A 72,089-nucleotide genomic window follows, 5' to 3' on the forward strand; every position below is an offset into this window, starting at 1 on the left:
GAGGGAGGTATGGGGCACCCCCTGAGTCCCGTGGTTCTAGCACGGTCCCTTTATTAACTTATATTTGGCTAAAATAATTTATTTATTTATTTTGGATAAAAGGGGAAAATTGTATTAGTTACTATATTTTTTAAAAAAAATTGATTGGCCTAAGAGCGTAACCGCACACAAGACCATTCTTTTTAAAAAAGAATACACACCAAGGATCGTAACCGAACACATGATGATATTTGAAGTTTTATTATATTTTTTAAAGAAAAAAATACAATAATTGATTACTCAATTTTTTTTAAAAAAAAACAATGATAAAAATGAATAAAAGAAAATGGTGCAACATATAGACCAAGAAATGATTAGTATTTATTTATTTATAATTATTAAAAAATTTCTAGCATTTATATTTATTGTTTTATCAAAAGAAAAAAAATAGACATTAAGTTTTACTACTAGACAATAACAACAAAAGAAGAAAAACAAAAAAAATCTTTTACAAAATTACAATTAAACACTCTATTAAACTAATGATATACTAGTTTTAATTTCTCTTTTTTTATATTGATAAAAATGTAAGAAATAACCAATTTGATAAAAAAAATTTTTTATATAAAATGACTACCTTGATTTATCTGATAGAAGATTGCAAAATAGCAAATTTTCTAATTATTAGATTATTAAGTCAAATTAGTCAAATTTGTATTTTTACATTAACAATCAATTCAAATATTTATTTAAGAGAATTTTAATTTTTTTTATTTTTTTGTTGAAAAAAAAGATCATATTTACATATTTTTTATTTTTTATTTTTTTTGCAGAAATAACCAAATTTACATTTTTCTTTTGTTGAAAAAAATGACCAGATTAAACCCTTTTGCAAAAATGACTTGTTTTTACAATTTTTATTTGTATTTTTTTCTTAAGTTCGTTTTTAAAAAAGAAAGTTACCAAAAACCTAAAAAAAATTGTGATTGTTATATTTTATTTACTTTTTTTTTACTTACTAAAGATAACATTTAAACTAAATATGATTAATAATATATATGTACATCATAATAAACACAATCATATGAAAAACACTATAGAATAAACTAATAAAAATATACAAACTAAGTAACATAAGGATAAACATAATCATACGAGAATCATAATAAACTTAGCAAAAAAAATCAATAATTTTTCAAAAAAAAAAACATAAACATTTATTCAAGATTACATTGAAATGTAAAAAGAAATACCTAGAGTTGATGACAAGCAAATAATAGAAGCAAATTCAATTGAATTCCCAAGAAACCCAAGAGAAATATCTTCCTTTTTTTTTAAGAAGAAGAAATTTTTTAAAGTTTTTTCTTCTTCTTGTAGTTTTCTTTCTATTTTTTTAAATGGAAAAACAAAGGGGGTTTAAATAGGTGTTCAACATTAAACCTTCAATTTTTCTTGAAAACTTAAGTGTCAATGCATGCATTGGACTCTTTGTTTTCCCAAGGTGTCACCCAAGATGACCAATGATTTTTTTTTTATTTTTTTAAAGCAAAATCACATCAATTGAATGATTCATTTGCCCTTTTAGATAACCCATTTACTTTATTCATTAACTGAATATAGTTATATGGATCATGAGAAAATAATAGGCCCAAATGTGATGATCTATTTCTTTTATTCATTGTTTGAATATAGTTAATGGGTCATCTGAAAATAAAATGTTCAAATGTTATGTAGATGACCGATTTATTTTATTCATTGTTTGAATAATAGCTAATGGGCCATCTGAAAAAATCTAAAATAGGCTCAAATGTTGACTCATTTCATCAAGACCCAAAGAAATTGATCCACTAACACAAAATCTAAACATCTAAACAATTTTAAAGATCAAACACAACAAAATAATGAAGAAAAAGAAAGTAAAAAATAAAATAAAAAATAATAAACATAAAACAAAATAAAAATAAATAAAAAATAATAATAATACTTCAAGCAACAACATCAACATGATAAAATTAAAGAACATTAATAACACAAATTCAACATCAAATGACTTATATGGTCAAACAAAAAAAGATAATGATGAATTTGGATAAAGATTGAGAGGGGGGGGGGGGGGGGGAGAATATTGACATAACTTTCGGGTAAATGAAGGTCGCCGAAAAACTTTGCCGGAAATTTTTTTCACGGATTTTGAACTTAAAATTTATATCAAATGATAGCCCTTGAAGAGCTCTACATATTTATATAAAGGGTTTGGGATGGGATTGATCGGAACTTTATAAATCTAAAAAAAAAGTAATATTCATATTTGGTTTTCCTTAGATCTACGGAGTTTGGCTATAGATATGGATGAAAGGTTTGTAGATTTAGGTACAGGAGGTGAAAGGAAAAGATGGTAAAAAATTTTTAAAAAAATTCCTGTCAAAAAGGTGGTGGCCACCGGGCGGTGGTGGCGGCAGCGGTGGCTGGCCGGCGGCATGGTAGTAAGAGGAAGAAGAAAAATAAAAAAATGCTATTTTTTTAGAGTTTTGTATTTTTGTTTGGGTCCAATAATAGCCCTTGGATCAAAATATTATGAATGGTTGATATTCAATCTTGACCGTTTCTATTGCCGGGTCAAAATCAATTGGGCCATCAAAATTGAGCTAAATCAGCCAATTTAAACAAAATTGGGTCTTTGTGCCAATAAAATAATAAAAATAAATACTAAAAAATACAAATAAAAATAGTTACTAAAATATTATAGGAGTAAAATAAACACGTCAAAAATTAGGTGTTCATAATGATTCTATTTGGGTTGTTATTGATAGGCTGACCAAGTCTGCCCACTTCATTCCGGTTCGGGTGAAGCATACGACAGAAAAGTTAGCCGAACTATATATCAGTCAAATTGTGTGACTACACAGAGTTTCTATTTCTATCATATCAGATCGAGGTACACTATTTACTTCTCACTTCTGGAAGACATTACGACGTTGTCTGGGTACACAGTTAGATATGAATACAACCTTTCACCCTCCGACAGATGGTCAGTCTGAGTGGACGATTCAGGTGTTGGAAAATATGCTCCGAGCGTGTGTGATCAATTTTGGATATAGATGGAATCGACATTTACCCCTAGAGGAGTTTGCCTATAATAACAGTTATCACTCTAATATCCCGATGGTCCCATTTGAGGCGTTGTATGAAAGACGGTGTAGGTCTCTGATTGGTTGGTTTGATTCGGCGGAGATGGACTCTTTGGATACAGACTTGCTTAGAGATGCTATGGAGCAAGTCTGTATGTTTTAGTATAGATTATTGACAGCTCAAAGTCGACAGAAGAGTTATGCAGATCGAAGAGTTAGAGCCTTAGTGTTTATGAAGGGTGATCATTTTGGCTCCGAGTATCACCCATGAAGTGTGTGATGAGGTTCGGAAAGAAGGCAAGCTTAGCCCTAGATTTATTGGGCCTTTTGAGATTTTGAGCCGAGTGGAAGAGGTGGCCAATAAGTTGGCCTTGCCACTTAGTTTGGCGGCAGTTCATCCTGTTTTCCACGTCTCTATGCTTCGGACGTATATTCCGAATGAATCTCATGTGATTTCACTCGATTCTGTGAAGCTGAGTCCAGGCTTGACATATGAGGAGGATCCTATAGCTATATTGGATAGGCAAGTCTGAAAGCTTAGGACCAAGGAACTTGTTTCAGTGAAGGTGCAGTGGAAGCACCGTTCACTAGGGGAAGCAACTTGGGAGACAGGGTCTGACATGCGTGCCAAGAATCCTCAACTTTTCGAAGCTCCAAGTACTTTCTTTTATTTTATATTCGAGGAAGAACATGATTTTTAGTGGTGGAGAATGTAATGACCCGGAAGCCTTTTTTTATTTGAAAATTTAAATTATTTGTGTAATCGAGTTATTTAATTGAAGAATAATTGTAGATAATTGAATTAATCAATAGTTACTAGGCTAAAGTGTTCATTTGTTTGAAACTCTATACTATTAGGGTCAGGTATTGAAAGAATAAGTTAGTGGGTTTAAAAAGTTTTAATAAATTATAATTTAGAAAAGAAAAAATAGTGTGCGGCGTCGATCACGAGTGCAGGTATGTGCTTTTGATAAATGAAAATTGTGGATGGATTACCTGCGTGAATACACAATATTATATTATATTTTATATATATATATATATATATATATATATATATATATATATATATTGGTAGAAAGAAAAAGAAGACTTAATTACCTATTTTAGAATTATTAGTTTTTTTTATAACTATGTGGTTGTTGTTAAAAGAAAAATTAATCATGGATAATGAAGACTTAATTACCTATTTTAGAATTATTAGTTTTTTTTTATAACTATGTGGTTGTTGTTAAAAGAAAAATTAATCGTGGATAATGATTGTCTGGGAATATGAACCAATGTAAATGAAAAATATTGTAGATAATTATTATTATTCTTTTTGTTGATTTCTAATTGCCACATTATTAAATTACAAATTTAATGAATTGTTTATTATTAATGTTCTGTGTATTCTTGTATCATTGGGAAAAGAAAAAATAAATAAATGTTGCTCATAAATGGATTGAAAGGAAATAGGTTGCTGCGCAGGTCCCTGGAAATTTTTGTTGATTGATGTGCATGTATGAATAGCAATTAGGAAATTAGAAAGAGTAGATCCGGTGGGTGCAAATGAATTTTTTGGGATTTTGATGTTGTGTTAGTTTCGTGAGTAATTAGTTATTTGGTAAAATTTTTATTATTATCACATTATGAGTAAAGTTTGGATATGCCAAATAGGTGTTCAAATATTATATCTATTGACTCATACAAATTGGAATTATAATATTAAAAAAAAATAAGACATAACCATAAGCTTGAAACTTAGGAGCCTGGTTATAAATTTGGGTGAATTTTTAAGGTTAAAATTAACACATAAAAGTGTGAGTGTTGTTAGTTATGAAACCTTATTGTGAATATATACATGAATAGATTCCATTAGTTTGGAAGCTCAACGGAAAAGGAAGACTCAAGTCCAAGAGTAATTATTCAATTGACTAAGGCAAGTGGATTTCTAAACTCTTGTTAAGCGTATGAAATTCATGTATTTCCTTGTGTGGTGTTAAGAATGATTTGGAGACTTGTTGCTTATTTTTTGGTGTTATATTCCTTGTTGCAAATTGTGCTTTGTTATCAAAATGGCTATCTCCTCATTTTTATTTGAGCATGTAATTCACACTGCATCTGAAACATGGTTGTGATAAGAGGATGTATCATTTCGAGGGTCGTATCGTGATGAATATTATATTTCGAGGGACGTATCGCGCGTCACAATGGTTACTATTATCGAGGATTGTGTCGTGCACTGCGACAGATGCATGGACATATATGTCCCCCATGGGTCCCAGACTGAGAGACAGTTGGTGTGTATCGTTAGGGAAGACATGCATCACTATATTTGACATTGCATCTCATGACATTACACATTTTTATTGTTGATAAACTTGAATACGTGTTTCGCTGATCTTGTTAGTGTTTCTGTGTGAAAATTATGACTGTTGAACGTTGAGTTGTTATTTAGAATATGTAAACTAATAGAGTGTGGTTATTGAGTTGTGTGTTTGATAAACTGTGAGTTGTTTGTAGTGTGGAGGTTCAGATAGGGTGTAAGGAGTACCCGTATTTTGTTCCCTTAACTTATGCTTAGAGGTTTGCTTGTTGGGTACCGCATGGTTTGGTATTCTCCCCTTGCTTCTTCAAATTTTTGTAAGTTACGAGCCCGGATTTTCGTGATACCTTCCATTTTCTTCGTTTTCGAGGCATCTTGTGGAGGATTGTGAGGTAGCTGCTTATCATCTCAAAGAATTTTCCTACTCTAGTTTATGACATTGTTTTTAATTGAAACACAACTTCATGTTAGACTCGTATTTTCTTTCAATTTTAGTATTTACATTAGAGGTTTGTGCACGTGATTACCAGGTCTTGGGAATTGAACTAAATTGAATTGTTTCCGTATTAGTAATCGTTATCAGACTTATATTTTATTTCTACATTTTATCAAAATTATTGGGTTAGGTTGACTTATCTTGGTGGGATAAGATGAGTGTCATTACGCCTATTTTTGGGTCGTGACAGAATAAATATCCAATCTTGGTCCGTTGGTTTAGCGCATGGCATGTGCGATCAAACAATCCACGTGAACTATAGTTGCATCGTAAGAATTAAACTAAACGTTCATATTTACTATTTTCATATTTTTAGTTCTAGTTGTAATTCTTTAATGACATGTCATGCCAACGAGGTGAGTGTATTTACGATTAAAATCCGAGTGAAGTAATTTGATGACGTCGTTCAATACATGAATAACAATTATTAATTTGGAGAAAAATCTTATCAATAATTATTAACTAGGTAAGTGTATAATTTATATTAAAAAATACATATATAGATACACTACATTGATTTTGCATAAAATTTAAACTTGAGGTCATAATATATATTTTACATTTATTTACAATTCTATGTATAAACATTATATTGGTGCTATATTTAATTGTGCAATTTCATTACTAGTTCATTCCTACGAAGCTTGTTTCACATTTATCAACGTTTTCTCTTATGTATCTAATACTAATAGGTGAACTTAAAATAGTAAGTGCATAACATTTTATTATATTATATAATTTTAACTTTTAATTTTTAATTTCTATAGTAATATTTCAGAGGAAAATTTTAATTAATTAGTATAACGTTGCTAAGGATTTGAAAGCTCAATTGAAATTATAATTATATAGATAATTAATTAGTATAGTAGCCAAGATTTAATTAAGTTGTTACTTGTTTTTATTATCTCAGTTGACCCTATAGCTAGTGAAGTTTCTAAATAATACTCAATTTCAAATATCAGATAAAACACCAATGACATAGATGAAGTTCCCAAATAACAATCAATCCCAAATATTAAGTAAAGCACTTAATGACATTGATATCTTTATAAAATTACCTAATATGCATTTGTTTCTAGCGATAAAGAAAACTATTATTGGCCACATAAAAGTAATATGCCAAAATTGGCTAAAGAAAACTAGTGGTCATACGAAAATTAAAATATCAAAATTGCGTGGAAAACTGATAAAATGGTCTCTTTTCTTATATACTACTAGGTTTCTTTTGTACTACTAGGTTTAATCAATTCTTTAGGCATCATTTGAGTAATTTTAATCATTTAAGAAGTTGACTCGGCTAATATGAAGGTAAGAAAATCGTTTCGAATAGACCTTTGACTCAAGTTGAGAATGATAAAATCATTTTTTTTTAAAAGTGAAAGGCCATATAAAATAAAATGGAAAATTGCACTAGAAATAATCAATTATATAATAATCAAATCAAATTAGACAATAATAATAATAAAATCAAATTAGACTATAACAATGATAAAATCAGAAAACACGAAGTAAATATATATACCAACACTAATATCACCGGTTGCATCAATTTCATCATACAAATATAGAGATTATGTTGCCTAAAATATTTGCTTTTGTTCTAGTAAAATACAAGTCATACAACTATTTAAAATGTTATTTGCTAAAACAATATAAAATATAAGATAAAGGGTGATTGTCCTTAATTGTCAAAACATTATCATTGAGATGATGATCTTTATGTATACTATTCATAGTATACTAAATCATAAAATTTGTCAATTTTATTTCTTAATTTCTGATATTTTACATAATATTTTTGAGAAATAATTGGTGTAGTGATTTAGCTATTGTTGTTCCAATTTTAAATAGATCTATGACTACTTAAATATGATATTATGATCAAAATATGAATTTTTTAGTAGTATTGATTTTTGTGCTACTAGGATGAAAGTTTTGTAATTTTTATGTTGGAAAATTTAACTATGTTAGTAAAAAGACATCATATATTGTACTGTAGTACTGCTCCTTCCACAGAAAGTCAAATGTCATTTTCATTTTTTTGGTTTTGGTAGCATTTGGACAATTTCTTAGAGAGCCCGTAAGTTTATATTATGGCTCAAATTATTTCGGAATGAATTTTGGGAGAATTTGAAAATCCTTTATAATTGAGCTATACTAGCTTTAAAATCAACAATAGAGGAGTTGAATAAAATGAGCCCAATATATTAAATGAAATAGCTCTAAAAAACACACAGTGAGTCGCTCGAACTTAGATACGTAAAGAAGGAGTTGAACACATTGAAAAAGAGTTATTTTTGTGTAGATGTGTACAAATGAGCAAAGAAAAAAATGAATTTGCAACCTGTGAATTGTATTCTTTGGCTAGAGGTCCTTTGGATGGTGTTCAAAGATTCAAAGGGTATGAAATAAATGGGTTTAGATTTCATATTAAACTACTTGAGTAAACGAGAAGACCCAAATAATGGTGTTTTAGTAAAAGGAGAAGCGAATGGTAAAAATATTAATTACTATGATGTTTTGACTAGAATAATAGAACTTCAATATTTTGAAGGTAAATGGATTGTTTTGTTTGAATGTGATTGGTGGGATGTTGCTCATATCGGAATAGGAGTGAAAATAGATAAACATGACTTTGTTAGTGTTAATACTAAACAAAAATTAGTAACAGATGAACCATTTGTGTTTGCTTCTCAGTTTTTTTATGTCAAGGACCATCTTCATCCCAGTTGGTCAACTGTATTGAACGGTCATTCTACCTATTTTATTGGAGGTGCTATTGATGAAGATACTTTTCGACAAGATGCTTATAATGAGTCATTACATATATGTGAGGATGATAAAGACATTATGAATTTGAAAAGAAATGATCTTGATGTTATCCGTACTGATGTTACCTTGGTTGATGATATTATTGAAGTTAGAAAATCAGAACCAGAAACTGATGATGAAGATTTTTTATTATAGATATTGCTCTTATTTTCATATTGATTATATTCAATTAAGGTTCACAATTTTATGTACTTATATTTTAGAGATGATCTTTATTTTATTGAGTACTTTTATTGGATACAAACCAATATTCAATAGTGTTGAGTTGATAATATCAATTGTATTGAGTTTGACTATTATTATTATTATTATATACAGCGTGTTTGTTGAGAAAGCCTTCAGTTGCAATGTAATTTTTTTTTCTCGAACTAGGATGATTTAGATTTGATCTCTCCATATGAATAATTCATCAATTTGCGGAGTATTCGAGATCTTGATCTCTTTTTGAAATTTTCGAGATGCCTTTTAAGGAAATTTAGTACCCTTTATATACGCATAAACTAGGGTTTAGGGTTGAGTAACCTCCAAGAATTCTTATTTGAGTTAAACACAATTTGTAGAGTCCCAACTCAAATTGAATGCATCTTATAGAGTCACACAAAATTTTAATATCTACACATACACTAAATACTATTAGCTTGTAGAGTGATTTTTTGGAAACAAATTGTCAACATTTTTTTTTTATGAAAAAAAATTATTCTCTTTAGATTGTGACACTCTTCATATTTTGTGTCTCTCATTAAATACCAAAAATATTATTGTTAATTTGTTATGACCATATAAGTACGATTTGATGCTAACTTCAATCCTAGAAAATATTTAATATAAATAAAACATTAGTATGTACTACAAACTTTTAACTTGTGATTGAAAATAATTATTAACGATTGCAATTTTGATGTAGCAAAAAAATCATGACTAGATTATCTAATATTGGCACAATTTTCATAACTTCTAAAAGAGCTATTGTTTAGCCAGAGATTTGCTTCAACAATAATTTATTGTGGCTAAAAATTATTATTACTTCGATAAATTTTAGCTGTAGCAAAAAATAATAATTAGTTATGGAATTATGAAAGCAAAATAATTTATGTCTATTTCATTAAACTCTTGCCACAATCTTTTATTACTTGAAGTAAGATTATTTTATTTAGCTACAATATTTGTTTGAAATTATATATTGTAGCTAAAAGATCACTATTGCTAGAGTTAATTTTATCGCGTGGCAAAAGCTTAAAATTAATTAGAAAGTTTCACCGTAGCAGAAAAATATACTTGTAGCAAATATTTAAATTATATTAAATGTAATAGCTACTGTTTAGGAAAATTTTGATTAGTAGCTACAGTTTCTCCCAATTGCATGTAGTGCAGTATATTTTATGTATTAAAATATTGAAAATCACAAGGAAATAGTTTTAAGCCATAAAATAGATATAATCAATGTCATTATTATTATATGTAGAATCCCCGTAAAATATGTTTATTAAATTGAAAGATTTGACTGCTCCAAATTTCTTTATTAGGAAAAGCTTATTTGGGCAATACAATAGATATAATCAATGTCATTATTATTATATGTAGAATAAAATAAATAATATGATTAACATTATTATTATTGAGCTATATTAATTATTTTCCCAACATTTTAATCATCTGATTTTGATAAATTGCTAATAACAAAATATTTTCTTGTTTTCTAGTCATTGTTACCTTCTTTGTATGACCATTTTTTCTTAATTTTTGAATACTCAATTATGGCTCCACAATTTAATTAACTTTGAGCTTTTTGAATTTCAAAAAGTAGAAATTATTATATTTTAAAATCAAATATATTTTCAAAAGTATATATATAATTCTTATTTTTATAAAGATTTGAAAATATTTTTGCAAAAAAAAATTGTTTGTTTTGAGTGACATAATTGGGACTTTTATTTTGGGATAATGCCCAAGTACCCCTCAACCTATGCCCGAAATCACAGAGACACTTATAATATACTAAGGTCCTATTACCCCCCTGAACTTATTTTATTAATAATTTTTTACTCCTTTTTAGCTTACGTGGCACTATCTTGTGGGTCCAATGATGGTTGACTTTTTTTTTCGAACTAGTGCCACGTAGGCTAAAAAGGGGTAGAAAATTACATATAAAATAAGTTCAGGGGGGTAATAGGACCTTAGTATAGTATAAGTGTGTCTCTGGGATTTCGGGCATAGGTTGAGGGGGTACTTGGGTATTTTCCCTTTTATTTTAAAAGTTACTTGTCTATAAAATAATAATTACTTTATATAGTTAAATTTAAGATGCTTAGAAATTAATTATAAACATATTTTTTTTGGAAAGCTACATAATTAGACATATTTCACAATGCATTTTTCTACCCTCAACACAAAAATAGGGGGAGTCAAGCGAGATGGGGAGGGAGGCAAGCAAGATTCGTATGTATCTCATATATATGTGAATCACTCAAAATATAGACTAGATACAAATATTTGTATGTATCTAGAGTGATTCGCATGTATCAGGGATACCATACACATGAGAGAGTAGCGAGCGAGATGGAAGAGAGTCAAACAAAATTTGTTATGCATTCAGATACATGTAAATTCACAATTTCAAATTAATTAAAGTTTCAAAGTTAATTAAAGTTTAAGCATCAGGTAGTGACAGTCATTTCGACACAATAAGTTTCTTTAACTATGTTCATTTTATGACTTAATGGTCACTCGATAATTAGTTGCACAATGACAACATTACATTACTTGAACACTGAATTTAAAATTAGATTATCGGATAACAAGTAGGTACATACTATTTATGTAATCGGATAACCAGTAGGAACACAATACAACTTAATGTTGTTCAAGATAAATCTAAATAATGTGGAATGTTTACGGGAATCCACTCGTCGCCTTTTATAAATTTTCTAACCGTAAAGTTTGAATAAGAAGAAACAATCATAATTCATCAAAAATAATGAAAGTATATATAGAGACAGGGAGTTACAAACAGTTATGGTGTCATAGGTTTTGTTGTCGGCGACAAAACTTCTATTACCCTTTATGGTCGTAATATCCATCCCTTTCTCCAATCAGGAATATATTAGTCTTCTTTTTATCAACTCTAATATATTCCTCATACATGCCTTTTTTTAAATTTTATGAAAAATGGCTTGACACTGTGATCAGGGGCCTCAAATATTGCTCCAACACAACTTTTGAATCATTTATAAATAAATTTTGAAAGAATTTAAAATTCCTATACAGCTTCGCTATCCTAGCTTTAAAATCAACATCGAAGGAGTTGATGAAATAAGCCGAACAAATTGAATAAAGTAGCTTTCAAAATCACATAGTAATTCCACTCAAATTTAGATACATTGAGAAAAATGTTGAACACAATAAAAATAGTGATTTTTTTACGAATTATTTATCTTTTTCTGCTCATTATTATTTTACATGTGATACTATTGTTAAAGTCCAGTGGGTTGAAACTCAACATATGCCATTTCTTCTGTAAAGTCACTGTCAAGTTCATTATTATTTGGTGTTTGACACAATAAGTTTATGTAAATATATTCTTTTTATGATTTAATGCCCAGTTAATTAGTTGAACAATGGCAACAATCAATTACTTTGAAGAAGAAATTTCAAATAAAATAATCATATTTTGAAAAAAAAGAACAAGATACATACATAGTAGACTCTTGAATCGGACTTTAATAGCCATTAATGAGCTAAGTCAACCTAAAGATATAATATGATTTGGTAACATTTCATTTCTCGATTCACCAAGTCACAATATCATACTAATTTGATATTCCAAAGTTATATTTTTTAACCAAATTAAAGAGAATTATAGTCTAAATCGGTCTACAATTTTCTATTTGTTATATAGTAGAGCAGCACCAAATATATGCTACCAACTGGCATATATACAAAATCAATTGTAATTGTGTCATCAAAGCTTTTGACCAAATGACCATATTAAAGTTGAGAAAACCGTTTGACCTCTCCAAATTTCCTTATTGGGAAAAGCTTATTAAGGCAATAAATATAATCAATGTCTTAATTGATATAAAAATAATGCTAATGAAGAAAAAGATTGATTGAAAATCATATTTAGAGTGAATTAATATTAAATTATTTCTATGCCTAAATAAAAAGAGGATACTTAGTATTACTACTTTATGAAAAAAATCATATTTAGAGTGAATTTATATTAAATTATTTCCTGCATAAATAAAAAAAAGATACTTACTATTACTACTTTATTTCAAAATTATATTTGGAGTGAATTAATTTTAAATTATTTCCATGTCTAAATAAAAAGAGGATACTTATTAATGCTAGTTTATTTCGAAAGGAAATGATATAATTACCACAATCTTTACCCAATAATATCTACAGTCTTTTATGGAAAATAAATAATATGAATATATATTGATATAGCTATAAGAACCACTTGACATATGACTCAAAAAATACAAGTATAACTGAAGATGAATTTCGTGAAAGCATTATCACTTATTTTCATGCTCTTTCTTTTTTTCGTAACTTTTTCATCGGGAGATTTGATAGAAGATGTTTGTCGAAGGTCTAGTGATTATAAAACTTGCATCGATGCTCTTAGAGCGGACCCTAAGAGCTCTTCCGCTGATAAAAAAGGTTTGGCACGTATTCTACTTCAACAATGTTTAACAAAGACAAAAAGCATTTACAATAAGATTGTAAGTCTACTAGAGCAAGTAAAAGAGCCCATTATTTTACAATCCCTTCAAGTTTGTAAGGAAAATTATGACAGTGCGATAGATGATGCTACATCAGCACTTAAATATTTTGATGCAAATGACATTTTCGGAGCGAGCAGTGCAGCTACTGGTATTGCGAGTGCTCCACAGACTTGTGAAGATTCATTTGCTGAACCACCTGTCAGAATATCCCCAATTAAATCAATTGATAAGGATTTTATGAATTTTATTGGTTTAACCATTACTTTGCTACATCAATTAAAAAATTAATATGTAATCAGAAATTCAGCAATCTGTTTTAACTTATAAGATGCTTTCATGATTTATGCTAAGGTTTATTTACGAGTTATTTGGCTTTCTCTGCTCTTTAATTACCTTCATAGTTATTCTTTATGTTAATAATATAGTCTTCTTATTTTTATAGGACAATACACATATAGTTTATTGATGTATACTATCTATGTTCATGGCTAATTACCAAAAGAGGATTTATATCGATTTAAATCCACATTAAAATTTCAATTAAATTCGGATAGACCTATTCGGAAAAAAAAAATATGTCCACTGAATCTAATTCATATAGCCAAAATACCCGGCCCATAAACAGTCAAAATGGCTCAGCAGAAGCAGAATTTGCGCTAAAGCCCAAAGCATATACCAACAGATTACAGCGCCAAGATGATCGAATATTGTGAATATTTTTGAATAACAAGTTTCCCTGAATCCCAATTTTTGAAATTTTAATTCAGATTAAATTACCAAGTAACAATTATTATTGAGATTTTTATATTTAATTATTTTTCAACTTGAAATAATATGAATGTGTAAGATTTGACACAATACGTTATGTTCTTTTTGGTGATTTAATGTTAAGTAAACTAGTTAGACAATGACAACAATGAATACTTAAAGACTAGCAACAATGAATTACTTAAAAGACATAGTACTACGATTTTTATAAATTACTAGGAATATAATACAACCTATTGTTATTCAAGATAAATCTAGGTAATGAGGGATATTGGTAGGAATCCACCGGTCACCATTTATAAATTTTCTAACGGTAAAAGTTGATGCAATATTAGGATACTACGGATGCCCATGTCACACGTCCCTTCGTGACGGCACCTGGTCCTCTATTTTTGTACTCCAAATAATATGGTCGACGAATAATACTGGATTTATTTGCTGATTCAATCCACTCAACCCATCCTCTAGGATCTATTAAATCATCGATATAGCTTTCCATTATCACAGTCCTAGAAAATGTACCCCATGGCCGACCTAAATATGTCGTGACGTTCGATTTCTTCAAATCGGGGGTAGCTTTTATCGTGCAATTTTGAAGCACTATTCCAGATTCGTAGGACTCAAGCTCTCTTTGTTGCGCTATGATTGTGTTATATTGCCTCGCCATTGGAGTGCGAGCTTCAATCAAGCAGTTTTGGAACACTGCTATAGCATCACCACATATGAAATCTACCGTGCCATAGATTTCACAATCACGATAGAATTGACGTCGCCTTTTCGCATATAAAGTGTCTTGATACCCGTCGAATCGGCATTTATAGAGAGAGAGGGACTTACCAACGGTTGCGGTATCATATGTTTTGTTGCCGTCAACAAAACTTCTATTACCGGTTATTATCGTATTATCCATCCCTTCTCCGATCAAGACTATATTAATCTTCTTTTTTTCAACTCTAATATATTCCTCATACGTGCCTTTCTTAATCTTTATGAAGAATGGCTTGACACTGTGATCAGGGGCCGCCAATATTGCTCCAGCAATTGTATTGAAATTTCCGGTCCCATCTTTAGAAACAATTGCGTTATAAGATGTTTCTGTTATCAATTGACTTTCAACACATACAACTATAGTTATAGCGAATAACATCATTATGTACCCTGCATTAAAAAAAAAAGTCTGATGATTTTATGAACAAGAATTACAAGTACAATCTAGAGATATAAAGAAAGATACTGTAAAAACTATTTGTGATGGCCATTGCAAAGTTGATAAATTGGCAGCAATTCTTCTTGATAGTGGAAGAGTTTTACTTTTTCTTAATATTGTCCAAGCTTAACAACCCCATCCTTTATATTGTAGTAACCTTTTACTCTTTCTTACACGTTTAATTTTTTGCATACATTTATAAAATGTCATTTTTAAAGACTCTTTTGTTGGACACCTATATGCCATCTTCATTTCATTGATTTTTTCTATCACTGACAAGGATCGCTCGATGCGTCAAATAACTCTAAAATGGAATTGGAACGGGATATTTTATAGGTGGATCTTTGCCTATAAATCATATTAACCTTTAAGTAGTTTATCAGAGAAAAAAGTCTAAATTTTTTTATGCAATTTCATAATCTCTCCTATCTCGGACTGATTCATAGACGTTAAGTACCTACAATCTTAAAGTCGTATGTTTGAATCATCAAAGAAGTAAACTTGTAATAACGTGACTTTCATTCGCCCGATATTTATAATTGTACTCGTTACTCTTTTAGCCCCTCATGTATGTTAAATTTGTTAATTTATTTCATATCTTTTTTTCTTCTTATAGTATCACTCTTTATATTAATAGTATAAAAGTACAATTTACTTGCACGTTAATTTCAAATTTTACACCCACGTGATAATTGAGTTATTGGATAACACAAAAAGTAAACTAGTTGAAGAGCAAATATCCAAGAAAAATACAAGTTGGAGTGATGCACTATATGTTCCCCTATAAGTAGTGTTTTAGCTACAGAATATATATATATATATGTAAAATTCTATCATGAACACTTCAATTTATTTTATCTATATCTACTATATATAGGTGTATTATTATCATTATACTTTAAAAAGGACCTGCTATATTGTTGATAGTCACAATCATGACACATTAATACAAAAGTTGGTGCAAAAGTTCATGATTTTCAAGTGAAAATGACAAATGAAATATATATATAAAGTTCTTACTAAAAAAAGAATATTTAGATACGATAAAGACTTGAGTGAACGATAATTTGATAATGTTCAAGACACATGAATAACTATTATTCATTTGGGGAAAAAACTCTCATAAGTAGTGAAGTCTATGATTCAAATTTAAACTGGTACATTACATTGATTTTGCATAAAATTTATTAAACTTAAGGTAATAATATATAGTTTACATTTATCTATAATTCTAATCTCTAAGTATAAAATATTGATGCTATAGTATTGCACAATTCTATTACTAGTTCATTTCTGCGAAGCTTGTTTCCCATTTATCAACGTTTTCTCTTATCTATAATTCTAATAATAACAGGTAAACTTACAATAGTAAGTGAATAACATTTTATTATATTATATAATTTCAGCTTTTAATTTTTAACTTTTATAATCATATTTCAGAGGGAAATCCTAATTAATTAGTATAACTTTGATAAGATTTAAAAGATCAAATTGAACCTTGACCACTGATAGCAGCCAATATTTAGTTAATTTGTTACTTGTTGCTTTCATTTACCTCAATTAACCCTATTGCTAGTGAAGTGTCTAAATAACACTCAATCCCAAATATTAAATAAAACACTAATAACAATAATATCTACATACTATTACCTAATATGCACTTGCTTCTAGTTTATGAAGAAAACTATTATTGATCACATTAAAGTAATTGTCAAAATTGGCTAAAGAAAACTATTGGTCACATGAACATTAAAATACCAAAATTGCTAGGGAGGAGGGGGGATCGATGATAAAATGGTTTCTTTTCTTCTATACTACAAATGTTTAAATAATTATATGTTTAGGTATCGTTTAAGCAATTTTATCATTTAAGGAGTTGATTCGGATAGTACATGTAAAGATAAAAAGATTGTTTATAATAGACCTTTGACACAAATTCAGAATATCAAAATCATTTTTTAAAATAAAAAAGAAAAATGAAGTGGAAGGTTATAAAGAATAAAATGGAGAAAAATTGCAGTAGCAGTAATCAATAATATGATAATCAAAACAAATTAGACAACAATAATAGAATCAAAGAAACAGAAAAATAATAGTAAATATATATCCGTCCATATCATATCCTTCACCCCCCGGTCCCCCATCCTTTTAATTGTCTTTGTTTCTAGCTTAGCCAGTAATATTACTACTAATCGGCCATGACTAGGACCACCACCAACGCGACTAATTATATCAACTCCGTCATACAAATATAGAGGTTGCGTTTAAATATTTTCTTTAATACTAGTAAAATATAAGTCATACGACTATCTGAAGTGTTATTTTACTAAAACAATATAAAATTTGAGACTAGGATAGTGGTCCTTAATTGTTTGAAACATTATCATTGAGATGAAGATCTTTAGGTTTACTGTTATAGTGTACTAAATCATAAAAATGACAATTTTATTTATGAATTTCTAACATTGTACATAATATTCTTGAGAAATAGTTAGTGTAGGGATTTAATAGTTATTTCAACTTTAAATAAATCGATGATCACATAATTATGATATTATACATCACTGATTAATCAAAAAATGAATTTTCCAGTAATAGTGATTTTTATGTTATTAGGGTGAAAGTTTTGTAATTTTTATGTTAGGAAACTTAATTATATTACTTTTATGAAAAGAGTTGAAATAATTTTATCTATAATCCTCTTGAAATTTAAGACAAAATATATCTAATTAATAATATTGAAAATTAATTTTTTTTAAAAAAATATCATTTTTATTGCTCCTTCCCTAGAAAGCCAAATGTCATTTTCATTTTCTTGGTTTTTGTAGCATTTGGACCATTACTTAGGCCTCAGAGAGCTCTTGAATTTAATGAATTTACACGTTAGGTTTATATCAAGTCTTTGAATTATTTTAAAATGATTTTTGAGAAAATTTGAAAATCCTTTACAATTTTGCTATCCTAGCTTTAGAATCAATATCGGAGGAGTTCCATGAAATGAGTTGGAGAAATTGAACGAAATAGCTTTCAAAAACAAATAGTAGTTTCACTCGAACTTAGATACGTAAATGGAGAGTTGAACACAAGGAAAAGAGTCATTTCTTTGATGAAAGATGTCACAAAACTACTATAACTATTACATATTTGATATTCTTTGTGTCAATGAGATTCAACATTTAATATATAAATAAAATAAAATTTTAACCCTATATATGCAATGTATTTTTTTTGTTTTTGATTTGCTTTGTGGATCCCCCCACCCATAAAACAAGGTACAAACACAGGAAACATGATTTTCATGTTGATTCATCACAAGATCTTTGTGCACGGTCCTAAAGTAATCTAAGAGTGTCAATTAGGTTGATTCATTCTAGGATCGAATCAGATCTAGTAGTAGCTTATATTGATCTAACCCAAGATTTATGGGTCGTGACGTGTCAGTTCACCTTGATGATCTGAAACCAGCCGAGCATAAACCTCAATCGATAATCGAAATGATTGACTTATACTATTTGTGATTTCATGGTACTGGATTAAGCAAGCCTGCTCGAATGTGTAGTTTAAAATTTAAATTATATTAAACATTCATGAAGTACTTAAAAAAACTTTTAAAATATTTATTTAAAAATAAAATTTAGTTGAAACCAGGACCAATATGGCCCAGAATTGCACAAGTTACATCAAATCTAATAAAACTCAGATCGGTAGGATCCGGTAATCCCAAGCCTATATCCAAACCAAACACAGAGCGACCACATTCCGTAGCTAGTGAATCAGCTTGATTGCCCGATCCAGTGCCACCCTTAAATAGTTAAATTAATATACCAAATACGTCTTCTTCTTTTTGAACTTTTGGCTATTATTCTTTTTGCCTTAATTTATGTGATACTATTTGACTTTAGTACAAAGTTTATGAAAAAAATTATCTTTTTATATTTGTGGTTCGAAATATTCATGGACTATTTGTGTTGCTATAAATGATTTATATAGAAGTAAATAGAAAATTTTATAATTAAATATTAAAATATTAAATTGTGACCAGGGACGGACCGACCTATATATATATATATATATATATATATATATATATATATATATATATATATATATATATATATATATATATATATATATATATATATATATAAAGAGTCAATTCCGTAAATGGTCACCCAAGTTAAGAGAATTATCTTGAAATATCATTTACATTTCATTTAGGACCAAAATATCACTCAACTATCACTATTTTCCTCCAAATATATTTGTCACTTCAAAATCATCACTCTCTCCTAGTTGGCATGACATGTTATTAAAGTCTTTTTTTCACTAATAGACTAATTTTAATTGATTGAACCCATTTAACTAAAATAATGATCATATTGATGAGATTATAGTACGTTTTAAAAACGTATTTTGCATAACATCAAAAATAAAAAAATTTGAAGTATGAAAATGTATTCTTAATAAATTAATTAAAAACTTAAAAATAATATGATCGTTATTTTAGTTAAATGAGTTTAATAAATTAAATTAATCTATTATTAAAAAAGACTTTAATGACATGTCATGCCAAATAGGAGAGAGTGATGCTTTTAAAAAGTCAAGTATATTTGGAGGAAAATAGTGATCGTTAGGTGATATTTTGGTCCTAAATGAAACAACATAAATGATATTTCAAGGCAATTCTCTTAACTTGGATGACCACTTAGGGAATTGACTCTAAAATAAATCATAAATTCATGAATATGTAATGACCGAGAAGGCCTTTATTTTGAAAGTTTAAATTATTTGGGTAACCGAAGTTGTTTAATTGAAGAATAATTGTAGATAATTGAATTAATCCTTAGTGGGCTAAAGTGTCCATTTGTTTAAAACTCTATAGTATTGCGGTCAGGTATTAAAAGAATAAGTTAGTGGGTTTTACCAATTTAGTTAACTATTAATTTAGAAAAGAGATGAGAATGTGCGACTGTTGAAAGAAAATAAGGAGAATGGGAACGAAAATTTAACGGTGACGGCGTCGATCACGAGTGCAGGTATGTGCTTTTAATAAATGGAAATTTTGGATGGATTACCTGCATGAATACACATTAATATAATTATATATATAGGAATATTAGTATATGATGGGTAGAAAGAGAAAGAAGACTTAATTACCTATTTTAGAATTATTAGTTTTTTTTTAATAACTATGTGATTGTTGTTAAAAGAAAAATTAATCATGGGTAATGATTGTCTGGGCAGGCACTTCCCGAGGCTGTTGTTGAGTCCCCAACTAGGGGTGGGGATAGAGCTCGAGCCAGAGGTCGTGCTCGTGGTACGACAGTAGCCAGAGGTCGTGGCAGTGGACAACAACAGTGAGAGGTCGTGCTGGAGAAGTTTCTCCAGAGCCCTTGATTGATGACAGAGAAGACCAGGTTCCTCCACAGCATGTAGTCACACCTTTGCTTAGGATACACTATTGAAGGTGTTAAGTGTGCTAGAGGGCTTTTCTCAGGGTGGTGGTGCGATCGCCACACCACGTGACTCTCATACTAGAGAGTGGGCTTAGACCCAAGAACAACAACAACCTCCAGTTGTTCAGGATGTGATAGGGCAGCTACTAGTGGATCCCGCGGTTCAGAGTGATGTTGCACAAACAGTTGGGGGTCAAGTTGCACCGGTGGTTGTTCTGACAGAGGATGTGTAGCGTAGGTATGAGATGTTTCAAAAGATGGACTCACCTCAATTTCAGGGTGGGAAGAGCAAGGACGCTTATGAGTTTCTGAATACATGCCGAGAGTTGCTATAGGTGGTTGGATTATTGAGTCTTATGGGGTTCGATATGCTACACTCCAGCTTCGTGGTCCAGCGAGAGAGTGGTAGACTTATTCGGGGTTTTTGCCAGTTGGATCTCCTCCAGTGACTTGGGAGCAGTTTTCTAGTGCATTCCATGATTGTTCTATCCCTTGGAGCGTGAGGGAGGAGAGTCGCTAGATGTTTGAGAATTTGAAACAGGATGGTTTATCGGTTACAGAGTATGACACACATTTTTTTCTAGTTTTCTAGGCATGCGTTGGCCATCATTCCAGATGAGACAGAGAGGATCCGTAGATTTGTGAGGGGATTGACTTTCTCTATCAGGTTAGTGTGTTTTAGGCATCTAGAGAGGGGGCTTCTTTCTAGTCCATTGTGAGCGCCGCCAAAGAGGCGGAATTGATGGAGAGAGAGGAGTTTGGGGAACCTAAAAGGGCTCGTACATCAGGCCAGTTTTATGTTGCCTCATCTGGAGGTAGGGGATCACAAAGAGGGAGTTGTTCCTTTCAGCAGTGGGGACCCATTCATGCATCTATGCTGACATTTGAGGGTAGTCAGAAATCTAGGGGTTCTTATAGCTCGGGTCAAAGCTCGTATGGTTCACAACAGTGACCTATAGGGCGAGGCAATTATAGTGGGTTTTCAGGGTCCACACATCAGTTCCTGAGTTAGAGATTTTGTTTTACTTGTGGAGATCACGATCACCTGATGTGGCAATTTACTTCTCAAAGGGGTTGTGGTGGGCCTCAACCTAATTCTTCATTTCAAACTAGACAACTAGCACCACAGGGTAGAGGCCGTGACAGAGTTTAGTTAGGTAGAGGTAATAGAGTTTCTAGTAGTAGTGTTGTATCTAAGCAGAGTGGGGGTAGAGGTACCAATCAAGCTGGAGGTGGGAGAGGGGGGCCATTGTTATGCTTTTCTAGGGAGACCTGAGGCGGAGACCCTGATGCTGTTATTACAGGTATCATCCCAGTATGCCATCAACTTGTGTCTGTGTTTTTTGATCCAGGGTCTATATTCTCTTATGTGTCTACATATTTTGCTGCTGAATTTGATATGATATGTGATAGCAGGACTGTACCTATTCGTGTTTCTACGCCCGTGGGTAAGCCCTAAGTGGTGGATCGAGTGTATCGATCCTTTCATTTTTTTTTTGGCTGGGTATGACACTTGGGTAGACTTAATCACTCTTGGGATTGTAGACTTTGATGTTATCTTGGGTATGAATTGGCTTTCTACTTATCATGTTGTCCTTGATTGTGATGCAAAGACTATGACTTTAGCGATGCCTGGTGTTTCGAGGATTAAGTGGAAGGGTATTAGTAGTTCTTATCCTAGAAAGGTCATCTTTTTTGTCCCTGCTCAGAGTTTGGTGGAGAGAGGGTGTTTGTCTTACTTAGCTTTTATTCTGGATACTAGTGTTGAACCACCTCCCATGGACTCTATTCCCGTGGTTCAGGAGTTTCCTGATGTATTTCGTTTTAATCTTACAGGTGTTCCTCTCGATACGGATATTGATTTTGCTATTTATTTGAAGCTGGGCACTAAGCCTATTTCTATCGCTCCATCATATCGTGGAGCCAGCAAAGTTGAAAGAATTGAAGGACCAGTTACAGGATTTATTGAGTAAGGGTTTTATTCTCCCTAGTGTATCACCTTGGGGTGCCCCTGTATTGTTTGTGTAGAAGAAGGATGGGACTATGAGAATGTATATTGATTACAGATAGTTGAACAAGGTAACAATGAAGAATAAGTATCTTCTTCCGCGTATTGATGACTTATTTTAACAGCTATAGGGAGCATCATTGTTCTCTAAGATTTATTTGAGTTCTGGGTATCATCAGTTGAATATTAGGGCATCTTATATCCCTAAGACAACTTTTCGTACCCGATATGGGCATTATGAGTTCCTAGTGATGTCCTTTGGATTGACTAATGCCCCTGCAACATTTATGGAGTTGATGAATGGGGTGTTTCAACCATACCTTGATTCTTTTGTGATTGTTTTCATCGATGACATATTGGTTTACTCCAAGACTAATGAGGATCATGTCCAACACCTGAGGATTGTACTTCAGAGGTTGAGAGAAGAGAAGTTGTATGCCAAGTTCTCAAAGTGTGAGTTCTAGCTTACTTCTGTGGCATTCTTGGGAAACGTGGTGTCCAAGGAGGGTATTAGAGTAGATCCGGCCAAGATTGAGGCAGTTAGAGGCTGGACGCGACCTACTTCACCTACTGAGATTTGGAGTTTTGTGGGACTGGAAAGCTGTCATCGACGATTTGTTCAAAGTTTCTCAACTATTGCAGCTTCATTAACTAGATTGACTCGACAGGATGTCGGTTTTCATTGGTCTAATGAGTGTGACCAGAGCTTTCAAAAGCTAAAGACTTTATTGACTTCAGCTCCTGTGTTGACTCTACCTGAGGAGGGTGTAGACTTTATAGTGTATTGTGATGCTTCAGGAGTTGGATATGGTGGTGTGTTGATGCAAAAGGGGAAGTGATTGCTTATGCTTCTAGGCAATTGAAGTCCATAAGAAGAACTACTGTACTCATGATTTGGAGTTGGCAGCTGTGGTATTTGTACTTAAGTTATTGCGTCATTATTTGTGTGGGGCTGCATTGTGAGATATTCACCGATCATCGGAGTCTTCAGTATATCTTTAGTTAGAGGGATTTGAACTTGAGGCAACGGAAATGGCTTGAGTTGCTGAAGGACTATGATGTAACCATTTTGTATCATCCGGGGAAGGCCAATGTTGTGGCCGATGCTTTAAGTAGGAAGACTTCTAGCATGGGGAGTTTTGCATCGCTTAGTATTGAGGAGAGACCACTGGCTAGATATGTTCAGATGTTAGCTAACAGTCTTATCCGATTGCAGATTTCAGAGGAGAGTGATGGGATGATTGCTTTTATTGAGGCTCGATTTTCTTTAGTCGAGCAGATCCGTGCACACCAGTTTGATGATGATAAGTTATGACTCATTCGAGGCAAAGTATTGAGAGGGAAGCCGAGGAGGTTGTGCTTGATTCGGATGGCGTCTTGAGGATCGGAGGAAGGATTTGTGTGCCTAAAATGGGCGATTTGATAGATTAATTCTTGAGGAGGCCCATTGTTCTCGATATTCCATCCATTCGGGGGCGGCGAAGATGAATTATGATCTGAGTCAGCATTACCGATGGTGTGGGATGAAAAGAGATATTTAGACTTTGTTTCGAGTTGTTTTACTTGTCAGCAGGTCAAGTGTGAGCACCAACGGCCCGGGGTGTATATCAGAGGATGCCTATTCCTACTTGGAAGTTGGAGCGGATTACTATGGACTTTGTTGTGGGTTTGCCTACCACAGTGGGTGGTTATGACTGTCACACCTCTTTATTTTTTTTACAATTGTTGAGGATATGACGAGTTTTTAAAAAATATATATTTTTTATTTTTTTTTAGAGTCGCCACTTGGAATTGAGTTTTTTTTAGGTGTTCCAAGTCACTAGATAGTTCTTAATTTAAAATACAAAAACTTTTTTTGTTTTGGTCTACGAAAAAAAGAGATTGGGTAAGGAATTCTATTGACCGGAGGGAAGGTATGAGGCACCTTCGAGTCCCGTGGTTCTAGCACGGTCGCTTTATTAACTTATATTTTTCTAAATTTTGGATAAAAGGAGAAATTTTTTACTAGTTACTAATTTTTTTTTAAAAAAATTGATTGGCCAAAGAGCGTTACTGCACATAAGACCCTTCTTTTTAGAAAAGAATACACACCAAGGATCGTAACCGATCACATGATGGTATTTGAAGTTTTGCTTTATTTTTTAAAGAAAAAAAAACACAACAATTAATTACTCGATTTTTTTAAAAAAATAATGATAAAAATGAATAAAAGAAAATGGTGCAACATATAGATAAATAAATGATTAGTATTTATTTATTTATTATTATTAAAAAATTTCTAGCATTTATATTTATTGTTTTATCAAAAGTAAAAAAATAGACAATTAAGATTTACTACTAGGCAATGATAACTAAAGAAGAAAAACAAAAAAAACTTTTACAAAATTACAATTAAACACTCTTTTAAACTAATGATATACTAGTTTAAATTTTTTTTTATATTGATAAAAATTTAAGAAATAACCAATTTGGTAAAATTTTTTTTTTATATTAAATGACTACCTTGACTTATTTGATAGAAGATTGCAAAATAGCAAATTTTCTAATTGTTAGATTAGTCAAATTTATATTTTTACTTTAATAATTAATTCAAATATTTATTTAAGAGAATTTTATTTTTATTTTTTTATTTTTTTGAATAAAAGACCATATTTATATATTTTTTTTTGGCAAAAATAACCAGATTTACATTTTTCTTTTGTTTCAAAAATGACCAGATTAAACCTTTTTGCAAAAATGACTAGTTTTACATTTTTTATTTTTATTTTTTTTCTTAAGTCCGTTTTTCAAAAAGAAAGTTACCAAAAACCTAAAAAATTGCGATTGTTATATTTTATTTATTTATTTTACTATTTTTACATACTAAAGATAACATTTAAACTAAATATGATTAATAATATATATATACATCATAATAAACACAATCATATGAGAAACACTATAATATAAAATAATAAAAATATACAAACTAAGTAATATAAGGATAAACATAATAATACGAGAATCATAATATACATAGCAAAAAAAATCATCAATTTTTCAAAAAAACAAACATAAACATTAATTCAAAATTACATTGAAATGTAAAAAGAAATACCCAGAGTTGATGACAAGCAAATAATAGAAGCAAATTCAATTGAATTTCCAAGACAACCCAAGAGAAATAACTTATTTTTATTTTAAGAAGTAATTTTTTAAAGTTTTTTTCTGTTCTTACAATTTTCTTTCTATCTTTTTTCTTCTTTTTTTTTTAAATGGAAAAAAGGGGATTTAAATAGGTGTTCAACATTAAACCTCCAACTTTTTTTGAAAACTTAAAAGTCAATGCATGCATTGGACTCTATGTATTCCCAAGGTGTCACCCAAGATGACCAATGAATATTTTTATTTTTGTTTTTGTTTTAAGAAAAATCAGATTAATTAAATAATTTGCCCTTTTAGATGACTCATTTACTTTATTCATTAATTGAATATAGTTATATGGGTCATCAGAAAATAATAGGCCCTAATGTCATTTAGATGACCCATTTCTTTTATTCATTGTTTGAATAATAGTTAATGAACCATCTTAAAATAAAAGACCCAAATGTCATGTAGATGACTGATTTCTTTTATTCATTCTTTGAATAATAGCTGATGAGTCATCTGAAAAAATCTAAAATAGGCCCAAATGTTGACCTAATTCATCAAGATCCAAACAAATTGACCCACTAACACAAAATCTAAACATCTGAACAATTTTAAAGATCAAACACAACAAAATAATGCAAATAAAAAATAAAAAATAAAAAATAAACGTAAAACGAAAATAAAATAAATAAATAAATAATAATAATACTTCAAGCAACAACATCAACATGATAAATTTAAAGAACATTAATAACACAAATTCGATATTTTTTATTTGCATTATTTTGTTGTGTTTGATCTTTAAAATTGTTTAGATGTTTAGATTTTGTGTTAGTGGGTCAATTTGTTTGGGTCTTGATAAATTGGGTCAACATTTGGGTCTATTTTAGATTTTTTCAGATGACCCATAAGCTATTATTCAAACAATGAATAAAAGAAATCGGTCATCTATATGACATTTGGGCCTTTTATTTTAAGATGACCCATTAACTATTATTCAAACAATGAATAAAAGAAATGGATCATCTAAATGACATTTGGGCCTATTATTTCTGATGACCCATATTACTATATTCAATTAATGAATAAAATAAATGAGTCATCTAAAAAGGCAAATGAATCATTTAATTAATCTGATTTTTCTTAAAACAAAAATAAAAAAAAATTCATTTGACATCTTGGGTGGCATACAAAGAGTCCAATGCATGCATTGACTCTTAAGTTTTCAAGAAAAGTTGGAGGTTTAATGTTGAACACCTATTTAAACCCCCTTTTTTTCATTTTTTTTAAAAAAAAAGATAAAAAGAAAATTGCAAGAAGAAAAAAAAACTAAAAAAAAAAATCTTCTTCTTAAAAAAAAGGATATTTCTCTTGGGTTGTTTTGGGAATTCAATTGAATTTGCTTCTATTATTTTTTTGTCATCAACTCTAGATATTTCTTTTTACATTGCAGTGTTATCTTGAATTAATGTCTATGTTATTTGTATGTTTTTTTTTGGAAAAATTGTTGATTTTTTTGCTAAGTTTATTATGATTCTCGTATGATTATGTTTATCTTTATGTTACTTAGTTTATATATTTTTATTAGTTTACTCTATAGCGTTCCTCATATGATTGTGTTTATTATGATGTACATATATATTATTAATCATATTAATTTAAATGTTAGCTTTAGTCAGTAAAAAAATATATATAACAATCACAGTTTTTTAGATTTTTGGTAACTTCCTTTTTGAAAAACGAACTTCAGAAAAAAATAAAAATAAAAATAAAAAACGTAAAACTAGTCATTTTTGCAGAAGGGCTTAATCTGGTTATTTTTGCAACAAAAGGAAAATATAAATCTGGTTATTTCTGCCAAAAAATAATAATATAAATCTGGTTATTTCTGCCCAAAAATAAAAAAATATGTAAATATGGTCTTTTTTTAAAAAAAATCAATTAAACAAATATTTGAATTGATTATTAAAGTAAAAATACAAATTTGACTTAATAATCTAACAATTAGAAAATTGGCTATTTTGCAATCTTCTATCAAATAAGTCAAGGTAGTCATTTTATATAAAACTTTTTTTTTTTACCAAATTGGTTATTTCTTAATTTCTTATCAATATTAAAAAAAGAGTTAAAACTAATATATCATTAGTTTAAAAGAGTGTTTAATTGTAATTTTGTAAATTTTTTTTTTGTTTTTCTTTTTTTGTTGTCATTGTCTAGTAGTAAAACTTAATTGTCTATTTTTTTTCTTTTAATAAAACAATAAATATAAATGCTAGAATTTTTTTAATAATTATAAATAAGTAAATAAATACTAATCATTTCTTGGTGTATATGTTGCACATTTTTCTTTTATTCATTTTTATCATTATTTTTTTAAAAAAAATTAGTAATCAATCGTTGTATTTTTTTATTTAAAAAATAAAATAAAACTTCAAATACCATCATGTGTTCGGTTACGATCCTTGGTGTGTATTCTTTTCTAAAAAGAAGGGTCTTGTGTGCGGTTACGCTCTTAGGCCAATCAATTTTTTTTTTAAAAAATAGTATCTAATACAATTTTTCCCTTTTATCCAAAATAAATATATAAATTATTTTAGCCAAAGGGTGCCTCATACCTTCCCTCCAGTCAATAGAATTTCTTACCCAATCTCTGTTTTGCGTAGACCAAAACAAAAAAAAGTTTTTTTATTTTAAACTAAGAACTATCTAGTGACTTGGAACACATAAAAACACTCAATTCAAAATGGCGACTCTACAAAAAAATAAAAAATATATATTTTTTAAAACCCGTCATATCCTCAACAATTGTAAAAAATAAAAGAGGTGTGACAGTCATAACCACCCACTGTGGTAGGCAAACCCACAACAAAGTCCATAGTAATCCGCTCCAAATTCCAAGTAGGAATAGGCATCCCCTGAGACACACCCCCGGGCCGCTGGTGCTCAAACTTAACCTGCTGACAAGTCAAACACCTCGAAGCAAAGCCTGAAATATCTCTCTTCATTCCACACCATCAGTAATGATGACTCAAATCATGATACATCTTCGCCGCCCCCCGGATGGATGGAATATCGAGAACAATGGTCCTCCTCAAGAATTAATCTAATCAAATTGCTCGTTTAAGGCGCACAAAATCTTGCCTCCAATCCTCAAGACGCCATCATAATCAAGGACAGCCTCATCAGCTTCTCCTCTCAATACTTTGCCTCGAATGAGACATAACTTCTCATATCAAACTGGTGTGCACGGATCTTCTCGACTAAAGAAGATTGAGCCTCAATAAAAGCAATCATCCCATCACTCTCCTTTGAAATCTGCAATCGGACAAGACTGTTAACTAACATCTGAACATCTTTAGCCAATGATCTCTTCTCAATACTAAGAGATGCAAAACTCCCCATGCTAGGAGTCTTCCTACTCAAAGCATCGGCCACAACATCGGTCTTCCCAGGATGAACAAAATGGTTACATCATAGTCCTTCAGCAACTCAAGCCATCTCCGCCGCCTTAAGTTCAAATCCCTCTCACTAAAGATATACTGAAGACTCCGATGATCAGTGAAGATCTCACAATGCACCCCATATAAATAATGACGCCATAACTTAAGTACAAATACCACAACTCCCAACTCTTAATCATGAGTAGGGTAGTTCTTCTTATGGACTTCAATTGCCTAAAAGCATGAGCAATCACTTTTTACTTCTGCATCAACACACCACCATATCCAACTCCTTAAGCATTACAATACACTATAAAGTCTACACCTTCGTCAGGTATAGTCAACACAGGAGCTGAAGTCAACAAAGTCTTGAGCTTTTGAAAGCTCTGGTCACACTCATCAGACCACTAAAAACCCACATCTTGTCAAGTCAATCTAGTAAATGGAGCTCCAATAGTAGAGAAACTCTGAACAAATCGTCGATAATAGCCCGCCAATCCCACAAAACTCCAAATCTCAGTAGGTGAAGTAGGTCGCGTCCAGCCTCTAACTGCCTCAATCTTTGCCGGATCTATTCTAATACCCTCCTTAGGCACCACGTATCCTAAGAATGCCACAGAAGTAAGCTAGAACTCACTTTTTGAGAACTTGGCATACAACTTCTCTTCTCTCAACCTCTGAAGTACAAACCTCAGGTGTTGGAAATGATCCTCCTCAATCTTTGAGTAAACCAAGATGTCATCGATGAAAACAATCACAAAAGAATCAAGGTATGGTCGAAAATTCCCCATTCATCAACTCCATAGATGTTGCAGGGGCATTAGTCAATCCAAAGGACATCAGTAGGAACTCATAATGCCCATACTGCGTACGAAAAGCTGTCTTCTTATCCTCATATCCTCAACAATTATCAAAAATAAAAGAGGTATGACAGATTTGGCGACTCCGGTGGGGACCACTTCTTTTAAAATTCGAGCTTTGTACATTAACTTTTTTTTGGCTATTTTATTTATTTGGATAAATTTTATTTTTGGATGCTAATTGTGTTATTTCAAAAATTCATTTTTTTGATATTATATTGTATAAAAAGTATTTTTCTCTCGCACACCCTCTGAGTTTTATAATTTTGTTATACACTATGTGTGCGTTGGACCACCAGTTAAGCCAGAATAGCTCTGCTTCCGGTACGCAGACCCTCCCTGACTCGAGTTGTCCGCTCGAGTAAGCCAGTCTAGACACCTTCTTAAATGTTAAACCTAGATAAAATGTCTCTTTATGCTTTTTTTTCTTTCATCATATGAATTTGACCTAGAGAAATTTAAGATATATATCCATGCTAGACCAGAATGTTCATTTTATATATTGTGTAAAAATTAATCAAATAGAGAAAGAGAGTTTGAAAAATGGGTGGTTCTCATTGGATATTCTATACCAGAGATACGGTCAAAGAGATGAATTCAAGAACTATCGAAACCGGTTGAGTAACCAAGAGGGTGAAGAGGCTTGGAGGGCAAATGGATGTTTTGCTTTTATGGTCGCATTTTTGGGGCTCATTATTTTTCCCAAAAGGGACAAGCACATTGACATTTGTCTGGCTGGTGTGGTGAAGGCGTTGACGACAATGGAAAGTCCAACTATTATTCCTATGATCCTGGCAAATATTTTCGTGCATTGACTAAATGTTTAAGTGGGGAAATGTACTTTGAAGGCTGTAATATTTTGCTCCAAATATGGTTTTTGGAACACCTTTATCACCATGATCGTGCGCCTAGGTTTACTCCAGATTGGTGTAACTATGTTTCCTCTCATAAGGAAAGGGAAGCCAAAATTGATTTTCCAAAAGGAATCATAGCGTATGAAGAAAAACTTTTAGTGATCACATCTGATGAAATAGTGTAAAATTATTGCTTGTTTCCATCTAAGGATATCATTTTCATGTCTAGTGGTATCTCATTTCTTGTGTTGATTGGTCTAAGAGGTGTTCAACCATATGCCGCACTTCGGGTTATGCATCAACTAGCCAGAGTTCAAGAAATCCCACCCAATGTTGATATGAATAGGTTTGCATATGACACTCCTCCAGGTTTTGCTTTTAATAGCGAAGATATTATGAAGATTTGGTACAGGAGTATTATTTCTGAGCTAAGTGAAATGGTTGTGGAGAAAGATAAAGGAAAGGTGGTTTCTGGGTACCTATCGTAGTTTCGTGATCTAATGACATTTGGTGACACTCCTGAAGGATCCAGCAGAAAAAGAAGAGATCAACATATTATAAGACATTTGAAAAAGAGTTGGAGAAGGCCAAAGCAACCATTGCACGACAAGAAGTAAAGGTCCAAAGAGGAAAAAATCACAAGTTAGAGTTGCACGATATGGAAGGAGAATTGAAGCATGTAGAGGGCAGATTTAGCCCGATTGGAGGAAGAATTGCATAGTAGAATCCACTTGGCACGACAGAGAAAAAAGAAGCTGAGTTTTGAGATCTCTCGATTTAAGAGGGACTTAGTGGAATCCAAAGAGGTCGTGCACTATCAAAAGGGAGAACTTAAGCGGCATAAGAAAAAATTCGAGAAAGAAATATCGTGTTAGATGCATCAGTTAGAAGAATGAAACAGAAAAATCAGTCATTATGTTGATATCGAAGAGGGGCAAAGACAACTGATCGTCGAGAGAGCAACACTTCACCATCAACTTGAAGTAGCGGAAGGGCGAGAGGCCCTCTTGAGAAATAATCTTGGTGATCATCAGGCTTTGTTAAATGACTGTCATCAAAATATGGGAAGGGATAAACTTCAAGTTATTGAACCGGCAGAGTAAACCTCATATGCTATTAAAAATCAGCCCGTATGAATGATCAAGAAGTGGCTGAGCAAGAACAGACCATTGTTCACCATCTACCGAAGGTGTTGCTGAATTTGTATGAGACATTAGGAGGAAAAAGAAAGCCCCAAGAAAGTGATGAAGATTGAAGATAAGTTTTAGTTGTTTTTTTTGTTCGTTTCAATTTTTTTGTTGAAAGACTTGGTTTTCAGTTTAAAATTTTGTGTTTAAGGATATTATGTTGATCCGGGTTGTGTTTAAACCTTTTAATTTCGTTGTTTTGTTGAAATTTTGGCGAATTAATTCCAAATAAATCATTTTGAGTTGTCTAAATCTTTGAACTACATAATGATTTGATTCAGGCAGTATTATGATACGTAGGCAACCTCCAAAGGGTCCAAACAGAAAAAAAATTCAAAACTTTTCTTTTTCCAAAAAAAAAGGACAATAAGCAAAGCAAAGATGGGATGAAACGATGGCCTTATGAACCCATGTTACTATGTGATTAATAAGTGTGTGATTGATTTATAAAATTGTCTAACCCCTAACAAGTTTGTTCATTTCACATCAACTCTACTTAGCTTTCGGTGGTTGGTTTCTGGTAATCTGGCAAAGCACCCGTACTTTACCAGGTCTAAGGTAAGAGCGTCAATGACAACCAATTCTGAAACTATGGTGAATCCAGCATATACTCCAATTGCTTCAACAACAAGAGAGACAATCACCGTTGAAGAAAATCATACGTTGAGACATATTATGGCACTGTTGTGGCAAGCCTGGGCCAATGGACAAGAACCGCCAACGTTTATTCTAGTTTTCCTGAGATCACTAGTATCCGATCTTCATCTTCTCAAATCCCAATATCAGAACCTTTCTTCCCTCCAGGGTATGGCCCATTTGATAATTGTGGGGCCGAGCCATCAACAACACGTCCTCAAGGCATGCCATTCAGTAATACTCCCATTGTCACAACAGCTGCATCGGTCTATACACTCCACAACCGTCTGTGATGCAAAGAGCAACTCAAGAGGGACAGTTCACCACTCATCCGGAGCAGTACTATACTCCTGGGATAACATTTGGGGGCCCTAACTCTGTTTAATTTGGATCCCCCATTAATGTTGAGAGGCCCACTCCAGGCTCAGAGCATGAAGAAATGTTGAAAAAAATGAAAAGCATCGAGCAACACATGAAGAGCATGCAAGGGCTAGGAGTACACAAAAGTGTCGCATTCAAGGACTTGTGTATGTTCCTAAATGTGCACCTGCCACCTGGGTTAAAAACCCCTAAGTTTTATAATTATGATGGACACGGTGATCCCATCTCACATCTTAAGTGATGCTGTAATCAACTTCGGGGTACAGGGGGTAAAGAAGAATTGCTCATGGCTTATTTTGGTGAGATCCTGACTGGTGTTGCCTAAGATTGGTTTATATACCAAGAGATCTCCCACTGGCACATATGGGATGATATGACTCAAGATTTTTTTAGAAAATTTCAGTACAATGTCGACATTATGCCATATCGTAATACACTCTCCAATATAAGAAAAAAACCAAGTGAAAGCTTCATAGAATATGCTATAAAATGGACGGAACAAGCAGCCCGAGTCAAGCCCCCATTAAATAAGCAAGAATTGGTTGATATCTTCATAGAGGCTCAAGATCTTGACTACTCCCACCACCTCACAGCCTCAGTGGGAAGACCGTCTCATACAACAATCAGAATTGGGGAAATGGTCGAAAGTGGTCTCAAAACAGGAAGGCTCGTGAGCCAGGTGGTAATCAAAGATACCACACAGGCCATTCAAGGTGGTTTACCAAGTTTTGGAAATCGTAAATGGAAAGAGAAAGTTATTTCACTGGTATCAGGGTCAAGGGGAGCTTAGAGAAAGTCTAATTGTCCTTACACATCAGTTCATGGACAACTTAGCTATTAAAACATTACTACCCTTATGCCCCTCAATATCCAGTATCTTCATCTCCATACACGGTCTTAAATTCTCACTCATATATGCATCCTCCCAATAACCCATATTTTCGAGCCCCATCTCAAGGAAACTTTCACCCGCAACGGCCACCCTATCAGGTCCCTTATAATTCTCCTCTTACACAGAATTATGCTCAAGATCAAGCAAAGAAAAAGAAATTCACTCCATTGGGAGAGTCGTTCTCAAGCTTGTTTCAAAAGTTAAGAAAGATAGGATCGATTGAGTGTACTCTGTTTTATCGAAAAAAGGGTGTGATTTTAGAAAAGAGTTTGTTTTTAGACTTTAGGGAGTCGCCACTTAATTTTTAAGAAAAATCAAGAAAACTTCGTTTCTAAACAACTTAAACAGAAAAATTGTTTTGAAACATTTTAAGGGTTCGGGATTCTTATTAGTATCTTAGGAAGGTGTTAGGCACCTAAAACACTCCGTTAAATACGGTTTTCCGGCGATTAACTTATTTGACTATTTTTTGTTTTAACTTCTGCAATTTTGAAGTTGAACCATTTAAAGTTTTATTTAAACAAGTTGAAATATTTAAGACAAATTTATAAAATTCCAAAATATTTATCTTGCAACTTTGCGAATCTATTTTTTGAGTCAAGCTCTCTTTAAAGTTTTATCTAAACCGAACTTCACGAATTTGAAATACCATTTTTAAGACTTATTAAATTTAGTAAAGTAGAAAAAGCTTTTCGGCGGGGTTTGGAGGTTCCTAAGCTTAGACTAACAACATTTAGACAACGCACATAGGCAAGTAATAAAGAGAGAGAGAGAAAGAGATTTGGGTCCAAGTTTCGGATTCTGTTCGCCTTGGCCGAAACTCAGACCCACCTGTTTTTGGGTTTTTTAACCCATTTCTTGTACCTGTCCTAATTTAAAAATAAAAATACAAGAAAGTAAAACAACAAGGGCTTATGCCCATTACAAAATGCAAAACAAAAATAAAATAAGGAAAGAGTCTTCTGGTCCATCTTCTTCAATCTCCACGACACTTGATTTTCTACATTTGCCCGTTTTGACGAATTGACTCGGATGAAAGACTTTCGAGCCTTTATGACCCTCCAAAAGTGCAAGACCAAAATAGAGTCCCAAATGGACTCGGGAGAGAATTTCCCATGCCACAGAATAATAAAATAAAATAAAACAAATTAGTAGACGGAATACGGATTAATAACATGCATCTTGAATAAGACAAGGATAAAATAAAGTATTAGGAAGTCGAACTAAGAGAGACAACAGAACAAAACTCAACATGATTCTCGAAGAACCTAGACATAAACAAAGAGTTCATGACAAATAAAGCAGTAATGGTAACTTGCAGTGATGCACACCTTTACTACTTAACAAAGATGCAAAATGAGCGACAGATCTTATTGCACAAACATGCTCCAACGATAAACTACCACTATTTAATCAAAACTCACAAAAGAGAAACTAATGTAATTCGAAGATACAATCTCCTCGAAATGCAATACACTTAACAACTTGACGCAAAAGCCATAACATAACTCAACAATACCATTAATGAAATATCAACGCCACTGAATTTCTTAAAGAAAACGAATCTAGATAGAGCTACAGAATGACCAACGGGCATGGATGACGTGAGAATATAGCGAGCATTTAATTTAAAAGGACGAAACAACACCTATGATGACCCTTACCAACAAACAATACTCGTCAACAGAATCGATTTTTGCAAACAAATAGGCATGGCTTTGACCTTCTTAGCAGAGGCTATCTAGGCCGAAATAAAGCACCGAGACAAGCAAACTGGGAATAGAATGAAGATAAGGAGAGAAAAGGCCAACATGGTCATACGAACATACAGGCCAACAATTAGAACCAGCTAGTTTTATACATTCACAAATACAAAATAACAAAATGTACAGCCGGTAGAATTCGAAATTATCAATAGAAAGAGATTTCATGCTTCATGGCTGAACAGCGATTTTACATATGTTTTAACAATGGATATTGAACCCGGATCCAAGAAAACATCAAATCATCAACGAGAACGGAAACACACAAACTCACAGACTAACGAACAAATTTCATCATTGACTTGCAGCTAACCGTAAGTCAAGAACATAAACACAAGCATCTCACACAAACGAGATCAAACAACAACATATTCGGAATAAGATATGCTTGAAACGGAAAGAGTATTACCTTTTCTAGCGCAGCGGAACAGGGACGATACGAGCAAGAACAAGAAGGAGCAGCGAGCTTCACCGCCTCAGACGAAAGACGAGCTGCGCGAACAGAGTCAAGACTCGTGATCCTTCGGAAGTCTCTTCCTCGAAATTTCGCACGTATTTGTATAAGGTTCCTCAAAATCGCTAACAGTAGACGGAAGAGGGAGCAAAAATTTTCCCCCAAGAATTTGCTAACCCAAAATCTTTCGCTCAATCGTCCGACCAAAGTAAAGGGAAGCCAAATCTTTCTGAAAATTTTCCAACCCCGGACCGCCCCCCATTCAGTCTAGGGTGGGGGTTTATATAGAAAACGTTAGGGCTTTAATCTGAGGTCGGTTTCGGCCTATTTTGAGTTCGAAATTTGAAATCCCTTTGGGTCAAACCCCACAAGGTAAACGTCGCGTGCTGGCGAGGATGACTGCGACGTTCCGCAGACCTGCTTGACAGGGTATGGGTCTCTATCGTTGCGTCTCGTTCAAGCGAAATGAAGGGGGGAGGGAGAAGAGCGTGGGGAGAGAGAGACGCGACTGGGGGTTGTTGGCGTACGTCGCGTCTGTGTTTCTAGGTTTCTGTCGAGAGGAGAAGCTCGCGTGGGGGAGACGCGGGAGAGAGGGAAGGAGAGGAGAGAGCGTGGGGAGATGAGGGAGAGAGCGAGCGAGTGTGGGGGAGACGCGGGGTTTTCCGGGTTTCGTTCTGGGAATTTTCATGGTTGCTGGTCTGGGGACGCGCTTAGGGGAAGAAGAAGGGAAGGGGGTCGGGTCGGAGCGGGTCACAAGGGTTTGGGTCGGAGAGGAAAGGGCCATTGGGAATTAATTTGGTGGGCTGAAAGATTGGTTTGGGCTGCTGAGGGAAATTGGGTTGGAGTTAATGTGGGGCTGGGCCTGGGATTAATTTTAAGTTGGGTTGGGTTGTTGTTTAAAAGCAATGAAGTGGGCTGTTAAGAGTTTGGGCTTGGAAATTAACTAATTGTTTGAAATTGGGAGTGGGCTTGACAGTGTTGAGTTGAAAGGAATTAAGTTAGTGTTGGGTTGAGGGGTAATTGGGCCTGGGAATAAGAGTGGGCTGATGGGTAAAGGAATGGGTTTAAGATATACATATATACATATACATATATGTATATACATATATGTACATATATTTTATTTTCGCAAGATTTATAAAACTAACTAACTTTAAATAATAAAAAAACTCACGAAGTTTCGATAATTAATTTATACCAACGCGGGTCAAAAATTGGGTGTCAACATATTCCACCACATCTTCTGAATACAAATGCTCCATGATTCCAAGCCAATGAAAGATGTGAATACCATTCAGGAGTCCCTGGACACAACACTAATAATTGTTGGATCTTGAATGGTGCAATAGAGAAGCTGATCGAGCATGGAGTTGTTGTTGTGACAGATGATCAAAACACTCCCAATGTGACCAATAACTCACTTCCATCTCAAAACAACTCTAAACTCTTCATTGACTTGTCTTCTTCTCCAATCTTCCTAAACAACTTTGTCATTTTGCTGAGGAGTTTGTACTTTTGATTATCACAAACCACACTCACTAAGATGTTTTGAGCTGGAAGTGAGTTATTGGTCATATTGGAAGTGTTTTGATCATCTATCACAACAACAACTCCATGGTCGATCAGCTTTTTATTGCTCCCTTCAAGGTCCAACAATTATTAGTGTTGTGTCTTGGGGCTCCTGAATGGTATTCACATCTTTCATTGGCTTAGAAACCTGGAGCATTTGGATTCAGACGATGTGGTGGGATACACTCAATCACCCCTTCTTTTTTTTAACTTTTGATACAAGCTGGAGTACGAATATCCCAATGGAGTGAATTTCTTTTTTGTTGCTTGATCATGACATAATTCTGAATAAGAGGAGAGTTGTAAGGGACCTGATAGGATGGCCGTTGAGGGCGAAAGTATCCTTATGATGGGGCCCAAAAATATGGGCGATTAGGAGGATGCACATATGACTGAGCATTTAAGACCATGCACGGAGATAAAGATACTGGATATTGAGGGGCATAAGGGTAGTAATGTTTTAATAGCTAAGTTGTCCATGAACTGATGTGTAAGGACAATTAGACTTTCTCTAAGCTCCCCTTGACCCTGATACCAGTGAAATAACTTCCTCTTTCCTTTTACGATTTCCAAAACCCGTTGAACCACCTTGAATGGCCTGTGTGATAGCTTTGATTGCTTCTTGGCTCGCGATCCTTCCTTTTTTACACCACTTTCGACCATTTCCCATATTTTGATTGCTGTGTGAAACGGTCTTTCTATTGCGGCTGTGAGGTGGTGGAATTTGTGAAACGGTCTTCCCATTGCGGTTGTGAGGTGGTGGAAGTAGTCAGGATCTTGAGCCTCTATGAAGATATTGTAACGACCCGTTTAGTCGTTTTGAGCAACAGACTTCAATTCTGGAAAAACTGGCAGAAGCGACGGACCCCACGACGGACCGTCGCAGGGTCTCGTTTCAAAACACTTAGGAAATCTGAAATTGGGTACTGAAAATCGACTCTCTAAACTTTGTGATGGAATGGCAGGACGGACCGTCACAGACCCTTGGTGGAAATATTGGGTCTCTGAACTCTGCGACGACCTGCAGGACGGCCCGTCACAGGTTGCGCAAATCCTAGGCAGAGTCGGATTTCTGGTTAAGTTTTAAGGGACGTTTTTGACTATTCTTGCCTTAATTATAAAGTTCGTGGGTTTATATTAATAACTCAAATTCTTGAGGGTTAAAAGAGGTAACCCTAAGTTAATTAGTGGGGTATTATTGCCATCTTTTATTCTTAATTATATACTAATTAGGGTAAAAGAAAGAGGGTTGGAATAAAGAAAATAGAAAGAACAAGAGAGAGAGGGAGAATCGAACGAGAAGGGAGAAACAAAGCTTGGAGAAAAATTTGTTTGCTTGATCACTAATCTTTGGTAGAGGTAGGTTATGGTTTTCATGCTTTCATAGTAAACTCTTAATAGAGAATGATATGTATTGGTAGTATTGTAAACCCTACTATATGCTTAATTGTATGTTTGCGTGAATATGATTATGTGATTGTGATAAGATAAGCATGATGAAAATATTGAATCCCAAATCTTGAAAGGAAACTTTAATATACATTATTAATGATGATGCCTTGGTATAGAAGAAGGCTTGATGAATTAAAGTAATGGGATTGATGATGCCTTGGTATAGAGAAGGCCTGATGATTTACAGAATGATGTAGGGGATCGGGTGTCACGAACCGACACGTAGAATTAGGGGATCGGGTGTCACGAACCGACACGTAGAATTAGGGGATCGGGTGTCACGAACCGACACGTAGGATTAGGAGATCGGGTGTCACGAACCGACACGTAGAATTAGGGGATCGGGTGTCACGAACCGACACGTAGAATTAAGGGATCGGGTGTCACGAACTGACACGTAGAATTAGGGGATCGGGTGTCACGAACTGACACGTAGATATAGGGGATCGGAGTGTCACGTACCGACACAAGAGGAATAATGAATATGAGGGATCGGAGTATCACGTACCGACACAAGAGAATTAAAGATAATGAATCTTGAAAGATGTTAATATACTTAATCTAATGAACATAATTCCCAAATGAGTATGGTGTTGAGGCTTGAGCCCTCATGGATGAACTTGATGGTACTTATTGATGATTATAATACTTGTTGTGGCTACATGTTGAGTTTTATAGTTGATTTACGATAATATTGATATATACTGTCCCCTATTTTGAGTTGGCCGATGATATCTACTCAGTACCCGTGTTTTGTACTGACCCCTACTTTTATGTTTTCTTCTTGTTTATTTGTGGAGTGCAGCAAACGTGCCATCGTCTTCAACTCAACAGTAATTCAAGCCAGTCTTACTACATCGGAAATTCAGGGTGAGCTAATGCTTCTAGCTTGGACTGGATCTCCTTCTTCAAGTCTTGATGCCTTGAACTTCCGGCATGGACTAGCTTCTTATGTATTTTTAGCTTTTAGAATACTCTTAGTTTAGTCATTTGATCGTAGATGTTCTTGTGATGATGACTTCCAGATTTTGGGGATGATAATAATAGTTTTGAATTGTTTTTATTAATGAGTTTAAGTCTTCCGCATTACTTTATGTTGATATTACCTTGAAATGTTAAGATTTAGATTGGTTGGTTCGCTCACATAGGAGGGTAAGTGTGGGTGCCAGTCGCGGCCCGGATTTGGGTGGTGACAAACTTGGTATCAGAGCATTAGGTTCGTTGGTCTCATCACACAAGAACAGGTCTAGTAGAGTCTTAAGGAACGGTAGGGGGACGCCTTTACTTTTCCTTGAGAGGCTATAAGACTTTAGGAAAATTTCACTCTTTCATTCTTTCTTTCGTGCTACTACTTGAGTCCAATTGGTATCTAGGCGATACGAATTGGTATCTGACCATCTTCACTCTCTTTCGTAGATGGTTAGAACTAGAGCAACGACTACGTCAACACCAACACCGGCCAGACAAGAAACAACGGAGCCAGCCACTGGGGCTGTGGCTCGAGGAAGAACAGCGGCGAGGGGCCGTGGTAGAGGTCGTGGGAGGACGTCCTCTAGGGGAAGAGGACGAGCACCTAGCCCATCTGATACTAGGGCAGTGACTCCTTCACCGACTGAGGAGGTAATAAGAGAAGGGGGGGATGGGGAAACTGAACAAGTGCAAAATAAGGAAATGCCACCCCAACCTACCCCAGAGATGATCAATCAGGTTCTGGCTTATCTTAGCGGGTTATCTTATCAAGGTCAGGCACCTCCAGTGTTTTCTGCGCCAACACCTCCGGTTTCAGAAGTACAACATGCGGCTACTATGGCTCCCCGCATGGATGTTCCATTGGACATAGGCACCTTTCCACGTCTGACTACTGGGCCTATAATGACAAATGATCAGCATGAACTTTTCAGTAAGTTCTTGAAATTGAAACCTCCGGTCTTCAAGGGTCCTGAATCGGAGGATGCCTATGATTTTCTGGTTGACTGTCACGAGTTACTACACAAGATGGGTATAGTAGAACGGTTTGGTGTGGAGTTTGTGACTTATCAGTTTCAAGGGAACGCCAAAATGTGGTGGCGGTCACATATCGAGTGTCAACCAATAGAGGCACCACCTATGACTTGGGCCTCATTCTCTAGTTTGTTTATGGAGAAGTATATCCCCCGGACTTTGAGGGATCGAAAAAGGGATGAGTTCTTGAGCCTAGAGCAAGGTAGGATGTCGGTTAATGCTTATGAGGCTAAGTTTCATGAACTATCCAGATATGCCACTCAACTCTGTTTCAGTCCTCAAGAGCCGATTCGCCGGTTTGTGAAGGGGTTGAGGTCAGAATTGCGGATTTCGGCCTTACAGATAGCGGCAACGGCAAAATCCTTCCAAGTGGTGGTAGACTTTGTGATAGAAGTGGAAGGAGTGAAGCCAGACGACTTCACCACAACATCGACATCAAAAAGGCTTCGAAAGGGAGGTGAGTTTAATGGTTCTTACACTAGAGGACAAGGTTCGGAAAGTTACTCAGTCCGACCAATTCAGTCTTCACTACAGACTGTAGTTGGGGGACCACCTCAGACCGGTCAACACTTCTCCGAGGGGCATATGATCGACTCCAAAGAATGTTATGGATGTGGGGAGATTGGACATATTAGGAGAAATTGTCCCAGACCAAGTTACAGACCCCCAATAGCTAGAGGTAGAGGTGGTCATGGTAGAGGCCGTTTTTCTGGAGGGCGTGGTGGTCGAGGTAATAGTGGTCACCAAAACGGCAGAGGTAATGGGCAAACTGGGGCCACTACATCACAACATGGTAGGGGCAACGGACAGACGAACGATAGGGCCCATTGTTACGCTTTCCCTGGGCGGTCTGAAGCGGAGGCATCTAATGCTGTCATCACAAGTAATCTTCTGGTTTGTGATTGCTTGGCTTCTGTATTGTTTGATCCTGGATCCACGTTTTCTTATGTATCTTCCTCATTTGCTAATGGTCTAAATTTACATTGTGAATTACTTGATATGCCTATTCGTGTTTCTACTCCGGTGGGTGAGTCTGTGGTAGTTGAAAAGGTGTATAGGTCTTGTTTGGTGAACTTTGTGGGGAGCAACACCTATGTAGATTTGGTTATCTTAGAAATGGACGATTTTGATGTGATTCTGGGTATGACTTGGCTTTCTCCGCAATTTGCAATCTTGGATTGTAATGCTAAAACAGTGATGTTAGCCAAGCCTGGGACAGACCCGTTAGTGTGGGAGGGTGACTACACTCCCAATCCGGTCCGCATCGTCTCCTTTCTTTGTGCTAGGAAAATGATTAGTAAAGGGTGTTTAGCTTTCTTGGCACATCTCAAGGATGACACTACCCAAGTACCTTCGATTGAGTCGGTTTCAGTAGTTCGTGAGTTTCTGGATGTGTTCCCTGCAGATCTTCCTAGTATGCCACCGGATAGGGATATTGACTTCTGTATTGATCTTGAACCCGGTACTCGCCCCATTTCTATACCCCCTTATAGAATGGCTCCCGCGGAGTTAAGAGAGTTAAAAGCACAACTTCAAGAGTTATTGAACAAAGGCTTCATTAGACCAAGTGCATCTCCTTGGGGTGCTCCGGTTTTGTTTGTAAAGAAAAAGGATGGGAGTTTTCGAATGTGCATAGACTACAGACAACTGAATAAGGTAACCATAAAGAACAAGTATCCTCTTCCCTGTATTGATGATTTGTTCGATCAGTTACAAGGTGCTTGTGTCTTCTCTAAAATTGACTTGAGATCCGGTTATCATCAATTGAAAATACGGGCAACGGATGTGCCAAAGACTGCTTTTCGAACGAGGTATGGGCATTACGAATTTGTAGTGATGTCCTTTGGTCTTACGAATGCCCCTGTTGCATTCATGAGCTTGATGAACGGGATTTTTAAGCCATATTTGGACCTCTTCGTGATCGTATTTATTGATGATATATTGGTATACTCAAAGAGCAAGAAGGAACATGAAGAGCATTTGAGAATGGTATTGGAAATGTTGAGGGAGAAAAAGCTTTATGCCAAGTTCTCTAAGTGTGAGTTTTGGCTAGATGCGGTGTCCTTCTTGGGGCACGTGGTTTCTAAGGATGGAGTGATGGTGGATCCTTCTAAGATCGAGACAGTGAAGAATTGGGTAAGACCCACTAATGTGTCAGAAATAAGGAGCTTTGTTGGGTTAGCTAGCTACTACCGCCGATTTGTCAAGGGATTCTCTTCTATTGCTTCCCAATTGACGAACTTGACTAAGCAGAATGTTCCATTTGTATGGTCGGACGAATGTGAGGAAAGCTTTCAGAAGCTCAAGACTTTGTTGACTACCGCACCTATCCTTACCTTGCCAGTAGAGGGTAAGAACTTCATTGTTTACTGTGATGCATCCTATTCTGGGTTAGGTGCAGTACTAATGCAAGAGAAGAGTGTGATTGCTTATGCTTCAAGACAATTAAAAGTGCATGAACGTAACTATCCCACTCATGATTTGGAATTGGCCGCGGTAGTGTTTGCATTAAAACAATGGAGACACTATTTATATGGGGTTAAGTGTGAGATCTATACGGATCATCGTAGCCTTCAGTATGTCTTTACTCAGAAAGATTTGAACTTAAGACAGAGGAGATGGATGGAGTTACTAAAGGACTACGATATCACTATCTTGTATCATCCGGGGAAGGCGAATGTTGTAGCGGATGCTTTAAGTAGGAAGGCAGGAAGCATGGGAAGTCTAGCTCACTTGCAAGCTTCTAGACGCCCATTGGCTAGAGAGGTTCAAACTCTAGCTAACGACTTGATGAGATTAGAAGTAAATGAGAAGGGAGGATTGTTGGCTTGTGTGGAGTCAAGATCTTCTTTTCTTGACAAAATTAAGGGAAAACAGTTTGATGATGAGAAACTAAGAAGAATTCAAGATAAAGTATTGCGAGGGGAGGCTAAGGAAGCACAAATCGATGAGGAAGGTGTTTTGAGGATCAAGGGCAGGGTATGTGTACCCCGCGTCGATGGTTTGATCAACACTATTCTGACAGAGGCTCATAGTTCAAGGTATTCTATACATCCGGGCGCAACCAAGATGTATCGTGACCTAAAACAACACTTTTGGTGGAGTAGAATGAAGCGTGATATTGTTGACTTTATTGCCAAGTGTCCAAACTGTCAACAAGTAAAGTATGAACACCAGAGGCCCGGAGGAACACTTCAAAGAATGCCCATTCCTGAATGGAAGTGGGAAAGAATTGCAATGGACTTTGTGGTTGGCCTTCCGAAGACAATGGGTAAGTATGACTCCATTTGGGTGATTGTTGATAGGCTAACTAAATCTGCTCATTTCATTCCGGTCAAGGTGACTTACAATGCAGAAAAGTTAGCCAAACTTTACATCTCGAAAGTGGTGCGATTGCATGGGGTTCCACTATCCATCATATCAGATAGAGGTACGCAGTTTACTTCTAAGTTTTGGAAAACATTGCATGCAGAATTGGGTACTAGGTTGGACCTTAGTACTGCGTTCCATCCCCAGACCGATGGTCAGTCTGAGCGAACGATTCAAGTGTTGGAGGATATGCTTCGTGCGTGTGTGATAGAGTTTGGTGGTCATTGGGATAGCTTCTTACCCTTAGCGGAGTTTTCATACAATAATAGCTATCACTCAAGCATTGATATGGCCCCATTTGAAGCATTGTATGGTAGGAGATGTAGGTCTCCCATTGGTTGGTTTGATGCGTTCGAGGTCAGACCTTGGGGTACTGATCTCTTGAGGGATTCGATGGAAAAAGTGAGGTCTATTCAAGAAAAGATTCTAGCGGCGCAAAGTAGACAAAAAGAATATGCAGATCGAAAGGTTAGAGACTTAGAGTTCATGGAAGGTGAACAAGTCTTGTTGAAAGTTTCACCAATGAAAGGGGTGATGCGGTTTGGAAAAAAGGGTAAACTAAGTCCAAGGTACATTGGACCATTTGAAGTACTTAAGAGAGTAGGAGAGATGGCTTATGAGTTAGCCTTGCCTCCAAGGCTGTCCGGAGTGCATCCTGTATTCCATGTGTCGATGTTGAAAAGATACCATGGGGATGGAAACTACATTATCCGTTGGGATTCAGTTTTGCTTGATGAGAACTTGTCTTATGAGGAGGAGCCTGTTGCTATTTTAGATAGAGAAGTTCACAAGTTGAGGTCAAGAGAGATTGCATCCATCAAGGTGCAATGGAAGAATTGACCGGTTGAAGAAGCCACTTGGGAGAAGGAGGCGGATATGCGAGAAAGATACCCACATCTGTTTAAAGATTCAGGTACTCCTTTTCGCCCTTGTTTTCCTTCTTTTGATCGTTCGGGGACGAACGATGGGTAAATTGGTATCTAATGTAACAACCCATTTAGTCGTTTTGAGCAACAGACTTCAATTCTGGAAAAACTTGCAGAAGCGACGGACCCCACGACGGACCGTCATGGGCACGACGGACCGTCGCAGGGTCTCGTTTCAAAACACTTAGGAAATCTGAAATTGGGTACTGAAAATCGACTCTCTGAACTTTGTGACGGAATGGCAGGACGGACCGTCACAGGTGTGACGGACCGTCACAGACCCTTGGTGGAAATATTGGGTCTCTGAACTCTGCGACGACCTGCAGGACGGACCGTCGCAGGCACGACGGCCCGTCACAAGTTGCACAAATCCCAGGCAGAGTCGGATTTCTGGTTAAGTTTTAAGGGACGTTTTTGACTATTCTTGCCTTAATTATAAAGTTCGTGGGTTTATATTAATAACTCAAATTCTTGAGGGTTAAAAGAGGTAACCCTAAGTTAATTAGTGGGGTATTATTGCCATTTTTTATTCTTAATTATATACTAATTAGGGTAAAAGAAAGAGGGTTGGAATAAAGAAAATAGAAAGAACAAGAGAGAGAGGGAGAATCGAACGAGAAGGGAGAAACAAAGCTTGGAGAAAAATTTGCTTGCTTGATCACTAATCTTCGGTAGAGGTAGGTTATGGTTTTCATGCTTTCATAGTAAACTCTTAATAGAGAATGATATGTATTGGTAGTATTGTAAACCCTACTATATGCTTAATTGTATGTTTGCGTGAATATGATTATGTGATTGTGATAAGATAAGCATGATGAAAATATTGAATCCCAAATCTTGAAAGGAAACTTTAATATACATTATTAATGATGATGCCTTGGTATAGAAGAAGGCTTGATGAATTAAAGTAATGGGATTGATGATGCCTTGGTATAGAGAAGGCCTGATGATTTACAGAATGATGTAGGGGATCGGGTGTTACGAACCGACACGTAGAATTAGGGGATCGGGTGTCACGAACCGACATGTAGAATTAGGGGATCGGGTGTCACGAACCGACACGTAGGATTAGGGGATCGGGTGTCACGAACCGACACGTAGAATTAGGGGATCGGGTGTCACGAACCGACACGTAGAATTAAGGGATCGGGTGTCACGAACCAACACGTAGAATTAGGGGATCGGGTGTCACGAATCGACACGTAGATATAGGGGATCGGAGTGTCACGTACCGACACAAGAGGAATAATGAATATGAGGGATCGGAGTGTCACGTACCGACACAAGAGAATTAAAGATAATGAATCTTGAAAGATGTTAATATACTCAATCTAATGAACATAATTCCCAAATGAGTATGGTGTTGAGGCTTGAGCCCTCATGGATGAACTTGATGGTACTTATTGATGATTATAATACTTGTTGTGGCTACATGTTGAGTTTTATAGTTGATTTACGATAATATTGATATATACTGTCCCCTATTTTGAGTTGGCCGATGATATCTACTCAGTACCCGTGTTTTGTACTGACCCCTACTTTTATGTTTTCTTCTTGTTTATTTGTGGAGTGCAGCAAACGTGCCATCGTCTTCAACTCAACAGTAATTCAAGCCAGTCTTACTACATCGGAAATTCAGGGTGAGCTAATGCTTCTAGCTTGGACTGGATCTCCTTCTTCAAGTCTTGATGCCTTGAACTTCCGGCATGGACTAGCTTCTTATGTATTTTTAGCTTTTAGAATACTCTTAGTTTAGTCATTTGATCGTAGATGTTCTTGTGATGATGACTTCCAGATTTTGGGGATGATAATAATAGTTTTGAATTGTTTTTATTAATGAGTTTAAGTCTTCCGCATTACTTTATGTTGATATTACCTTGAAATGTTAAGGTTTAGATTGGTTGGTTCGCCCACATAGGAGGGTAAGTGTGGGTGCCAGTCGCGGCCCGGATTTGGGTCGTGACAGATATCAACCGATTATTGCTCATTTAATATGGGCTTGACTCGGGCTGCTTGTTCCCTCATTTGACAACATATTCTATGAAGCTTTCACTTGGTTTTTTTCTTTTATTGGAGAGTGTATTATGATCCTGCATAATGTCGACATTGTACTGAAATTGTCTAACAAAATCTTGAGCCATATCATCCCATATGTGCCAGTGAGATATCTCTTGGTCTATAAACCATTTTGAGGCAACACCAGTCAGGCTCTCACAAAAATAAGCCATGAGCGATTCTTCTTTACCCCCTGCATCCCGAAGTTGATTACAGTATCTCTTAAGGTGGGCTATGGGATCATCGTGTTCATCATACTTATCAAACTTAGGGGTTTTGAACCCAGGTGTCAAGTGGACATTTGGTAACATACACAAGTCTTTGAATGTGACACTTTTGTGCCCTCCTAACGCTTGCATGCTCTTCATGTGTTGCTCGATGCTTTTCATTTTTTTCAACATTTTTTCTTGCTCTAAGCTTAGAGTGGGCCTCTCAACATCAATGGGGGAGCCGAATTGAACAGAGTTAGGGTTCCCAAATGCTATCCCAGGAGTATAATACTACTCCAGATGAGTGGTGAACTGTCCCGCTTGAGCTGCTCTTTGTATCACAGTCAGTTGTGGGAGTGTATAGACCGGTGCAGCTGTTGTGACAGTGGAAGTATTCCTGAATGGCATGCCTTGAGGACGTGTTGTTGATGGCCTGGCCCCACAATTATCAAATGGGTCATACCCTGGAGGGAAGAAAGGTTCTGATATTGGGACCTGAGAAGATGAAAATCGGATACTAGTGATCTTAGGAAAAACAGAATAGACGTTGGTGGTTCTTGTTCATTGGCCCAGTCTTGCTACAAAAGTGCCATAATATGTCTCAACGTCTGATTTTCTTCAACAGTGACTGTTTCTCTTGTTGTTGAATCAATTGGAGTATCTGCTGGATTCACCATAGTTTCAGCATTGGTTGTCATTGACGCTCTTACCTTAGACCTGGTAAAGTACGGGTGCTCTACCAGTTTACCACAAACCAACCACCGAAAGCTAACTAGAGTTCATGTGAAATGAACAAACTTGTTAGGGGTTAGACATATTTTATAAATCAATCACACACTTATTAATCACATAGTAACATGGGTTTAGAAGGTCATTGTTTCATCCCATCTTTGTTTTGCTTATTGTCCTTTTTTTTTGGAAAAAGAAAAGTTTTTTTAAAAAAAATCTGATCGGACCCTTTGGAGGTTGTCTACGTATCATGTTATTGCATGAATCAAATCATTACGTAGTTCAAAGATTTAGACAACTCAAAAAGATTAATTTGGAATTCATTCGTCAAAACTTCAAGAAAACAACGAAATTAAAAGGTTTAAACATAACCCGGCTCAACATAATATCTTTAAACACCAAATTTTAAACTAAAAACCAAGTATTTCAACAAACAAAATGAAATGAACAAAAAACAACTAAAACTTCTCTTTAATCTTCATCACTTTCTTGGGGATTTCTTTCTCCTCCAATGGTCTCATACAAATTCAGCAACACCTTCGGCAGATAGGGAACAATGGTCCTTGCTTGCTCAGCCACTTCTTGATCATTCATACGGTGCTGATTTTTAATAACATAGGAGGTTTGCTCTGCCTATTGATGAACTTGAAGTCTAGACCTTCTCATGTTTTGATGACAGTCATTTAACAAAGCTTGATGATCACCAAGATTATTCCTTAAGGGGTCCTCTCGCCCTTCTGGTGCTTCAAGTTGATGGCGAATTGTTGCTCTCTCGATGATCAGTTTTTTGCCCCTCTTCGTTATCAACATAATGACTGATTTTTTTCTTACATTTTTCTAAGTGATGCATCCAACACAATCTTTGTTTCTCGAATTTTTCCTTATGCCGCTTAAGTTCTCCCTTTTGATAATGCACGACCTCTTCGAATTCCACTAAGTCCCTTTTCAATCGAGAGATCTCAAAACTCTGCTCCTTTTTTATGTACTTATTGTCGTGCAATGGTTGCTTTGTCCTTCTTCAACTCTTTTCAAATGTCTTATAATAAGTTGATCTCTTCTTTTTCTGCTGGATCTTTCGGGAGTGTCACCAAATGTCATTGGATCACGAAACCACGATAGGTACCGAGGAACCACTTTTCCTCTATCTTTCTCCACAACCATTTCACTTAGCTAAGAAATAATACTCCCGTACAAAATTTTCATAATATCATTGCTATTAAAAGCAAAACCTGGTGGTGTGTCATATACAAACCTACTCATATCATCATTGGGTGGGATTTCTTGAACTCTGGCTAGTTGACGCATAACCTGAAGTGGGGCATATGGTTGAACATCTCTAATACCAATCAACACAAAAAATGAGATACCACTAGACATGCAAATGATATCCATAGCTGGGAACCAGTAATAATTTCACAATATTTCATCAGATGTGATCACTAAAAGTTTTTCTTCACGCGCTATGATTCCTTTTGGAAAATCAATTTTGGCTTCCCTTTTCTTATGAGAGGAAACATAGTTGCACCAATATGGAGTAAACCTACGCGCGCGATCATGGTGATAAAGGTATTCCAAAAATCATATTTGGAGCAAAATTTTACAGCCTTTAAAGTACATTTCCCCACTTAAACATTTAGTCAATGCACGAAATATATTTGCCAGGATCATAGGAATAATAGTTGGACTTTCCATTATGGTCAACGCCTTCACTACACCAGCCAAACGAATGTTAATATGCTTGTCCCTTTTGGGGAAAATAACGAGCCCCAAAAATGCGACCCTAAAACCAAAATATTCATTTGCCTTCCAAGCCTCTTCACCTCCTTGGTTGCTCAACTGGTTTCAATAGTTCTTGAATTCATCCATTTGGCCGTATCTCTGGTATAGAAAGTCCAATGAGAGCCACCCATTTTTCAAACTCTCTTTCTCTATTTGATTAATGTTGAGTAGTTCTAGAAATTTTTTTGCATCAACATGTTTAGGATTTATGGGTCTTTTATTACATAGTCAACCTCGAACAGTAGACCCCTTCCCATGAAGCCGACAATTTCTTCCAAAGTTGGTGTCATCTCACAGTCAGAAAAATGAAATACATTATTTTTGGGATCCCAAAATGGAATCAATGCCTCGACCACATCCCTTCTAAGGTCAGTCTCCATAAGATGCACTAAATGCCCCAAGTGTCCTTTTACTCTTTTTTTCTCACGACTTTTCATGTTTGTCCACCATTGCCATAAATCTTTTAGTATAGTATCCATGATCATGAACTCTGAAGTTCCTTCGCTTCTAGGCTTTTTAAACCTTGTCCTTTGATCGATGGTGTGATTTGTACCCTTAAATAGAATCCGATAAAGGTTTTTATGACAATCTCTAAAAAAGTGAAGAAAGAAAAGTAAAAGAAAAGAGTTTTTTTTCTTAAAATAAAATAAAACACCAATTTTTACAAAACCGAACCCGAGAAGGGATGCCTATGTATTTAAGTGAGAATCAGGTGTGCGTAGTTCATAAAAGAAAAATTTGTCTTGGGAAGACTACCCCTTTTATTTTTACCTTTTTATAAAAAAAAATAAAAAATTAAACTCACAAAGCTATTTTGAAGATGGTCTACAATGTCAAAGCCTTCTGAATCAACTATTTTTACATAACATATAAAATGAACATTTTGGCCTAGCATGGATACATATCTTAAATTTCGCTAGGTCAAATACACATGATGAAAGAAAAAAAACAGCATACCTGAGACATTTTATCTAGGTTAATCATTTGTTAAGGTGTCTAGACTGCCTTACTCGAGCGGATAACTCTAGTCGGGAAGGGTCAGCATATCGGTAACAGAGCTATTCCGGCTTAAATGGTGGTCCAACCTCACCTAACAGGTGTGACAACCTAGAATCAGGAGCGTAACCGCACACTGACTCATCCTAGACAAAAGTCCCGTGAAGCGTATCCACACACAGTGTATAACAAAATTACAGAAACTCGGAGGGTGTGCGAGAGAAAATACTTTATATACAATATAATATCAAAACAATCAATTGCTAAAATAAAACAATTAGCATCCAAACATAAAATTTATCCAAATAAACAAAATAGCCAAAAAAAAAGAGTAAAAGTACAAAGCTTGTATTCTAAATGAAGTGGTCCCCACCGGAGTCGCCAGATCTGTCACACCTCTTTTATTTTTTACAATTGTTGAGGATATGACGGATTTTTAAAAAATATATTTTTTTATTTTTTGTAGAGTCGCCACTTGGAATTGAGTTTTTTAGGTGTTCCAAGTCGCCAGATAGTTCTCAGTTTAAAATTAAAAAATAAAACTTTTTTTGGTTTTGATCTACGAAAAACAAAGATTGGATAAGGAATCCTATTGACCGGAGAGAAGGTATGAGGCACCCCCGAGTTCCGTGGTTCTAGCACGGTCGCTTTATTAACTTATATTTGGATAAAATAATTTATTTATTAATTTTGGATAAAAGGAGAAAAATTGTATTAGTTACTATTTTTTTTTTTAAAAAAATTATTGGCCTAAAAGCGTAACCGCACACAAGACCGTTCTTTTTAGAAAAAAATACACACCAAGGATCGTAACCGAACACATGATGGCATTTGAAATTTTATTATATTTTTTAAAGAAAAAAAATACAATAATTGTTTACTCAATTTTAATTTTTTTTTGATAAAAATGAATAAAAGAAAATGGTGCAACATATAGACCAAGAAATGATTAGTATTTATTTATTTATTATTATTAAAAATATTCTAGCATTTATATTTGTTGTTTTACCAAAAGAAAAAAAAAATAGACAATTAAGTATTACTACTAGACAATGACAACGAAAGAAGAAAAACAAAAAAAAATTACAATTAAACACTCTATTAAACTATTGATATGCTAGTTTTAATTTCTTTTTTTTATATAGATAAAAATTTAAGAAATAACCAATTTCATAAAAAAAATTTATATAAAATGACTACCTTGACTTATTTGATAGAAGATTGGAAAAAAGCAAATTTTCTAATTGTTAGATTATTAAGTCAAATTTGTATTTTTACATTAACAATCAATTCAAATATTTATTTAAGAGAATTTTAATTTATTTTTATTTTTTTTGTTGAAAAAAAAGACCATATTTACGTATTCTTTATTTTTTTTGCAGAAATAACCAGATTTACATTTTTCTTTTGTTGAAAAAATGACCAGATTAAACCCTTTTGCAAAAAAGACTTATTTCTACATTTTTTATTTGTATTTTTTTCTTAAGTTCGTTTTTCAAAAAGAAAGTTACCAAAAACCTAAAAAATTGCGATTGTTATATTTTATTTACTTTTTTTTTTTACTTACTAAAGATAACATTTAGACTAAATATGATTAATAATATATATGTACATCATAATAAACACAATCATATGAGAAACACTATAGAATAAACTAATAAAAATATACAAACTAAGTAACATAAGGATAAACATAATCATACGAGAATCATAATAAACATAGCAAAAAAATCAATAATTTTTCCAAAAAAATAAAAAGAACATAAACATTTATTCAAGATTACATTGAAATGTAAAAAGAAATACCTAGCGTTGATGACAAGCAAATAATATAAGCAATTCAATTGAATTCCCAAGGCAACCCAAGAGAAATATCTTCCTATTTTTTTAAGAAAAAGAAAATTTTTAAAGTTTTTTTTTCTTCTTGCAGTTTTCTTTCTTTGTTTTTTCTATTTTTTTTAAAATGGAAAAACGAAGGGGGTTTAAATAAGTGTTCAACATTAAACCTTCAACTTTTCTTGAAAACTTAAGAGTCAATGCATGCATTGGACTCTTTGTTTTCCCAAGGTGTCACCCAAGATGGCCAATGATTTTTTTTTATTTTTTTTAAACCAAAATCACATTAATTGAATGATTCATTTGCCCTTTTAGATGACCCATTTACTTTTTCATTAATTGAATATAGTTATATGGGTCATGAAAAAATAATAGACCCAAATGTCATTTAGATAAGCTATTTCTTTTATTCATTGTTTGAATAATAGTTAATGGGTTATCTGAAAATAAAAGGTTCAAATGTTATGTAGATGACCCATTTCTTTTATTCATTGTTTGAATAATAGCTGATGGGTGTAACGACCCAAAAATGGACGTGATGGCACTCGTCTTATCCCACCAAGACAAGTTAGCCTAAAACTCAACTATTACAATAAAAATGCGGAAAATTTACTATCAACTTACATTATACCCCAAAACCTGGTTGTCACGTGTACAAGCGTCTAAAGTATTACAATCGGATCAAAAGAAAATATAAGTCTCATATGATATTGTTTCTAGAGTAGAACAAAATCATAAACAAGAGTAAGGAGGGATGCTGAGATGACCAACAACTTCCTCACAAAATCTCCAGGAAGCCTCGGAAAAGAAGAGAATATATCATAAAGTCCGGGCTAGTAACCTACAAAAATTTGTAGAAGCAAGGGGTGAGTACCAAACCACACGGTACTCAGCAAGTAAACCTCTAAACACAAGCTAAGGGGATGAAATACGGGTACTCCTACCACCCCCAACCGAACCTCCACAACTACAACCTACAGAAACATCAGCCCAACCTAACAACTCACAGTTTACATAGAACGTAACTCAACAAAAACATTTAGACAAATTACATATCCTCCACAACAACACTTTAACAAATTACATATCCTCCACAACAACACTTTACAAATTATATATCCTCAACATCAACACTTAAACAAATTAGATATCCTCAATAGCAACACTTCCAAAAATTTACATATCCTCAATAACACACTTCAACAAATCACATATCCTCAACAACAACACTTCAACAAATTATATATCCTCAATAACAAGCTCAGTATTCAACAATCACAAGTTCCGCAAAAAGGCAATCATTAGATCAGCAAAACACAATATCAAGTTCACTAATGATAAGTATGTGCAATGTAATGTAATGCAATGTCAAGTATAATGATGCATGTCTGACCTAGTGATACACACCCGTTGTCTCTCAGTCCGGAACCCATGGGGGACATATCTGTCCATGCATCTGTCGCGGCGCACGACACGACCCTCGATAATAGTAACCATCGTGGCGCGCGATACGTCCCTCGAAATATAGTATCCATCGCGGCGCGCGATACGTCCCTCGAAATGTTACATCCTCTTAAGTACCCATTATTTCTCAATGCACATAACACTTGCCACAATCAATGCCTCAGAATAATGCAGATGACAAGTTCACACATATAATAAGGAGATGACCATTTTCATAACATCGCACAGTTCACAACCACACAAACATGAAGTTACATCAACAATGATTCAATAAGCCTTCAACCCTTTCTCAACACAACACACATAAACAATTAATCACATTGCCTTTTGTTATCCCCATTCTTTTCATCATTAGAATTAATCAATGTGGACAAGTCAACTCATCACCAATCCCGTTACTCCCAACATATACCACAAGAACATACACGCATTTTATATACTTAACAAGAGTTAGAAATCCACTTGCCTCAATTTGTCGAACAATCACTTCGGGACTTTAGCCTTCCTCCTTTGTTGCACTTCCAAATAAAATCTAGTCTATTCAAATAATTAAACACTATAAGGTTTCGAAGTTAACAACACACATATTGCACGTGTCTAGACTAAACCAAAAAAAAACTCACGCAAATTTATAATTAAGTTCTTAAGTTTCAAGATTAGGATTAAATTTTTAATTTCTTTTCAATATCATAAATCTTAAGACATTCACTTAATACCATATACCTAATACTTAATTATATAAATTAATATATCAAAACTTAAATGATAATATGGAAACTATTAAAAGGATCTCAAATTGATCCCAATTTATATCACCCGTATTTGAATACCAAAATAAAGATATTTCATGAAATACTTTTATACGGAAGGCTTCTTGCATGTCTATTTACCTCTCTTCCCAATAATTGTTTTACGATCATCAACAATTGGTCATAATTACTTAATGACTAAGGTGAAATTTATGCTAAATGACATATGCAGACATGTACATAGAATTAAAAATTAGTTTCACATATTAGTATAAATTATACACGTTTTAATCTAAAAATCTACTTCTAATTGCATAAAAACTTAATAGAAAGGATGAAAATAATTACCTTGACGCCTTGAGATGAAAATATTGATTTTTCTCCTCCTTTTTCCTTTTCTTTTCTCCCTTTCTTTTCTTTTCTTCTCTGTTCTTTTTTCACATCGTTCTTTTTTTTTCTCATATAGCCGTCACAGGCTTTATAAGTTTAGGGCACTTTGCCCCCTTTTTTAATTATTTTATTTTATTTTATTATATTATTTGATTTTCTTTTTCTTTTTTTCCTTTTTCATTATTCTTAGCAATAAAATAATTCTTTATTAAATCTAAAAATTATGTCACTCATTCTTATAAGTCATATAAATTATTTACAGATTCTACTAAAAAGGTTAATATAATAATGCTGGTTAAAATTTCTAAAACGAATAAGAGGATCATTACAATGGGCCATCTGAAAAAATCTAAAATAGGCTCAAATGTTGACCGATTTCATCAAGACCCAAAGAAATTGATCCACTAACACAAAATCTAAACATCTAAACAATTTTAAAGATCAAACACAACAAAATAATGAAGAAAAAGAAAGTAAAAAATAAAATAAAAAATAATAAACATAAAATGAAATAAAAATAAATAAATAAATAAATAAAATAATAATACTTCAAGCAACAACATCAACATGATAAACTTAAAGAACATTAATAACACAAATCCAACATCAAATGACTTATATGGTCAAACGAAAAAAGATAATGATGAATTTGGATAAAGATTGAGAGGGGGGGGGGGATATTGACATAACTTTCGGATAAATGAAGGTCACCGGAAAACTTTGCCGAAATTTTTTTCACGAATTTTGAACTTAAAATTTATATCAAATGATAGTCCTTGAAGAGCTCTACACATTTATATAAAGGGTTTGGGATGGGATTGACCGGAACTTTATAAATCTAAAAAAAAAGTAAAAGTCATATTTGGTTTTCCTTAGATTTACGGAGTTTGGCTATAGATATGGATGAAAGGTTTGTAGATTTAGGTATAGGAGGTGAAAGGAAAAGATGGTAAAATTTTAAAGATTTTCCGGTCAAAAAGGTGATGGCCACCAGGCGGTGGTGGCGGCAGCGGTGGCTGGCCAGCGGAATGGTAGTAAGGGGAAGAAGAAAAATAAAATATCTAAAATAAAAAAAATGCTATTTTTTTGGAGTTTCGTATTTTTGTTTGGGTCCAAAATAGCCCTTCGATCAAAATATTATGAATGGTTGATATTCAATCTTGACCATTTCTATTGACCGGGTCAAAATCAATTGGGTCATCAGAATTGAGCTAAATCAGCCAATTTAAACAAAATTGGGTCTTTGAGCCAATAAAATAATAAAAATAAATACTCAAAATACAAATAATAATAGAATTACTTACTAAAATATAATAGTAGTAAAATAAACACGTCAAAAATTAAGTGTTCATAATGACTCTATTTTGGTTGTTATTGATAGGCTGACCAAGTCTGCCACTTCATTCCGGTTCGGGTGAAGTATACGGCAGAAAAGTTAGCCGAACTATATATCAGTCAGATTGTGCGACTACATATAGTTTCTGTTTCTATTATATCAGATCGAGGTACACTATTTACTTCTCACTTCTGGTAGGCATTACAGCATGGTTTGGGTACACAGTTAGATATGAGTACAACCTTTCACCCTCAGACAGATGGTCAGTCTGAGTGGATGATTCAGGTGTTGGAAGATATGCTCCGAGCGTGTGTGATCAATTTTGGATACAGTTGAAATCGACATTTATCCTTAGCGGAGTTTGCCTATAATAACAATTATCACTCTAGTATCCCGATGGTCCCATTTGAGGCGTTTGTATGAAAGACGGTGTAGGTCTCTGATTGGTTTGTTTGATTCTGCGGAGATGCACTCTTTTGATACAGACTTGCTTAGAGATGCTATGGAGCAAGTCTGTATGATTCAGTATAGATTATTGACAGCTCAAAGTCGACAGAAGAGTTATGCAGACCAAAGAGTTAGAGCCTTAGTGTTTATGAAGGGTGATCATTTTGGCTCCGAGTATCACCCATGAAGTGTGTGATGAGGTTCGGAAAGAAGGGCAAGCTTAGCCCTAGATTTATTGGGCCTTTTGAGATTTTGAGCCGAGTGAGAGAGGTGGCCTATAAGTTGGCCTTGCCACCTAGTTTGTCGGCAGTTCATCCTGTTTTCCACGTCTCTATGCTTCGGAAGTATATTGCGAATGAATCTCATGTGATTTCACTCGATTCTGTGGAGCTGAGTCAAGACTTGACATATGAGGAGGAGCCTATAGCTATATTGAATAGGCAAGTCTGAAAGCTTAGGACCAAGGAGCTTGTTTCACTGAAGGTGCAGTGGAAATACCGTTCACTAGGGGAAGCAACTTGGGAGACAGAATCTGACATGCGTGCCAAGTATCCTAAACTTTTCGAAGCTCCGGGTACTTTCTTTTACTTTATGTTCGAGGAAGAACATGATTTTTAGTGGTGGATAATGTAATGACTCCGAAGCCTTTTTATTTGAAAATTTAAACTATTTGTGTAACTGAGTTATTTAATTGAAGAATAATTGTAGATAATTGAATTAATCCATAGTTACTGGGATAAAGTGTCCATTTGTTTCAAACTCTATACTATTAGGGTCAGGTATTGAAAGAATAAGTTAGTGGGTTTAAACAGTTTTAATAAACTATTAATTTAGAAAAGAGAAAGAGAGTGTGCGGTGTCGATCACGAGCGCAGGTATGTGCTTTTGATAAATGGAAATTTTGGATAGATTACCCACGCTCGTGATCGACACCGCACACTCTCTTTCTCTGTTCTAAATTTTATATATATATATATATATATATATATATATATATATGAATGTTAGTATATGATGGGTAGAAACAAAAAGAAGACTTAATTACCTATTTTAGAATTATTAGTTTTTTTTTTTTTGTAACTATGTGGTTGTTGTTAAAAGAAAAATTAATCATGGGTAATGATTGTTTGAGAATATGAACCAATGTAAATGAAAAATATTGTAGATAATTATTATTATTCTTTTTGTTGATTTCTAATTGCCACATTATTAAATTGAAAATTTAATGATTTGTTTATTATTAATGTTATGTGTATTGTTGTATCATTGGGAAAAGAAAAAAAACAATAAATGTTGGTCATAAATGGATTGAAAGGAAATAGGCTGTTGCATGGGCCTCTGGAAATTTTTGTTGATTGATGTGCATGTATGAATAGCAATTAGAAAATTAGGAAGAGTAGATCCGGTGGGTGCAAATGAATTTTTTAGAATTTTGATGTTGTGTTAGTTTTGTGAGTAATTAGTTATTTGGTAAAATTTTTATTATTATCACATTATGAGTAAAGTTTGGATATGTAGAATAGGTGATCAAATATTATATCTATTGACTCATACAAATTCGAATTATGATATTGAAAAAAAATGAAACATAACCATAAGTTTGAAACTTAGGAACCTGGTAATAAATTTGGGTGAATTTTTAAGGTTAAAATTAACACATAAAAGTGTGAGCGTTGTTAGTTCTGAAACCTTATTGTGAATATATACTTGAATAGATTCCATTGGTTCGGAAGCTCAACGGAAAAGGAAGGCTCAAGTCCAAGAGTAATTATTCAATTGACTAAGACAAGTGGATTTCTAAACTCTTGTTAAGCGTATGAAATTCGTGTATTTCCTTGTGTGGTGTTGAGAATGATTTGGAGACTTGTTGCTTATTTGTTTGTGTTATATTCCTTGTTGCAAATTGTGCTTTGTTATCAAAATGGCTATCTCTTCATTTTTATTTGAGCATGTAATTCACACTACATCTGAAGCATGGTTATGATAAGAGGATGTACCATTTCGAGGGTCATATCGCGATGGATATTATATCGAGGGACGTATCGCGCCCCACGATGGTTACTATTATCGAGAATTGTGTCGTGCACCGCGACAGATACATGGACATATATGTCTCCCATGGGTCCCAGACTAAGAGACAGTGGGTGTGTATCGTTAGGGAAGACATGCATCACTATACTTGACATTGCATCTCATGGCATTACACATTTTTATTGTTGATGAACATAAATACGTGCTTTGTTGATCTTGTTAGTGTTTCTGTGTGAAAATTGTGACTGTTGAACATTGAGTTGTTATTGAGAATATGTAAACTAATAGAGTGTGGTTATTGAGTTGTGTGTTTGGTAAACTGTGAGTCGTTTGTAGTGCGGAGGTTCAGATAGGGTGTAAGGAGTACCCGTATTTTGTTCCCTTAACTTATGCTTAGAGGTTTGTTTGTTGGGTACCGCATGGTTTTGTATTCACCCCTTGCTTCTACAAATTTTTGTAAGTTACGAGCCCAAATTTTTGTGATACCTTCCATTCTCTTCGTTTTCGAGGCATCTTGTGGAGGATTGTGATGTAGCTACTTATCATCTCAAAGAACTTTCCTACTCAAGTTTATGACATTGTTTTAACTTGAAAGACAATTTAATGTTAGACTCGTATTTTCTTTCAATTTTAGTATTTACGTTAGAGGTTTGTCCACGTGATTACCAGGTCTTGGGAATTGAACTATGTTGAATTGTTTCCGGGAAAAAGTAATCGTTATCAGACTTTTATTTTATTTCTACATTTTATCAAAATTATTGGGTTAGGCTGACTTGTCTTGGTGGGATAAGACGAGTGTCATTACGCCCATTTTTGGGTCGTGATAGAATATATAACCAATCTTGGTCCGTTGCTTTGGCGCATGGCATGTACGATCAAACAATCCACGTGAACTATAGTTGCATCGTAAGAATTCAACTAAACGTTCATATTTATTTATTTCCATATTTTTAGTTCTAGTTGTAATTCTTTAATGACATGTCATGCCAACTAGGTGAGTGTATTTACGATTAAGATCCGAGTGAAGTAATTTGATGACGTCGTTCAATACATGAATAACAATTATTAATTTGGAGAAAAATTCTTATAAATAGTTATTTACTAGGTAAGTGTATAGTTTATATTAAATACATAAATAGATACACTACATTGATTTTGCATAAAATTTAAACTTGAATTGAACGCATCTTGTAGAGTCACACAAAATTTTAGTGTCTACACATACACTGTTGGGTTTTAGCAAGTGTGAATGGGAAAAGAAAAGACAAAATATCAAAAGTGAGGGAACTACTTTGGAGAGAAAATGAAAAGTCATTTGCAAAGTGCAAATGAAAAGTCATTTCTTATAAATTTGCAGGTAACGGTAACATTCCGAAAAGTTGTTACTCATTACGGAAAGTCGTTACTTTTCGAAAAGTCGTTACTTTCCAAAAAGTAGTTATTTTCCTAACAGACACAATTTTTTGAAAAGTTGTTATTTTTTCCAAAAGACACAACTTTCTGGATAAAATGAGTCTGAACAAATTTCACTGAACAGACATTTTCCTTGCTGAAATGGCTATAAAAGGAAGTCAATTTTTGATTTTTTAATCACTGAAATTTTTTTCTTTCTCTTCATTTATTTTTCTCTCAAATAAAATCAAAGTGTCGATCGACTGAGTCTGTGTGACTTGTTGCTGTTCTTCAGTTCGTTGAAGTTAAAGAAGTTTGAGGTACCGCTATTTCTTTAACAGGTTTAATCCGTTTTATCTTGGGAGAAATTAATCCATAACCTTGGGTACAGTGAGGGGATTAAATTTCTTAAGGACACACAGTAGTTTCTGTGGACTCGGATTAATTCTTCTATTTTAAATTTTTTCTGCTTCATCTTGTTTCTGTTTCTGTTCATTAACTTCATAAATACAAGTTATTGTAAGAATAACAATTTTATAACAATCTTAAGAAATTTAATAGTTTCTGTATTTGAGGTTTCTGGAGATTAAAACCTTTATGGTTTTCTACTCTACTTGAATTTTTAAAATTCATTCGATTAACGATTAAAAGAACATAAAAACTTTATCGTTAAATCAAAAACAGTTTGTGTAAAGATTTGTTCTTTACTATTAGTATTTTAAATACTTAATTTATCTGCCATTTGTGACAGAAAAAAAATGACTAATTCAAGTCAAACAAATGCTGGAACAGTAAGTGCTGCAACAACAACGGTTGCACATAATCGTTCAAATGCTGCCTTAGCACCGGTTGAGAAACCTGCAAAGTTTTCTGGAGTCGACTTTAAGAGATGACAGCAAAAGATGTTCTTCTATCTCACTACGTTGAGTCTACAGAAGCTCATCAATGATAATGTTCCTGTTATGTCAGATGAAACTCCGGCTGATGAACGATTCTTGGTAACAGAAGCATGGACACACTCAGATTTTTTTTGTAAAAATTATATTTTGAGTGGTCTGCAAGATGATCTGTACAATGTGTACAACAATGCAAAAACCTCAAAAGAACTCTGGGATGCATTAGAAAAGAAGTACAAAACAGAAGATGCCGGAATGAAGAAATTCATTGTGGCAAAATTTCTGGACTTTAAGATGATAGACAGTAAGACTGTCGTCACTCAAGTTCAAGAATTGCAGGTCATAATCCATGATCTCCTTGCTGAAAACTTATTAACTTAAATATTTTGCCAAAATTTGAGTGCAATAAATCAAAATGTCAAATTTGTGTTGAATTTAAGTATGCTAAGCATTCTTATAAATCTGTTGAAAGGAATTCAAATCCTTTAGAATTGATTCACACTGATATTTGTGACATGAAGTCAACACCATCACGTGGTGGGAAAAAGTATTTCATAACTTTTATTGACGACTGCATTAGATATTGTTATGTCTATTTGCTAAATAGTAAGGATGAAGCAATAGATGCATTTAGGCAATATAAAACTGAAGTTGAAAATCAGTTAGATAAAAAATCAAAATGATCAGAAGTAATAGAGGTGGAGAATATGAATCTCCATTTGCAGAAATATGTTTAGAAAATGGAATAATCCATCAAACTACTGCTCCCTACACTCCTCAGTCTAATGGAATTGCAGAAAGAAAAAATCAAACTTTAAAAGAAATGATGAATGCATTACTTATAAGTTCAGGTTTACCACAGAACTTGTGGGGGGGAGCTATCCTTACAGCAAATCAGATACTTAATAGAGTGCCTCACTCAAAGACAAATGTAATTCCATATGAGAAATGGAAAGGTAGAAAACCCAATTTGAAATATTTCAAAGTGTGGGGGTGTCTAGCCAAAGTCCAAGTTCCTATACCTAAGAGGGTAAAAATAGGACCTAAGACTGTGGATTGTGTATTCATTGGATATGCCACAAACAGTAACGCATGTCGTTTTTTGGTTTATAAGTGAGAACATCCGGATATTCATGATAATACGGTAATGGAATCAGATAGTGCTGAATTTTTTGAACATATCTATCCGGATAAAACTAGACTTGAGTCATCTAGTGAGGGATCTAAACAACCCAGAGAAGAACCAAAAGAGAATGAACAAAATGAAGAAAGTCCAAGACGCAGTAAACGTTAAAAGACATCTACTTCATTTGGATCAGATTTTGTAACATTTCTTCTTGAAAGTGAGCCTCAAACATTCAAGGAAGCAATGGTCTAGCGACTCAACCTCTTGGAAGGAGGTTGTTAATAGTAAAATTGAATCAATCTTAAGCAATCATACTTGGGAGTTGGTTGATCTTCCTCCAGGGAACAAACCGTTGGGTTCAAAATGGATCTTTAAAAGGAAGATGAAAGACGATGGAACAATTGACAAATATAAAGCAAGACTTGTTGTCAAAGGTTTTAGACAAAAAGAAGGTCTTGATTATTTTGACACATATTCGCCAGTGACTAGGATTACATCAATTCGGATGTTAATTGCACTAGCTGCAGTATACGGTCTTGAAATTCATCAAATGGATGTGAAAACAACCTTCTTAAATGGAGAGCTTGAAGAGGAAATTTACATTAAACAACCTGAGGGTTTTGTAGTTCCTGGTAAAGAAAAGAAAGTGTGCAAACTTATTAAGTCACTTTATGGGCTAAAACAAGCACCAAAACAATGGCATGCAAAGTTTGATCAAACCATGCTGGCAAATGGATTTAAGATCAATGAATGTGATAAATGTGTTTACATTAAAGATACTCCAAATCAGGAAGTTATTTTATGCCTATATGTAGATGATATGCTTATAATGAGCAAAGACATTGCTAATATAAAAGCTATAAAGCGTATGCTTGCTAGTAAGTTTGATATGAAAGATTTAGGAATTGCTGATGTGATATTAGGAATTAAAATTCTTAAAACTCCTAACGGTCTAGCATTGTCTCAAACTCATTATATTCAAAAGATACTTGAAAAATTCAAATTTTTTAATTTTAAAAGTGCAAAGACTCCAATTGATGTAAATCTTCATCTTGCAAAGAATAAAGGCGAAAGTCAGTCTCAATTGGACTATGCTAGCGTACTGGGAAGCTTAATGTATGTCATGAATTGTACACGACCAGACATAGCTTGCGCTATCAGTAAACTGAGTCGATACACAAGTAATCCTAATCATAATCATTGGTTAGAAATGAAGATAGTTTTGGGATCTTAGATGACACTCAAAACTATGTTTTACATTACAACAGATATCCAGCCATTCTTGAAGGATATAGTGATGCAAATTGGATTACTGGGTCAACTGAAACAAAATCCACAAGTGGATACGTTTTTACTATTGGCGGAGGAGCAATATCTTGGAAATCATCCAAACAAACATGTATAGCTCGCTCTACAATGGAGTCTGAATTCATTGCTTTAGACAAGGCAGGTGAAGAAGTTGAATGGCTCCGGAATTTCTTAGAAGATATTCCATTTTGGCCCAAACCAATGGCCCCTATATGCATACATTGTGATAGTCAAGCTGCAATAGGAAGAGCTGGAAGCATTATGTATAACGGCAAGTCTCGTCACATAAGACGAAGACATAACTCTGTGAGACAACTACTCTATAGTGGAATTATCACAATTGACTATGTGAAGTCAAAAGATAATGTGTCAGATCCACTTACAAAAGGCCTAAATAGAGAGGGAGTTGATAAATCATCGACGGGAATGAGACTATGGCCGAGAACAAGTCATCGTGGCGGTAACTCTACCTAGAAGACTGGAGATCCCAAGATCTAGGTTAAAGGAGATAAAACAAAGTCATTGATGACGGTTCAACATTGTCAAAGGAAAAAATAAAATAAAATATTATTATTATTTTATGATCCATTCTCATGATGAGACAATGTTTAGTAACTAGGATAAAGACATAAGGACTTTTTAATGGTTTCTAAGTTTGATACAAGGAATATCAAATGGTGTATCTATGGGATAACACATTTAGAAATCACCTATGTAAGTGTGAAGTGTAAGCCGCTTCAAGGAGAATCCGGTAAGGCCAGTTCTTTAAGCACTTACTATCCAAGATGTGTTCATGGCTGAAACGAACAAAACAATGAGAACTAAGAACAGTTCAAAGGTTGATTGTGTGACATATGTTGTCTAGGTATACACCAAAGCTCGACGGTTCAAAGATATCAAATCTACCGATTGACCGAGTATATCCGATATATGTTCACTACGGAAAGTTTTAAGGGAAACCTACTTATCCAGATGCGATTAACCTTTACCTACAAAACACACAAGTTTTTTCATGCATATGTTTTAACAATAGCCTTCCCCATTCATGTGGGGGATTGTTGGGTTTTAGCAAGTGTGAATGGGAAAAGAAAAGAGAAAATATCAAAAGTGAGGGAACTACTTTGGAGAGAAAATGAAAAGTCATTTGCAAAGTGCAAATGAAAAGTCATTTCTTATAAATTTGCAGGTAACGGTAACATTCCAAAAGGTTGTTACTCTTTACGGAAAGTCGTTACTTTTCGAAAAGTCGTTACTTTCCAAAAAGTAGTTATTTTCCTAACAGACACAATTTTTCGAAAAGTTATTATTTTTTCCAAAAGACACAACTTTCTGGATAAAATGAGTCTGAACAAATTTCACTGAACAGACATGTTCCTTGCTGAAAATGGCTATAAAAGGAAGTCAATTTTTTATTTTTTAATCACTGAAAATTTTTTCTTTCTCTTCATTTATTTTTCTCTCAAATAAAATCAAAGTGTCGATCGACTGAGTCTGTGTGACTTGTTGCTGTTCTTCAGTTCGTTGAAGTTAAAGAAGTTTGAGGTACCGCTATTTCTTTAACAGGTTTAATCCGTTTTATCTTGGGAGAAATTAATCCATAACCTTGGGTACAGTGAGGGGATTAAATTTCTTAAGGACACACAGTAGTTTCTGTGGACTCGGATTAATTCTTCTATTTTAAATTTTTTCTGCTTCATCTTGTTTCTGTTTCTGTTCATTAACTTTATAAATACAAGTTATTGTAAGAATAACAATTTTATAACATACACTAAATACTATTAGCTTGTAGAGTGATTTTTTGGAAACAAATTGTCAACATTTATTATTTTTTATGAAAAAAATTTATTCTTTTTAATTGTGACACTCTTTGTATTTTGTGTCTCTCTCATTGAATACCAAAAATATTATTGTTAAAATTTGTTATGACCATATCAATACGATTACATGCTAACTTCAATCCTAGAAAATATTTAATATAGATAAGACATTAGTATGTACCATAAACTTTAACTTGTGATTGAAAATAATTATTAACTATGAAATATTTATCATGATAATAGTTTTATGGCTATATTATTTTATCATGACAAGTGATTATATTTTTTATGTCAACTGTTGCCACGATAATTTAGTAATCAAAATAATTTACTTATTTGGCTATAATATTTTATTTTAAATCATTTCTTGTGACTAAAACGTTATTGTTCAAAAAAATTAACCAGATCGTGGCAAAATTGAATAGTTATCTATGCAATTTTATGTAGCAAAAAAATCATGACTATATTATCTAATATTGGCACAATTTTTATAACTTCTAGAAAAGCTATTGTTTAGCCAGATATTTTCTTCAATAATAATTTGTTGTAGCTAAAAGTTATTATTACTTCAATAAATTTTAGCTCGTGGCAAAAAATAATAATTTGTTATGGAATATTATAAAAGCAAAATAATTTATGTCTATTTCATTAAAATCTTTCCACAATCTTTTATTACTTGAAGTAAGATTATTTTATTTAGCTACAATATTTGTTTGAAATTATATATTGTAGCTAAAAGATCACTATTGCTAGAGTTAATTTTATCGCGTGGCAAAAGCGTAAAATTAACCAGAAAGTTTCACCGTAGCAGAAAAATATACTTGTAATAAATATTTAAATTATATTAAATGTGATAGCTACTGTTTAGGAAAATTTTGTTTAGTAGCTACAGTTTCTCCCAATTAACATGTAGTGCAGTATATTTTATGTATAAAAATATTGAAAATCACAAGGAAATAGTTTAAGCCATCTTTAAGAATATTTCATCCATTAGAATGTATCCCCGGAAAATATGTTTATTAAATTGAAAATATGTTTATTAAATTGAAAATATGTTTATTAACCTGCATTAAATTGAAAATATGTTATTGCTCAGTTTTAAGGAAAAAAAGATTTGACTGCTCCAAATTTCTTTATTAGGAAAAGCTTATTTAGGCAATATAATAGATATAATCAATGTCATAATTGATATCAAAATAAGGGCTAATGAAGAACAAGTACTAATTATATGTAGAATAAAATAAATAATATGATTAATATTATTATTATTGAGCTATATTAATTATTTTACCAACATTTTAATCATCTGATTTTGATAAATTGCTAACGACAAAATATTTTCTTGTTTTCTAGTCCTTGTTACCTTCTTTGTATGACCATTTTTCTTGTTTTTTGAATTCCCAATTATGGCTTCACAATTTAATTAACTTTAAGCTTTTTGAATTTCAAAAAATTAGAAATTATTATATTTTAAAATCAAGTATATTTTCAAAAGTATATATATATAATTCTTATTTTTATAAAGATTTGAAAATCGTTTTGCCAAAAAAAAATTGTTTTGAGTGACGTAATTGGTACTTTTATTTAAAAGTTACTTGTCTATAACATAATAATTACTGTATATAGTTAAATTTAAGAAGCTTAGAAATTAATTATAAACAACTTTTTTTTCGAAAGCTACATAATTAGACATATTTCACGATCATAAATACAATTATAAACATGCATTTTTCTATCCAAAACACAAAAATAGGGGGAGTCAAGCGAGATTGGAAAGGGAGGCAAGCAAGATTCGTATGTATCTCATATACATGTGAATCATACTAAATATAGACTAGATACATATATTTATATGTATCTGGAGTTATTCGCATGTATGTGGGATATCATACACATGAGAGAGTAGCGAGCGGGATGGGAGAGAGATAAACAAAATTTGTTATGCATTCAGATATAAGTAAATCCACTTAGATACAATTTATCTAGAACAAATTACATCTAAATTTGACCTAATATATCCGAAGTACATGTATCTAAATGTATCAAGTGACACCAAAATCTTGAAAGATACATAATATTACAAATTAGAGTGTACCTAAGTAAATAACTTCTAAACTAATCCAATTTATGTAAATTCCACATATTAATTTTGTTCACAATTTCAAAATAATTAAAGTTTCAAAGAACCAGGTCCCTTGAGTTCTTTTATTTCTAATAATAAATCCATTATATGCAACCCTTAGTTTATTGGAAACATATTTAACTATACTATATTAAAAAAATATTCATTATTTATAGCAATAACATTTTTTTCACTTGACCGTTTTTAATAAATTTATAATGCGGTTTTAATACATATTACAAAAAATAATTTATTTTCCATATAATACAAGTTTTATTAATGGATAATACATTTATCACACATTTTAATACACTTATGGTGTGTTTCGTATGAAGGAAAATATTTTCTGGATAATGTTTTCCAATTTTTTCATGTTTGGTTGGGATAAATGTTTTGAAAAATGTTTTCCAAATCAACTCATTTTCCTTAAAATTTTCCTCAAAATTAAGAAAAATGATTTCCCTTCAAAAGTTAAGGAAAACATTTTCCAAAACTCTCATCCAACTTCGAATTATATTTTTTTTAAAAATACATCAGTTTCTAATTTATTTTTTTTTCAATTTCAAAATTTTATATTCCCGATTATCCCTCCACCCCCTCCCCCCTTCCAATTTTTTTTTAAATACATATTGTAGATTTAACATAGTATTACTATTTTTTTGTAATATTAAAATTGTATTATAAATATATTAAAATTGATCCAATAAAACGGTCCATTCCTTTATTTTAGTTTTATATTAACCTCAGTTTTTGTTTGTGCTATATTTGCTTATATTAAAATGACGAAAGTTTGTGCTTGCATTTAAGCCTAACTTATTTGCCTTTCTTAATGTTTTGGTTGTTTAAGACACTATTATTTGGTGTCTTGCACATTCTGTCACAATAAGTTTCTTTAACAATGTTCATTTTATGACTTAATGGTCAGTCGATAATTAGTTGCCCTATGACAACAATACATTAAGATAATCATATTTTGAAAAAAAAAGAACAAGATACATACATAATAGACTCTTGAATTGAACTTAAATAGCAATTAATGAGCCAAGTCAACCTAAAGATATAACATGATTTGGTAACATTTCATTTCTCGATTCACCAAGTCATAGTGGCATACTAATTTGATTCTCCAAGTTTACATTTTTTAACCAAATCGAAGAAAATTATAGTCTAAATCGGTCCATAATTTTTTATTTATTATATAGTAGAGCAGCACAAATATATGCTACCAACTGACATATACACAAAATCAATTGTAATTGTGTCATTAAAGCTTTTGACCAAATGACCATATTGAAGTTGAGAAAACCGTTTGTCCTCTCCAAATTTCCTTTTTGGGAAAAGCTTATTAAGGCAACGAATATAATCAATCTCTTAATTGATATAAAAATAATGCTAATGAAGAAAAAGATTGATTGAAAAATCATATTTAGAGTGAATTAATATTAAATTATTTCCATGCCTACATAAAAAGAGGATACTTATTATTATTACTTTATAAAAAAATCATATTTAGAATGAATTTATATTAAATTATTTCCATGCCTAAATAAAAAGAGGATACTTATTAATGGTAGTTTATTTCGAAAGGAAATGATATAATTACCACAATCTTTACCCAATAATATCTACAGTCTTTTATGGAAAATAAATAATATGAATATGTATTGATATAGCTATAAGAACCACTTGACATATGACTCAAAAAATACAAGTATAACTGAAGATGAATTTCGTGAAAACATTATCACTTATTTTCATGCTCTTTCTTTTTTTCGTAACTTTTTCATTGGGAGATTTGATAGAAGATGTTTGTCGAAGGTCTAGTGATTATAAAACTTGCACCGATGCACTTAGAGCGGACCCTAAGAGCTCTTCCGCTGATAAAAAAGGTTGGCACGTATTCTACTTCAACAATGTTTAAGAAAGACAAAAAGTATTTACAATAAGATTGTAAGTCTACTAGAGCAAGTAAAAGAGCCCATTATTTTACAATCTCTTCAAGTTTGTAAGAAAAATTATGACAGTGCGATATATGATGCTACATCAGCACTTAAATATTTTGATGCAAATGACATTTTCGGGGCGAGCAGTGCGGCTACTGGTATTGCGAGTGCTCCAGAGACTTGTGAAGACACATTTGCTGAACCACCTGTCAGAGTATCTCCAATAAAATCAATAGATAATGATTTTATGAATTTTAGTGGTTTAACCATTACTTTGCTACATCAATTAAAAAATTAATATGTAATCAGAAATTCAGTATTCTGTTTTAACTTATTAGATGCTTTCATGATTAATTACCAAAAGACGATTTATATCGATTTCAATCCACATTGAAATTTCAATTTAATCCGGATGGACCTATTCGGAAAAAAAATTATTTTTATATTTAATTATTTTTCAACTTGAGATAATAAGAATGTGCAAGTTTTTACACAATACGTTATGTTCTTTTTGGTGATTTAATGTCTAGAAAACTAGTTGGACAATGACAACAATGAATACTTAAAGACAAATCAGATAATCATATTCATTTGAACAAACAAGACACATACATAGTAATACTATTTTTATAAATTACTAGGAATATAATACAACCTATTGTTATTCAAGATAAATCTAGGTAATGAGGGATGTTTGTGGGAATCCACCGATCACCATTTATAAAATTTCTAACGGTAAAAGTTAATGCAATATTAGGATCCGTAGTGACGGATGCCCATGTCACACGTCCCTTCGTGACAGCACCTGGTCCTCTATTTTTGTACTCCAAATAATAGGTAATTAAATATTATATCTATTAACTCATAAAAATTCGAATTATGATATTGAAAAAAAAAGAAGGAATTGAGACATAACCATAAGCTTGAAACTTAGAAACCTGATTATAAATTTGGATGAATTTTTAAGGTTAAGATTGAACACAGAAAAGTGTGAGTGTTGTTAGTTCTGAAACCTTATTGTGAATATATACTTGAATAGATTCCATTGGTTCGGAAGCTCAACGGAAAGAGAAGGCTCAAGTCCAAGAGTAATTATTCGATTGGCTAAGGCAAGTAGATTTCTAAACTCTTGTTAAGCGTATGAAGTTTGTGTATTTCCTTGTGTGGTGTTGAGAATGATTTGGAGACTTGTTGCTTATCTGTTGGTGTTGTATTTCTTGTCGCAAATTGTGTTTTATTATCAAAATGGCTATCTCCTCATTTTTATTTGAGCATGTAATTCGCACTGCATCTGAAACATGGTTGTGATAAAAGTTATGTGACAAGAGGATGTACCATTTCGAGGATCGTATCGCGCGCCGCAATGGATATTATATTTTGAGGGACTTATCGCACGCTGCAATGGTTGCTATTATCGAGGGTCGTGTCGTGCACCGCGACAGATGCATGGACAGATATGTCCCCCATGGGTCTCAGACTGAGAGAAAGCGAGTGTGTATAATTAGGAAGACATACATAACTATACTTGACATTGCATCTCATGGCATTACACATTTTTATTAGTGATGAACTTGAATACGTGTTTTGCTGATCTTGTTAGTGTTTCTCTATAAAAATTTTGACTGTTAAATATTGAGTTG

At 33.7% G+C, this 72,089-nt stretch overlaps 2 protein-coding genes and 1 long non-coding RNA gene across 3 annotated transcripts; 2 read left to right on the plus strand and 1 right to left on the minus strand.

The window, feature by feature from the left end:
• Nucleotides 1–14,418: 14,418 nt before the first annotated feature.
• Nucleotides 14,419–15,958, minus strand: LOC101250626 (uncharacterized). Its single transcript, XR_011221518.1, has 2 exons — nt 15,476–15,958; nt 14,419–15,399 (listed from the first exon to the last, which is right to left on the minus strand). It is a non-coding gene; the product is annotated as an uncharacterized lncRNA (long non-coding RNA).
• A 5,688-nt stretch (nt 15,959–21,646) lies between these two features.
• On the plus strand, nt 21,647–22,877 carry LOC138347079 (uncharacterized). The gene is made up of 3 exons (XM_069294767.1): nt 21,647–21,719; nt 22,257–22,352; nt 22,450–22,877. Exons 1-3 carry the CDS (start codon nt 21,647–21,649, stop codon nt 22,875–22,877), a joined length of 597 nt encoding a protein of 198 aa, XP_069150868.1.
• A 15,363-nt stretch (nt 22,878–38,240) lies between these two features.
• Nucleotides 38,241–44,251, plus strand: LOC138349003 (uncharacterized; the record flags this gene model as incomplete). Its single annotated transcript, XM_069298814.1, has 1 exon — nt 38,241–44,251. A coding segment is annotated over exon 1 (3,306 nt), but the record flags the coding sequence as incomplete, so codon positions are not given.
• Nucleotides 44,252–72,089: the final 27,838 nt, after the last annotated feature.

Source organism: Solanum lycopersicum, chromosome 1 (assembly GCF_036512215.1).
Source record: "Solanum lycopersicum chromosome 1, SLM_r2.1".
In the NCBI taxonomy this organism is placed as follows: Eukaryota; Viridiplantae; Streptophyta; class Magnoliopsida; order Solanales; family Solanaceae; genus Solanum; species Solanum lycopersicum.

Excerpts from the sequence above, each read along its gene's own strand:
- LOC138347079 (XM_069294767.1), top strand. The coding sequence starts at position 21,647 with ATGGAGAGAGAGGAGTTTGGGGAACCTAAAAGGGCTCGTACATCAGGC. Across the intron at positions 21,720-22,256 it reads TTATGTTGCCTCATCTGGAG|GGTCTATATTCTCTTATGTG; the intron begins GTAGGGGATCAC and ends TTTTTGATCCAG. Across the intron at positions 22,353-22,449 it reads TCGTGTTTCTACGCCCGTGG|ACTTTGATGTTATCTTGGGT; the intron begins GTAAGCCCTAAG and ends TTGGGATTGTAG.